The following is a 72,089-nucleotide window of genomic DNA, read 5'->3' on the forward strand; positions in this document are numbered from 1 at the left end:
CTGGTCACAGCCCCAGGCTGGAGCACCCCCCTATCGTTTGGTAAAGGGAACTCGCAGCAGGAGGGGAGCGAGCTGGTGCCAGGACTCGGTGCATGCATGACCTCGGGGCATTAGCGGAGAAGGGATTAGCGCGACAAGGCCCATAAAAACCAGAGCAAACTATGAGTCAGGAGACTTGTCACCAGAAGCTCTGACCTACGGAACGGAACGGAACCCTGTGAACAGCGCTGAGAGAGAGCACTCATACTCAGAACCTCTGCCCGACGGGAATGGCGGAGGAACATCGGCCGAACGAGAAGGACCATGCGAATAGAGTTAACCTGGTCCATTGAGTTAAACGGTATTATTTGGTAATGGGATGAAGTGAATAACCAGTTAATAAACCAGACCTTTTGTAAAACCTGTTTCCGACCATTGGCGTCTTGAGTCTCACCCACCACTTCCCCTACAATTTGGAGGCACCGCTGAGATCAATTGGACACATACAAGACCTTTAAAGGTGAGTGTGTCTTGTTTTTGTCCAGTATGATTTACGAACTTGGGAATAGTTATGTGTATATACATGGAGGATTTGGTGTGTGGGACTTGTGATTGTCCATAGGTAATCCAAGGATGGAACGTTTTAAATGATTCTATTATTCGTGAGCTTGCGAGGATATGTACAAAAGCCTTACTCTGGTCTGCGGGCAAATCGGCTCATGAAGTGCACCATGAGGCGATTTGTTTGCCGGTTCGGTAAGGTTCGGTAAGGTCCGTACACGTGTACAATCGTGTACACCCGTTTTTAATAAATAATTTTTTTTCAGTTTTCCCACCATATCTAAAACTCGTTCGATCAACAAATAAATTCATGACAGACAACCCCATCTTATACCGGTCCAGAATTATTATGAAAGATGGCGATTGGATGAAAATTGCATCAAATTTTGTCCAGGTCCATCACTAAGCCTTTGAGACATGCTTCACGGTTGTGCTTTCAACAATGCAAAGGGTGACAAGATATGGGATTGTAATGGGATTTTAATGGGATAAATATAAAAGATATTTGTTTTGTAAAAAAAAAAGTGACAATTAGCTGAGGAGTCACCGAGGCCAAACTTTAGCCTTTGACGGCAGAGAAATTGTGTTCTGACAGCAGAAGACTTCCAAATAATATTTATGGCTGGATTGTTTCAAGAGAAATGACATACTATTTATTTTAATATAAAATTGCTATGAGATGAACTGTGGAAAGTGTTATTAAATCATAGGGAGAGCTAACAAGGAAACTAGGTGTTACTAGGAAACAAAAGTATTCAGGTGTTACCAGGAAACAAAAGTAGACAGACAAGCAAAATGGGTATAAAGACGTTGACCAACCAAGATGTTGCATATCTTTGTTGATGTTCTGACGTTGTTTATTTCAATTATGGTCGGAATTATTAGAATTGCTATTAAATGAGAATTTTCATATTGGATGTTAAAGCAACGAAGAGTTTTATGGGATTATAAGGTCATATCGCGACATCATGGGAAAGCTAATGTTAATTGTGGGATGTCAGAGGTAATGGTGTAGTTTAATGTTCACACTGTTTTGGAAAATAATGCTCGATGCAACATGATCCTAAAAAGAACCCATCCCTACATCGAAGGATCAGGAAGGGAAGGAATGGAAAATTTGAAGTATTCAAGTTACGGAACTCAAAATATCTAGGTTTGGATGTGCAGTCATTAAAAAAAAAAAAAATTGAGTCATTCATTGGTTTTTTTTTTTTTGTATAAAAGATCGAGGCTCGTGAAAGAGCGAACATTTATCACATTTATCACACAGAAAGACAAACCGACAAACCGACACATAACCGACAAACCGACACATAGAACAAATAACATCGGGAGCGGTAGACAAGATGGGGAGAGAGGGGGAAGGACACAAACACAACACAACACAACACAACACAACACAACACAACATTTTAGAGCAGGAACCGAGAGACATGGAGACATCGAGAGATCTGTGGGAGGGAGAGGGCTTTGGGGGGGAGGCATGGGAAAGGGGGTGGGAGAGGCATAAAACATATGGACACTGCCAGGACTACCAGGAAAGAAGTTGGAATTACAAACAAGGTGGATCTGGGGTGAATTAGTGGGGGTAGAAAAGATCAAGGTTTTGGATGGGGGAAGATAAGAGATGGTGGTGAACAGCTGTTTTAAAGACCTGGAGGGAGGAGTGGGATTGAAGGGAGTGTGGGAGTTTGTTCCAGAGGCGGGAGAAAAGAGGAATGAAGGAGTGAAGGTGAGCAGAGAGCCGAGATTTCGGCAGTTTAACCATCAGAGGCTTGCTGGCAGATCTTGTGCGACCTGTAGGAATATTTGGGGGACAGAGCACAGAGAGAGCTGGGGGAGCAAGGCCGGAGAGGAGTCGGTAGAAGACGGAAAGACCACCAACCTGCCTGCGGTGAGTGAGTGAGAGGCCCTTGGAGTTAGCTTCATCACGGGAGATTCCAATGATTCTGAATGCTTTGCTTTCAACAGCGTGAAGACGAGCTAGGTGTGAGGCAGGAGCACCAGCCCAGAGGGGAGAGCAGTATTCCATTGAGCTGTGGATGAAAGCCTTGTACGTGGTGAGGAGCTCAGGTGTGCCAAGGAAGGACTTCGCACAACGGAGGATGCCCAGTCGGCGACTGGCTTTGCAGGCCAGCTTGGAAATGTGGTTTTCCCAAGAAAGATCATGGCAGATAGTGAGACCCAAAAGCTGCAGCGACAGAACTTCTTGGAGAGGATTGTTGAGAAAGTAGATGGGAGGGTTGTCCAGTCGGTTTTTTCGGAGAGACATAGTAAGAGTGTGAGATTTGTCAGGATTGAAAGACATGTTCCACTTGTTTGATGATAATTTGTTTGATGATAATCCTAATATTTTGATAAATATTTGATAATAATCCTAATAATTTTAATCCTAGGAATAATATTGCTAATAGTTTGTCTGAAGGCTTTGATAAGTATTTGTCTAAAGCAAACAGCGACTTCTAAGATGACAGACGTGTGAGGTATTTGGCATCGCCAGACTAGCTTATTGGTTTAGGAATGTTTAGAGGTCATTGCAATGTGATAATTACTTGTGATCATTTGTTGTTGGAACGTTTTGGGAACATTCAAATGTTGTGGTTTGCTGACGTTTCCACAACGTCGCTACAACGTTTCACTTTCGTTGTTGCAACGTTTTGCTCCAACGTTTTGGGAACATTCAAATGTTGGGTTTTGCTAACGTTTCCACAACGTCGCTACAACGTTTCACTTTCGTTGTTGCAACGTTTTGCTCCAACGTTTTGGGAACATTCAAATGTTGGGTTTTGCTAACGTTTCCACAACGTCGCTACAACGTTTCACTTTCGTTGTTGCAACGTTTTGCTCCAACGTTTTGGGAACATTCAAATGTTGGGTTTTGCTAACGTTTCCACAACGTCGCTACAACGTTTCACTTTCGTTGTTGCAACGTTTTGCTCCAACGTTTTGGGAACATTCAAATGTTGGGTTTTGCTAACGTTTCCACAACGTCGCTACAACGTTTCACTTTCGTTGTTGCAACGTTTTGCTCCAACGTTTTGGGAACATTCAAATGTTGGGTTTTGCTAACGTTTCCACAACGTCACTACAACGTTTCACTTTCGTTGTTGCAACGTTTTGCTCCAACGTTTTGGGAACATTCAAATGTTGGGTTTTGCTAACGTTTCCACAACGTCGCTACAACGTTTCACTTTCGTTGTTGCAACGTTTTGCTCCAACGTTTTGGGAACATTCAAATGTTGGGTTTTGCTAACGTTTCCACAATGTCGCTACAACGTTTCACTTTCGTTGTTGCAACGTTTTGCTCCAACGTTTTGGGAACATTCAAATGTTGGGTTTTGCTAACGTTTCCACAACGTCGCTACAACGTTTCACTTTCGTTGTTGCAACGTTTTGCTCCAACGTTTTGGGAACATTCAAATGTTGGGTTTTGCTAACGTTTCCACAACGTCGCTACAACGTTTCACTTTCGTTGTTGCAACGTTTTGCTCCAACGTTTTGGGAACATTCAAATGTTGGGTTTTGCTAACGTTTCCACAACGTCGCTACAACGTTTCACTTTCGTTGTTGCAACGTTTTGCTCCAACGTTTTGGGAACATTCAAATGTTGGGTTTTGCTAACGTTTCCACAACGTCGCTACAACGTTTCACTTTCGTTGTTGCAACGTTTTGCTCCAACGTTTTGGGAACATTCAAATGTTGGGTTTTGCTAACGTTTCCACAACGTCGCTACAACGTTTCACTTTCGTTGTTGCAACGTTTTGCTCCAACGTTTTGGGAACATTCAAATGTTGGGTTTTGCTAACGTTTCCACAACGTCGCTACAACGTTTCACTTTCGTTGTTGCAACGTTTTGCTCCAACGTTTTGGGAACATTCAAATGTTGGGTTTTGCTAACGTTTCCACAACGTCGCTACAACGTTTCACTTTCGTTGTTGCAACGTTTTGCTCCAACGTTTTGGGAACATTCAAATGTTGGGTTTTGCTAACGTTTCCACAACGTCGCTACAACGTTTCACTTTCGTTGTTGCAACGTTTTGCTCCAATGTTTTGGGAACATTCAAATGTTGGGTTTTGCTAACGTCTCCACAACGTCGCTACAACGTTTCACTTTCGTTGTTGCAACGTTTTGCTCCAACGTTTTGGGGACACTCAAATGTTAAGTAAATCGGATAAGAATTCACGAGTTATTTAATTATTAGCGATTAAGGAAGTACTTATTTAATTAATTACATTTCGTATTACATTACAGTAATTACATTACAGTAATTACCTGAGGTAATTACAGTAATTACAGTTCCGGTAATTACAGTAATTACAGTAATCATTACAGTAATTGCAGTAATCTTATTACAGTAATTACATTACATTAACTCAGGCACCTTTTGAGTAAGGAAGCTGATATTTGGACATGACACTGACCAAGTGATGTGGCTGTCAAGAAAAATTTTGATTTATTGATTAATCATTTAATAAATTAACTCGTTGATTTATAAATGACTTATTTAATTAAAATTCCTCAGAGATACATCTTCGGATGAGATACTTGCAGATTGGTTATGCTATGAGCCAATTGATTAAGGAAAATATTTTGTGATGGCCATATTGGCAATTTCGTGGCCATATTCGTGGCAACTCAGTTAGTGCCACTGCACCTTTAAAATGCATCCCTGCGTTCATTTTTCGATCGATTGAGTTGAAATTTTGAACAATCGGATCTGGACTGTCGTTGTTAACGACTCTAGCACGCACTCGTCCAATCAGGATGGAGCGGTATGGTCCCCGGATCATCACTGCCCGCAGTTTTAATTAGTTTTACTTTTTCTCTTGGTCATATAATTTTGAAGACATGCATGTCATGATAGAGGAAATGTTTGTTCTGTTGAACGGAATAAATGTTGTTTATTTGTGTGGGTGTGTATTTCTTGTGTATTTTGGATATATTTTCACGACTAATTCCAGTTAACATCCTGCAAAATTTGCTCGTTTGCTGGCTGAGTCGAAATTGCGTTGAGTTCCTATGGCATGCGCCATTAAAAGCGCTGTGTAATGGTTGAGCTCCCTTTATTTCGTTTTGGTCATGCGGATGAGCAGACAAAGTGACGAATGCTGCGGCTGGAGCAGTAGAGGCGATGTTTTTTAATTGAAACGATGTAATGAGTAATTAAAAGTGGGAGGGGGCAACACCACGCATACCTCTTTTAAGGTGTGTATAAACCCTGGAATAAACATGGGAGGGGGCAACACCACGCATACCTCTTTTAAGGTGTGTATAAACCCTGGAATATTTCAGCAATCAATACAATGCTGAAACTATGTAAGTAACTTAATGAGTAATTTAATGAGTAATTTAATAAGTAATTTAATGAGTAACTTAATGAGTAATTTAATGAGTAATTTAATAAGTAATTTAATGAGTAACTTAATGAGTAACTTAATGAGTAATTTAATAAGTAATTTAATGAGTAACTTAATGAGTAATTTAATGAGTAATTTAATAAGTAATTTAATGAGTAACTTAATGAGTAATTTAATGAGTAATTTAATAAGTAATTTAATGAGTAATTTAATGAGTAACTTAATGAGTAATTTAATGAGTAATTTAATGAGTAATTTAATGAGTAATTTAATAAGTAATTTAATGAGTAATTTAATGAGTAATTTAATGTGTAATTTAATGAGTAATTTAATGAGTAATCTAATGAGGAATTTAATGAGGAATTAAAAGTGGGAGGGGGCAACACCACGCATACCTCTTTTAAGGTGTGTATAAACCCTGGAATAAACGTGGGAGGGGGCAACACCACGCATACCTCTTTTAAGGTGTGTATAAACCCTGGAATATTTCAGCAATCGATACGATGCTGAAATGATGTAATTTACTGTGTAAGATGGTCGACCTTGGGTTTGTTTGGGTTTTGTTGTTTATTTTTGTGGGTGTGTATTTTTTGTGTATTTTGGATATATTTTAACGACTAATTCCAGTTAACATCCTGCAAAATTTGCTCGTTTTCTGGCCGAGTCGAAATTGCGTTGAGTTCCTATGGCATGCGCCATTAAAAGCGCTGTGTAATGGTTGAGCTCCCTTTATTTCGTTTTGGTCACGCGGATGAGCAGACAAAATGACGAATGCTGCGGCTGGAGCAGTGGAAGCGATTTTTTAATTGTTCAATGATTATTCGATATTGTTATGACTTATTGTCAATAGGTATACTAAGTGGCCATGAGGTAGCCTGTTGCTATGTACAGTTTTATTATATTGTTGATTATACCACATAGCTGTGGTGATAAAGGAAATGTTCGTTTTAAATAGATGATTATGATAGGACCATGACTATAAAATCATGATGATTATTATGAATGATATCATAGGGTTCAAATGCAGAATGATTGCATGAACTTGGGAAAGAACTTTCAAGCCCTATGGGATAAATTGGGTGTTACAAGCGATGGAGTTTCAAAATTTAGCATGATTGAAGGAATTTTACAGTCTTATTTCAGGAGTTTTACGAAATTTATATTGCCAAGAGATTTGGGTACTATTAAAAGAAAAATGATGAGATATTTTCCCCAAAAAACTTTAATATCTGCCATCCATTTTGGCTGTCTCACGAATGAAGGATGAGTTGCCTTTAGTGGTTGCAAAGAAAATTTGTGGAGACCAGGCAAAATGGGGAAATATGTCAGATATGACCCTAGGACAGGACGGTGATTCATCAATTGACATGAGGTACGAACCAGAGGTGACGACCGATGAGATTCGATCTCAGTCAATGGATGGACCTGTCCTGACATCATTGGGGAAAGGGCTTATGCAAGGAGTCATCCAAAATGATTAATTTGATTTATTGATGAATATTGATGAATTAATTGAAATTGAATAATTGATTGAATTGTTGATTGATTGAATCTAATTGATTGAATTTAATTGAATAAATTTAACTGAATAAATTGAACTGAATAAATTGAATTGAATATATTGATTGTTTGATTGATGAAAATGCAGTCTCAAGAAAGAAGCTTTGATATCTTTGTGAGATATTATCAATGTGAAGACAACCTTGGAAAATTGAGCAAGGTGGTGAGTTTATATACAGATATATATGTGCGGTTACCATTGTGTGATTTCCCCGTCAACAGAGCGGACACCTGAGGATTCACCCATTTCATACTGACCCTCTGGCTCATCTGCAAATACTGATCTGTGAGATTGGATTGTGTAAAAGCCACAGGTGAGGGAGATTCTCTGGAAATCACCGTTTGAACAGGTGGAGAGATCCTTCCTGGAGGTACGAGTGAAGCTTTAGAGGAACAAACTACAACACATCCAACGCTACTTTGATAAAAGGCAGAATGGGAAATGGAGCCTGCAAGAATACACAAGGACAACCAGAGATTCCACAAAAAGGTACTTGTACACATCATATGTACGACCGTTATGGTGCCGAAGCTATAAGGCAGGTCGAGAATTGGTATTTGTGGACAAAGGGACATGATGAGGAGTTTCCAAGAGATGGTACATTTGAGCGAAGTCGATTGGAAAGATTGGAACAAAGATTGAAAGCCAGGAAGAGACAGAATCTAACGGTAGACTGGCTTGCATTCCATCTTTGGGATGGTGAATCCAGACAACGGGAACAGCAAGAACGGATAACGGATCTAGAACTTAAAATAAAAAGGATACAGGATACAGTGGAGGAGACAAATGCACAACTGCCCTCGAAATTAGGAATGAAAGGGACAGTTGTCCCATCTGATTTCCAGTTGTCTCCCCAAAAAGGACGGTACAGAGAATTTTTTCGTGTTTCGGGAGATAACGAGAGATTGCAGTGGCAACTCAGGGATGTAGAGATGCAGCCCAGCAATACAAGTGCACAGGTGCACAGACCAGGCAACGACAGAAACCGGTGTTTCAAGTGTGGACGGATGGGACATTGGAAAAGAGGATGTCCGTATACCAAAAGGAAGACAAGTTCATAGGGTAAACCAAGATCAAGGGTACCAGGGCTGACCGATACCTCAGACAATGATTAGGCCTTCATTGCGACAAATCCCAAATGACGATTGGCCTCAACAAATTAGATTACTGGACAAACATGAATAACTGTCGATGATTCTTGGGTCTGAAAAGTTTTCGGAGCAAGAATTATTCATTTTTCTTTTGCTTGTAAGCAAATTGATAATTAATTGATCAAATGCCGAAATTGGATCTTTTATGTTGGGCACAAAATTTTAAATTTACAAAGTTTGGAACAATTGCTTTGCAATTTTTTGGCAAACCAAGTGACAAGAGTCACATCATGATCAGGTGGGAATTTCCGACTATTGTTCCACACGATTGATAGGTCAGTGGTCGACTGACATACAAATGGGTGGGTAGTCAAATTTGGATAAATTATTGTGGGAACTGAAAGGGTAATGTCAATGTGACGTCATAGGGGTTTTCTAAGAATAAACTTTTTGGTCCATTTGTGTATTAGCGCTTATAAAATTGAAGGACAAATTTTGAGAAATTGAAATAAAGTTGACACCCATCCGGATCTGTAAATAAGGGTTCCAACGCAAACAAATACGCATAATGCATGTGTGTGTGGGTATTTTGTGTGTCAATGTTAGTGTTTTTGTGTATCAATCTTACAAGATTGCTGACACCGACAGTGTGCCTTGTCTGAAAAAAAAAATAAAAAAAATAGATAGTTCCATGGGGATGGGATCGCATATCGAGAGAATTCGTAAAATAAAATAAAAAATAGAAATATAATTTGGTTATGAAAATTATCACTTTTGTCAAGGGAGATGGAGAATAAAGATTTGATTTGCTGAGTTATGAGCAGCTATTCATTAATAGTAAAAATTGGGAGTAATCTTGGGATTCCATTGTGATCGAATTTATATGAGAATCAAAGCTATTTATGGATATGAGCTTCATAAAAATGTGGGAGTACAAAATTAGCCAAATTTTGGAGAGGTCTTACACTGACTTCCCAGAGTACCCTGCTCATGGATTTTTATATATATAAACTTGAATTTTATCAGCATATAAATTGTGCTGTATGTATGGATGTGTTTTAGGCATAGATGATATGGGAAAATAGTAAAGAAAATTTTGCTGGTTTGAACTATTATGAGTTTTTCAGTTCTGGAGTTCAAACAAAGTCACTGGTTAACAGATGAGAAAGGATAGTAAATAAATTATTCGATGCTGGGTAAATTAAGTACGATATTACTAAGACTTATGAGAGCTATTGTTCTTCCCTACAGCAGTGGAAAATTATTGGAAAAAAATTAGATCCAACATCATGAATCTATAAAAGAATGTGATAGGGATAATATCCTCAATTTGTACTAATTATTTGATTGTGGGTAAAGGAATTAATTTATCGTAGTGGATTGTTAACAGCAGCCTGAAAATGTCCTGAGAGTGTGCATCCATGTAATCAGAAATCCCAGATTTGTTTTTACAAACAACATTTTGGTAGGGGTCTTGTGTGGACGAACACTTCCTTGGTAGATAAAAAACGGTACTGCATGCTGGCAGCCACTTTTGCGGCCAGTTAGGCCAAACAAATTGAGAGGAAATTGTAGTTAAATACGTAAGTTACACATGGCTATTTGAAAAAAGGAAATTTGTTGAGATGGGAAACATTTTTCGAAGGTTTATTAAAGTGTTATAATATGACATGTGGCAAGGCAAACTATTGGATGGGAAAATTAGATCTGGCTATAGAATAAATTTATTGACCCCTTGAAGTTAATTCTTCGAATCATTGTTTCACTGGCATTTTTTGTATACAAACCATAGGAGATTGATAAGAATAGGAAAAATATGGACCCAAAATAGAAAGTTGGATTCATGCCCCTCATTGCAAACAAGCACATGGGGCTAAGGTGGACGATCCCACAGAAAATGAGGCTGCACCTAGCAGCCCAGCAGAACATTCAGTGGCAGATAAATGATAGTCGTGATTTACAGTCATTTGAATTACATTTTAACACCCCTTGCATTGATAAACATTACATTTTCAACATGTGATATTCCTACTTGGGATAGTGACATTTATTTGCCTACATGACATACAATTACCTACTGATATTAATACAACATGAGTGAAAAATGTATCACAACTACACTCATGATCAGGGGATTGAGTTCAACCCCGGGAGATAGGGGGATCAGGGTAAGACAAATAATCTGATTTATGTTACATATTAAGGGATTTTCTTTATTTACCTTTTAGGAAGCTTGTTAGTTTGGTATATAATGTTGAATGTCATCAACATATAATTATGTCATAGGTATGAATATATACAAGGAGTAGCAGACTTGTTTGTTGGTTTAGTAGTTATATTGGCAATTGTTTTAGTGGTGGCTTGCTTGAAAGCCTTAGTGACGGTGTGTTTGAATAAGGTAACCAACAACACGATGATAACGCATGAAGTGACAAATGAGGAAAGAAATGTGGAACCAGAAAAGGAAGACTTTTATGGCGACATAATTACTGAGATTAAAAGATTAAATCAAGTGATGTTGCAAATGAATACAGTAGAATTAAGATAATGGCATAACGACAATGTTATGAGTTGTGTCAATTACAATATCAGTGAACTCATATCACCACGAGTGACACACTGTTAGAAAAAAAAAAAAAAAAAAAAAAGGGAAAAGAAAAAAAGTGGAGAGGAATTATGGTAATAATACATTATGCTTAATTTGTTGGTTTGGGGAAATTGTTGGTGGGAATTAGGTATTCCCGTTTGTGATTGTAATCATATACAATTTATTTTCTTAGAGTAGTGCTAAAATACCTGCATGAGTTAATTTTGAACTATATTAACCTGAAAGCAATTGTGGATGCTATTCTTAGTTTAGTAATAAAATACATACCTGATTGAATATTATTTGTGTGACGCATATAAATGAATATAACTTTTTGTGTTAAGAAAAAACAACAAATTGTTGAATGTGAAACTGTCGGAAGATATACATGATTATGCTGATTTCATGGTAAGATGTACCCTATCTGATTCAGTGTGTGCGGAAAGCAGATTCAGATGTGACTGAGCATAAGGATAAGACGAGATCACATTTTGAAGGGAGTGCTAACGGAATTGGGAAGAAGTTCGAGAAAGAAAATTTGTGGCTAAAAATGAAGTTAATCATGGCATACACCCTCTTTCTCAAAGAATGATGAAGACATTCTCCCGTGTAACTTGGAGATGAATGCTTACCTTCACCAAGGAAATTTATGTGACCATTTGCCTGGATCACATTGCAACATATGAAAGAAAGGCGATCACTTACTCTTGTTCGAAGGCTTCGAACATTCATCACATCAGAAGTTGCAGGACAACGACATTTTACCCGCAACCTCTGTGAAATGCGGGGACATATGTTATTACTTCACCAACTTCCGGGGAGCCAGCATGGAGCTGCAAACCAATGGCTGTGCCTTTTCACAACAGCTGTGCGCGATTCTGCGGGCCACTCCTGGTATGGACCATGGATGACCTGAACACCATGGTCCCAACATCATTGTGGATGCATCCGGCATCCCTGTTCCACATCTTGCTGGCCAATCAACGTCACACCAATACTTGCTGCCCACTCACAATGAGGGAGGAGGCAAGTCGACTACAACTGGGTGAAGGCCTTGTTCAGGAATTACAATGGTTTACAGAAAAAAAGTGGCAAGAATGCTACAAGGAGAGCAGGGTCAGTCTATGACTCCGCAATGTTACCACAACAGCGAAATCCTACACGAAGTAGTGCAGGAGCTATGAAGACATTAGGAGAAAATGTTTCATACCTGGATTCAAACACAAGTGATCAGCCCTTCCTTTCAAACAAAGTCAACATTTGTGTGGAGGCAAACGTTTTTGCCAGATGGTGCAGATGCTTTACAAAACTTGAAAATGAAGTGAAATTGTTGTATCTTGGTGATGGTGAAGTGTTGTTTTGAAAATATATTTGTGATGCAAATGCAATAGATTGAACAATATGGAAGGAGTCAATGACCAACGAAATGTTTTGTGATTCTTGCAGGATGACGGTGTATGCCTAAGGGAATTTGATTACCAAAGTGATTGATTATTTACTTATACTTGTAATGATGTTTACTTGCAGTGATTGATTATATATTTACTTATACTTGTAATGATGTTTACTTGCAGTGATTGATTATTTACTTATACTTGTAATGATGTTTACTTGCAGTGATTGATTATTTACTTATACTTGTAATGATGTTTACTTGCAGTGATTGATTATTTACTTATACTTGTAATGATGTTTACTTGCAGTGATTGATTATTTACTTATACTTGTAATGATGTTTACTTGCAGTGATTGATTATTTACTTATACTTGTAATGATGTTTACTTGCAGTGATTGATTATTTACTTATACTTGTAATGATGTTTACTTGTAGTGATTGATTGTTTACTTATATTGATGTTTAGATTAATGGTTAATATAAACAAAAACAAAAAGATGAGGGAATTGTGGAAGTGTAACTCAGTGTAACTTATTGATTGGCACTGGTAACTCATTGATTAAGACTGGTAACGAAGCAGATAGAAATGAATGCCAAGAATGTGCACGAACATGGTAATCTCTTGTCCACCTGGTCACAGCCCCAGGCTGGAGCACCCCCCTATCGTTTGGTAAAGGGAACTCGCAGCAGGAGGGGAGCGAGCTGGTGCCAGGACTCGGTGCATGCATGACCTCGGGGCATTAGCGGAGAAGGGATTAGCGCGACAAGGCCCATAAAAACCAGAGCAAACTATGAGTCAGGAGACTTGTCACCAGAAGCTCTGACCTACGGAACGGAACGGAACCCTGTGAACAGCGCTGAGAGAGAGCACTCATACTCAGAACCTCTGCCCGACGGGAATGGCGGAGGAACATCGGCCGAACGAGAAGGACCATGCGAATAGAGTTAACCTGGTCCATTGAGTTAAACGGTATTATTTGGTAATGGGATGAAGTGAATAACCAGTTAATACACCAGACCTTTTGTAAAACCTGTTTCCGACCATTGGCGTCTTGAGTCTCACCCACCACTTCCCCTACAGCCGCCACGGGGTTGTTGTTCCTCGAACCCACAAACAAATAAACATACACAACAAGGAAAATCCACAATACAATAAATGAAATGCACAATAATAAATTTAATGAAATTAAGGCACGGAAATAAAATGAATGCTGGGGTCAAATAAATCCTACGGTGAGACGTCTCTACTCAGACACGAAAACACACAAGAGGAAATTTTAAAGAAAAATAAATGTTTTAAGCCGTTTAAAATAAACTCAGCTTTGCGTCTCAAATGGCCTCCAGCAGCCTGGTGATTGTTGGAAGTCCGTGCAGCCACCCGCGTGGGAAACGCTCCAAAAAATGTCGCCGAAATCGCCCAGGCGTGAGCAAGCACCCAACCGGCCCTTCCTTGCTTCAACCGCCAAGTGAGACGCGGCTCTCTACTCCCCCAAAAAGCAACACAGTCAACAACAACCCATCCTCCAACGTTGCAAAAGTTCCAAAGCTCCGACACGTCTCCTCACCAGCGCACCCGAGACAACAGCGCCCACTCGAGACGAGAGCCAGAACGAGAGAGAGAGAGAGAGAGAGAGAGAGAGAGAGAGAGAGAGAGAGCGAGGGAGAGGGATGCATCCTCCTTTGTCCCTTGCTGATGTCACTCCCCGACCAATTCTGATGTCCCATTACATCATCCCATGGCTCCTTAACCAGTCACGAAGCTCGGGGCGTGGTTTCTGTGCTACGAGTCCTCAGAGGCGGAGTCTAGCTGCCTTCGGAAATGTTTGGATGACGTCGTGGGGCAGGGTTTACTTGCACAATCCTAATGTCCAGTTATACTATCAGCATGACGGTGCGATGGCCATTGTTGTAGTTGTTTTTGTAATGGCGGCCCTTTTTGGTGAAATAAAACATAAGGGACAAATCACAGGGGAAATTACACACTGGGGATTATCCTTAAGCCCTACCTAATTAGCATAGCTCCACCCCTCGTATGGAGACGCATATACGATCTTATTCTATACAGATTCTGTACTTAGTTACATTGAGGTGGGCTTATTCTTCACGACACACGGCCCATGCTAATTTACACAATCCTAACTTCACTAAGGTATTTCATTACCTACCCCCACAAACGTATAGTACATTACCCATGCTGCATCATAGAATTGATGTAGTCCAAGGCCTCCAGACTCTTAAATATTTAATATGACCATCTCTCAGAGGAGGTGGAGACATTGTGCCTTCTCTTCTCTAACTACAGACAGGTTGGTGGTCTTGCACTATGAGGCCTCTCCAGGTTGCACTTAAATCCGTTCCTATGACCCTCCTTCACTCCAAACCTTCTGCTCACTCACTTAAATCCTTCATCAGTTATTTATTTTCGAAAACTCCACTCAATTTCTACCTTTATTAGTCCCCTATCCAGAGGGTACTCTAGGTTAGCTCTTCGTCTGTTTGTCCATCCGTCTGTCCCACCTGTGGTTTTCTGCACTTTCTCCATACCCTTTAACATATTCTACTGAAACTTGGTACATGGCTTTATTATGATGAGTTACGGAACAAGTTTAAGTTTTGGGGCATCCCTTTTGTTTATACTGCTGCTATGAAGAAAACATTTCTTACTTCATATATTTATTTTTCTATATAAAATAAAGGCTCCTGGAAGAGGCTATTTAAACATTCTATTAATGAAAAGCTATCAGCATTTGCAAGGACCAATGCTATGAAACAACCTTTTATCATAGTCATCTTTTTATCATGTGAAAACGTTGAATGATTGTGTCAAAGGAATGGTCCACAAGAAGTTGCTGCATGCTGTTTGTTCAAAACACAAGCTGTGCATGAAAACGTCTGTAAATGATGGAGATGAATATATTCTCAGCATTCGATGCCTTGTGATTGTATCTTCAGCATATATTTGTATTTCTGTGTCTGATGTACAAACCTGCCAAAAACATGCTCTCCTGAACAATCACATACTGTCGTGGCCAAAATTATTGGCACCCTGCACTTTTTTCAAACAATGCACCATTTCTTCCAGAAAATAGTTGAAATTAATGAATCTTTTGGTATCCAATTACAGTCACGTGAAAAAGTAAGTACACCCCATGTAAAGTTTTGACTTTTTCAACATATTTCAACATACAGCTATTTGATCTTCATTTCAACAATATTGATAGATAAAGCTAATATAATATAACAAATGCCGTGTAACATTTACATTTTGTAGTCCATTGTATAATTTAAATAAACATAAATGCAGATTTCGCATGTGGAAAAAGTAAGTACACCCCTACAACCTACATTTATCACTACTTCAAACACCTAAAATTAGAATCAGGTGCACCAGCTCAGGTGCAAATGATTAGAACATCGTTCGAGAGGATCTTGGAGGAACCTGTGTTTTTTAAACCTCAGACATTTCGTTTGGTTTGCTCTTTGTTGTTGAAGTGTGCGGCGTCACCATGCCTAGATCAAAAGAGCTCTCTGAGGCCTTCATAAAGAAGGTTTTAGATGCCTACGAGTCTGGGAAGGGATTTAAAAAGATCTCCAAACAATTTGAAATCAATCATTCGACTGTCCGGAAGATCATCTACAAGTGGAGAAGATTCCAAACAACTGCCAACTTGTTCAAGCCAGGCCGCCCCAGCAAGTTCAGCCCAAGAGCAGGCCGCAAGATGCTGAAATAAGTCTCTAAGAACCCCAGATGTCATCACGGGACCTACAGGTAGCTCTTGCCACTGTTGATGTCAAAGTGCACGAGTCTACCATTAGAAAGAGGCTGCACAAATTTGATCTACATGGGTGGTGTGCCTGGAGGAAATATTTGCTGTCCAGAAAGAACATCAGGGCAAGACTAAAGTTTGCCAATGAACACCAAGGCAAAGACCAGCACTTCTGGAACAATGTGCTCTGGACAGATGAGTCAAAGGTAGAGCTATTTGGCCACAGTACCAGAAGATATGTTTGGCAAAAACCAAAGACAGCATTTGACCACAATAACCTGATACCAACTGTAAAGCATGGTGGTGGAAATATTATGGTTTGGGGCAGCTTTGCTGCATCAGGGCCTGGGCAGCTCACCATCATAGAATCCACTATGAATTCTTCATTGTACCAGAGGGTGCTTGAGGATAATGTGAGGCCATCTGTCGGAAAGTTGAAGCTCAACCGAAGGTGGACCTTGCAACATGACAATGACCCTCAACATACCAGTAAATCCACCAAGGAATGGCTGAAAAGAAAGAAATGGAGGGTTCTGGAATGGCCAAGTCAAAGCCCGGATCTAAATCCCATCGAGATGTTGTGGGGGGATTTGAAATGAGCTGTGCATGCAAGAAACCCCTCAATCATCGCCCACCTGAAAGAATTCTGCATGGAGGAGTGGGCAAAAATTTCTCCCAGTCGATATCAAAGACTGGTAGACAGTTATAAGAAACGCCTACTTGAGGTTGTTTCTGCCAAAGGGGGCAATACCACCTATTAGAGCCAAGGGTGTACTTACTTTTTCCACATGCGAAATTTGCATTTATGTTTATTTAAATTATACAATGGACTACAAAATGTAAATGTTTCATGATATTTGTTATATTATATCATCTTTATCTATCAATATTGTTGAAATGAAGATCAAATAGCTGTATGTTGAAAAAGTCTAAACTTTACGTGGGGTGTACTTACTTTTTCACGTGACTGTATGTATTTCTTTGCTTTACAGTGGAACAAAACAAAAAAGCTGAAAAAATCACGAAATCTTAGCTTATTCCACACAGAAATCATAAAATGGCTCGGATAATATTATTGGCACCTTTTAGAAGTTGTTAGACATAATTAGATTTCGAGCAGGTGATTCTCCTTTACTTTGGAATTGAACTCACCTATGGTGAGCTGCTGGTGCCTGCAATATAAATATCACTCATTGAACCAGTTTTGATCGTAGAAAAGGAGTCATTCTGCTGTTCTGTGTCACTGTGTGTCCCACAATGAGCATGGAGAAAAGAAAGAAAACCAGACAATTGTCAGACACAATATTGTAGCCAAGCATGGACAATCTCAAGGATACAAGTCCATCTCCAGAGACCTTGATGTTCCTGTGTCCAGCGTACGCAATGTTATCAGGAAGTTTAAGGCCCATTGCACTGTTAGTCAGGTTCACTATGATTTTTCGTTCAAAATTTTTGGAGATTAGCAAAACTATACATTTTTGGAATATTCAGAGCATGAGGAATCCAAAAATTAATGTTGGCATTTGCGTAGACACCTTTGCGAAAATGACACTCAGGACAGTGATGAAGATCAGTAAAAGCATATTCCTGAACGGTATAGATCTCGTAGATCCTGTGTATAGGACTTATATTTCAATCTGATACTAACAAGGCTGCTTTCTTGCTTTATAAACCCATACCTATAACTTCAAAGGACTTGCAATATCATGTATGATGTAATACAGTTATATCACAAATATAAAGACAATGGTTTTCAATTACCTTTGTTTGTTGCTTTTCTATAATCCTGAGCACTATTTTGAGGCCTTTATTGGATTCCTTGACCCAGAAAACATAGGATTAGCATATTTAATTGAGGGTCTCGGTTCACTAGAAGCCGAGATAGCGCAAAATATGTATTTTATGGCGGCCATTTTGAAATCCAAAATGGCGGCCATGCAGGTGTCTGTGCAAATGCCACCATTGATTTTCGGATTCTCCATGCTCTGATGATTCCAAAAATGTACAGGTTTGCTAATCTCCCAAAATTTTGAACGAAATTATATTTGTTAACATAGTGAACCTGACTATCTTCATCACTGTCCTGAGTGTCATTTTCGCAAAGGTGTCTACGCAAATGCTAACATTAATTTTTGGATTCGTCATGCTCTGAATATTCCAAAAATGTATAGTTTTGCTAATCTCCAAAAAATTTGAACGAAATTATATTTGTTAACATAGTGAACGTGACTATGTAGCCAACCTCCCTGGATGTGGCCGCAAGAGAGAACTTGATTGAATATTGTAGCGAAGGATTGTTCGAATGGTGGAGAAAGCACCTCGATCAACTGCCAAACAGATTCAACCTGCCTTTCTGACACAAGGTACCACAGTTTCAACTCACACCATCCGTCACCAACTCAATGAAAGGGGGTTCTTTGGTAGGAGACCCAGGAGGACCCCACTGCTGAGAGAGAGACATGAGAAAGCCCGACTGAAGTTTTCCAAAACACACCTGAACAAGCCAAAATCCTTCTGGGAGAATGTCCTTTCGACAGATGCGACCTAATTAGAGCTTTTTGTTAAAGAACATCATCTCTATGTTTACAGAAAACAAAATGAAGCCTTTAAAGAAAAGAACACCTACCCTACAGTCAAACATGGAGGATGTTCAGTGATGATTTGGGGTTGCTGTGCTGCCTCTGGCACTGGGTGCCTTGAATGTGTGCATGGCATCATGAAATCAGGAGATTACCCAGGCATATTGGAGCGCAATGTTCAACCCAGTGTCAGAAAACTGGGTCTCCGTCGAAGGTCATGGGTCTTGCAGCAGGACAGTGACCCCAAACACACTTCAAAAAGCACCCAGGAATGGTTCAAGACAAACGCTGGACTGTTCTGAAGTGTCCAGCAATGAGTCCAGATCTAAATCCCATTGAACACCTGTGGGGAGATCTGAAAACAGCATTTGGGAGAAGGCACCCTTCAAATCTGGGAGAACTGGAGCAGTTTGCACAAGAAGAGTGGGCCAAACTGCCAGTAGAGAGGTGCAGGAGGCTCATTCATGGCTATAGGAAGCGCTTGGCTGCAGTTGTTTTGTCTAAAAGCTGTGATATTAATGTCGCTACAAAATATTAAGTCTAGGTTGTCAATAACTTTGTCAATGCCATTTCTTTTGATTTTCTGATATAAAAAGATATGTTAAGTTCTGAATCAAAAACAAAGGTTCTGTAATATACAGTGAAGAGATACAGTGAAATAAAGAATTGTGGAGACCAAATACTTTTGTCAATTTCAACTCATTTTTAGAAAAAATTGTGAGTTATTTGAGAAAGGTGCAAGGGTGCCAATATTTTTGGCCACGACTATATCTGATTGACTATAAGGAAAATGCTACTAGATTGTTTTTCCAGTGAACAACAGTGTATGATCAAATTTGTTTTAGTGTCGATCTTTAAGAGTGGTCAGGTTCATCCCGAGATGAGTTTAGGAGTTTCTTGTCCATCTTTCCTATTTTGTTATTATGTAACTTCCCCTCCTTTCACGTTACTTTTTCATGAGCCTCGACCACCATAAAAAAAAACTTTCGGTGCAGTAACTATTGAAGAGGTAGATTCATGGTAGATAACTATTGAAGAGATACAGCATTCCTTGAAGCACAAAGCCCAAAATATTGATGTAAAACACGACATGCCATGTGTCTTGTGTGCTACTCACCCCTCCCAGGCAGTCTATTAACACGTATACATAAATCACGTGTGGGTCAAGGACATTAGAAGGCATCATTGTACTTCTCAATGAATTACAAGTACGTTAGAAGACAATTGACAAATCAACACAATGCATGGCATCCCAGCATCGTGAGATGTTCGAGTAGACAGTTTTGTAAACTGTTCCAAAAGCCTTCAGCCTCATCATATCCGACCTATGATGATGTTCACTTAGTTTTAAGTTGAATTTGGTGCTTAACTAGTCGGTGCATGGCTTGTTTGGAGAAACACTGTCAGACATATAGTCTACTCACCTAAGAAACTTTGTGAAACTAGTTAGTTTGATAAATGCATTGGGGGCGGTGACAGACCGAGAAGGGTCAATGGCGTCCCTGTGTGAGTGGCTAGCTCCTCGGGTGCTAGCTGTGTGTTGCGTGGGATGAAACGGCAGATGCTTTCGGCTGCTGCAGGTCGGAGAGCGTTCGAGACAGCTGGAGGGCGAGGGACCTGTCGGCGTGTTCGAGGCAGAGACAGGTCGTGGCAGAGTGCTGTTGTGCCAGCTGCCTCGATGTCAACCGCAATCCAATTAGATTGGCACTAAAGTGGGAAATTTGCATACTAACCACACCATGTCGAACACCAAACAAGTATGAATAGTAATAAAAAGTCAGCAATTGGGGATGACGTGGGCTTTTTTTATTTATTAACCGAGACTATTTCTTTTCCCACCTTGGATGATATCATTCAGCATTTCACAACTCCATTTAATGAAGTTGTGGTTAACAAAATGAGTGATTAGCCGCCAATTGTAGTATAGAAGGTGAAGTTTAAAATGCGACGAAGTGAAATTTATTTCAAGCGACAGAAGCGAATCGTATTCCCGAAAGTCCATTTGAGTAAACATGATGGACCGAGCATCAGAGAAAAAAGTAATGGAGATAGGATGGATGCGATTCAATTTTGAGTGCATTTCAATAACTGCAGTCATTTCACAGCGGTATTAATAATTTTCACGATTTCAAAAGCATGTAAAGGCTTAAAAGTCAGCAGCAGTATGAATGCTGTGACATGCTCATATGAGAATCTTATGCACATTTGGTATTTATGAAAAAAGAATTTTGAATTTAGATAGCATACTTGTTTTTCCTACAGTCTGCCATCAAAATCCATAACATTTGTGTCAGCATTGTAAGTTTTCCGGCCCAGTGTTTGTTCATTTCCATGGAATGAAAAAGAGATTGAACAACCTAGGTAGTCGTGCTTGCTCTGAATTAACTGCGTGGATTCTTTATTTCACAGTAGACCAAGCGCTCTGTAAAGTCCCACGCAATTACCAGGGTTATAAAACATTTAGCCTAATATTATAGCACACTGTAAAATATTACTTTGTATTAAATATGACAGGTAAATTAACGAAGTTGCAAAGCGTTTTTCAGTGGCAGCAGGCCGCTTTGTAATATTGCTTGAGCATGGGTAACGTAATAGGAAAGGAAGGTAAATTTAATTGCCATGTTAAAACTGGAGCTCAGCATTCCAATGCACACCAGGTTGTGCATGTTTTAAATGTCAGTCTCCATAAATGAGTTGTACTCATTTGCATGTATTTTGCAAGTAAGTGTGTCATTCAAAAAGTTATACGAATGAAATACTCAAAATAGTGTAAGATAGGCCAATGTTTCATTTTGTTTTGCTTTTACTTTCAATTAAATGAGTATTTATAATGAGACTATCAATAAAATGAGTATTTAAAACGAAAAAAAGTATCAATGAAAGGAGTATTTCAAATGAGAAAAGCATTAATGAAATGGTAAATTAAAATGACAAAAGTATCAATTAAATTAGTATTTATAATGAGACTATCAATAAAATGAGTATTTAAAATGAAAAAAAGTATCAACGAAAGGAGTATTTCAAATGAGAAAAGCATTAATGAAATGGTAGATTAAAATGACAAAAGTATCAATAAAATGAGTATTTATAATGAGACTATCAATAAAATGAGTATTTAAAATGAAAAAAAGTATCAACGAAAGGAGTATTTCAAATGAGAAAAGCATTAATGAAATGGTAAGTTAAAATGACAAAAGTATCAATTAAATGAGTATTTATAATGAGACTATCAATAAAATGAGTATTTAAAATGAAAAAAAGTATCAATGAAAGGAGTATTTCAAATGAGAAAAGCATTAATGAAATGGTAAATTAAAATGACAAAAGTATCAATAAAATGAGTATTTATAATGAGACTATCAATAAAATGAGTATTTAAAATGAAAAAAAGTATCAACGAAAGGAGTATTTCAAATGAGAAAAGCATTAATGAAATGGTAAATTAAAATGACAAAAGTATCAATTAAATGAGTATTTATAATGAGACTATCAATAAAATGAGTATTTAAAATGAAAAAAAGTATCAATGAAAGGAGTATTTCAAATGAGAAAAGCATTAATGAAATGGTAAATTAAAATGACAAAAGTATCAATAAAATGAGTATTTATAATGAGACTATCAATAAAATGAGTATTTAAAATGAAAAAAAGTATCAACGAAAGGAGTATTTCAAATGAGAAAAGCATTAATGAAATGGTAAGTTAAAATGACAAAAGTATCAATTAAATGAGTATTTATAATGAGACTATCAATAAAATGAGTATTTAAAATGAAAAAAAGTATCAATGAAAGGAGTATTTCAAATGAGAAAAGCATTAATGAAATGGTAAATTAAAATGACAAAAGTATCAATAAAATGAGTATTTATAATGAGACTATCAATAAAATGAGTATTTAAAATGAAAAAAAGTATCAACGAAAGGAGTATTTCAAATGAGAAAAGCATTAATGAAATGGTAAGTCAAAATGACAAAAGTATCAATTAAATGAGTATTTATAATGAGACTATCAATAAAATGAGTATTTAAAATTAAAACAACATATCAACAAAATGAGTATTTCAAATGAGAACTATTAATCAAATTGTAAATTAAAATAACAAAAGTTGCAATGAAATGAGAAATTAAAATGACAATATCAATGAAACGAGTATTTAAAAATGAAAAAAGTATTGAAGAAAGGAGTATTTCAAATGAGAAAACTATTAATGAAATGAGAAATTAAAATGAGACTATCAATAAAATGAGTATTTCAAATGAAAGTATTAATGAAATGGGTATTTCAAATGACAAAACTATTAATGAAAATATTGATTAAAATCACAAAAGTATCAATTAAATGAGTATTTAAAATGAGACGATCAATAAAAATGATTATTTAAAATTTAAACAACGTATCAACGAAATGAGTATTTCAAATGAGAAAACTATTAATGAAATGATAATTTAAAATGACAAAAGTATCAACGAAAGGAGTATTTTAAATGTGAAAATGACATTTTCTTAACAATTGTGAGAACTGTTCGAAAAGTTATATGAATGAGATATGCTCAATAGTTCAAGATCGAGATATTCACGATACTTCAACGATCCTCGGCTATGTCTACAAAAAAAAAATGACAATGCCTTCTTTTTTTCCAATCTTGTTGTTGCCTCTTTTATTTGTAAAGTACTGTATATATGATTTGTAAAATACATATACGAATGTATTTTTTATATATAGGCAACTTTGTTGTGCTGCTACAAACAATAAATTGCACAATTAGGCGAAAGGTTTGGGCCATACTTCTGCAAAATCTTGAAAACTAAAATTACTCAAGGGGGCATCTATTTATTCGATCTGCCAATAGGGCCGAATTTATCCCTCCTCTTGCATACCTCTTAGTAAACTTGTTTTTATTCTGTACTCACTCATCCTATACGCCCCTAACTTTTCCTATCTCCTCCCAATTTCCATTCACTCATTTAGGCCCTCCATATACCTACTCCACTACTCATATTACAAATCCCTTCTTCCACCTCCTTTCTGGCCCCCGTACGTACGTAATTAATTGATGACCCCAAGGGTTACAGGACGCAGGAATTGCACAAAATGTCGTAGAGGGGCCGGCGGCATGATGTGGCTTTCCATTGCACGGAGCATCACAGGCAAGCTCAGCACGACGCGCATTTCCATTCGCAGCATGATTGCTCGACATTCGGTAAATATCAAAGTGAGCACTATCAACACAAGCACCGCTCCCGCATTGTACACTTCCATGCAATTAATATTTGATTCCCGTAAAGGCGGTGAAGCTCTGCGTGCTGGTCATGGTAAAGTACATTGGGGTGGGGGGAGGGGGTGGGTCGAGTGTATTGGGGAGCAGAGATCAACTCTGCAATCATTAATATTTGAACATGACCGCAATGGAGGGAGTAATGGAATGACGCCCTCAGCCTAGCGGTGATATTTACTAGGTGCCTGTCCATCTCTGACGAGGCGCTGCGAACACGATGGCTCCGTCTCGTTGAGCGGCGCTGAATTTCACCTTTTCATTTCGGTGCCGTGGGAAATAATGCACTCTCGCTCTGTTTTCATCTGTCATTTGATTAATCTCGAGCGCATCGTTTCTATCGTGCAGTTCCTTTCATCCAAAGTTTTTTTTTTTCATTAATGAATGCATATTTGCTTGGAGTGTTGTGGGAATATAGTTGCCTTTGAGCATTTACCTTCTAGGGAACGAACAAGAAAATCGTCGCTAACTGTGAACACGTGTTACTGTATTGTGATGAAGTTGACAATATCAAATTGTACTCTCGAAATATATTTTTTAATAACTGTTTGCTTAAGAAAGATTCTCATCTTCAAAAAAAAATCCGCAAAAAACATTTGTAGTACGATTTGTGTTGCAATTCGCACATTTAACATGGACAATAAAAGATTTAACATCCACAATAAAAAAGCATTTTGACAAAAATATTACAGGTGGATATATTTTAATTGATGGGGCATGGAAATTACAATGTATATTGGAAAAACAATATATTTTCTCATGGAATATGGCTTCTCATGGGGATATGACAGATTCTCCTTGTTAATAAGGCACCAACCGGAAAAGTACTTCATTGCATATCTACGTTACAGAGATGTACCTATCCTCATTTTGGGGTGAAATCTGTCCACATGATGGATCCCCCAATTGAGCCACGACTATTATACTGTATATATCCAAAAATATACTTCATTTTTTTGCAATTTTGCAGATCAGGATTCATATTTGTAGAACAATTGTAGTAAACTGAACGGTAAAGAATGAAAATTATTTCCGAATTGTTTCTCGACGTTTTAAGAACAGACTAGTTTCTTTCCTCGGATGCAATAAGTGATACATCTGCGTGACGTCACAGTAAGTTCCGGTGGGAACAATTGCGTGTCGTAGGTTGGTCCACATCCATGCCAATAATGGTACTTCTTGTGTTTGGGTCCTTGTGTCCTGGTTCTGTGCTACTTTGTAGTAGTGCATCATTGACACCAGAAGTGTCAGCCCATTTTGGTTGACCATGCAATTAAATGTGGGATTCAAGTTGACGTGCTGATTTACTGATATTTCCTTGACACCAAGCCTCTATTATTTCCCCATCAGCCCTTGATTCCCTGCAGTTACCGCTCCTGAGGAAGGGAGCTAGGTTATTCTTGAAACATCCGGCAACAATAAATAATTTTCATTCTTTACTGCTCAGTGTGCTACTTGTGTGTCTGTGTATGTGCATATGTGTGTGTGTGTGTGTGTGTGTGTGTGTGTGTGTGTGTGTGTGTGTGTGTGTGTGTGTGTGTGTGTGTGTGTGTGTGCATGTGTCTGTGTGTGTCTGCGTGTGTCGTTGGTTGTTATCTCCATATGCAGGTTTCAGAAGGTGGAACGGAGTCCTCCCTGGTCTCGAAGTAACCACCTCTGTTTCAGTAAGGGATCATGATTCACGGACCAGTTTGTGAAGTTTTCTTGTTCTCAAAGTTTTGTTCCGAGGCCTCTTTTGAGGATCGTCGGTAGCCCTGGGCAACTTCTGCAAGTTTGTAGTAATGTTCCCAAAGATGGTTTTTAAGATATCTGCAAGGTTATTTTTTATCATTCCTGTTGCTCCACTTATCACTGGTACAATGTTGAGATCTTGGTATTTGGTCATTTGCTTGATTGTATGTATGTACATCTGATCTGATTCCTTAATATCTCTTCCTGGTTACTCCCTCCTCCAGTATGATAGACCTGAGCCTCGTCCTGGTGGTGGGGTTGCTATCTTTATCAAAAACTCTCTTCCTCACTCTCCTTGCACTGCCCTCTCTCCACCCCACCCCCAGGAGTACCTCTGGCTATAGCTTCCTCTCCGCTTCCACCTTTTGTTCATATGTGCTCTGTTCCGTCCTCCAAACAGTGATGACTCCATTTACATTTCGCTGTCTGACAACATGGACCAACTTCTATCAACTCATCCAAACATTCTCTTCCTCATATGTGGTGACTTCAACTGCCATCATGCCAGCTGCCTGAGTGTGGGTTCCTCTCTCACCAGCCATGGCACCTCAGCAAAGGACTTCTGCGACTCATTGGGACTGACACAATCTGTCAATTTCCCGAACCGGATCTCAGTCAATGGAGTATCTTCTCTTCTAGACTTGGTTATGACAAACTTCCCTGCAAATGTCTGCTGCTCTTCTTCTGCTCCAATCGGTTCTTCTGATCATGTGCTTGTTAAAGTGGACATCTCTCTGGCCATTCTCAGAGAGACTCCTCAGCGCCGACGAGTCTGGCATTTCACTCAGGCCGACTGGCACGGTCTTCAAGCAGCCATCAATCATCTGGACTGATCTCCCATCTCTACTGCCTCTGACATCAATTCTTCCTGGGAATTCTTCCAAAGCAAACTGCTCTCTCTCATACACAGATTTATCCCATCTCATCTTCAGTTGTCTTACCCTTCCTCCCGTCCATGGTACACTGAATCTTGTGGTGAGGCAATTGCCCTGAAACAACTTGCCTTTGCCTCTTGGAAGGCAAATCCAACTGAAGGCAATCTTAGTTCCTTCCACCAAGCTCGGAACAAGTGTGTGTCTACCCTCAGGCGTGCCAGGAAGCACTATCTCTCCACACTCAAGATTGAACTCTCAAACCTGTCTCCTTCCTCCAAATCCTGGTGGCGTCTGGTCAAATCCGTTTCTGGTGTTTGTTCCCCCTCCATCCCCTCCCTTACCTCAAATGGCGACACAGTTGACACCGCACGTGACAAAGCCGAATGCCTCAACTCTGTGTTTGCCTCCAAATCTTGTGTCCCAAACCCATCTCTCTCTGTTCCCACCTTTCCCAGTCGAACCCAGCTGCTCCTGTACTCTGTGCCCTTCTCTCCTGACAAGGTGGAGAAGTTTTTGTCAAACCTCGACTCTGATTCTGCATCTGGACCAGACGGCATCAGCCCACGGGTCCTAAAATCCTGCTCTGCCGCTCTATCTCACCCTCTCTCTGTTCTTTTCACCCTCTCTTTTGCTCAAGGTCATCTGCCAGCATCTTGTAAATCATCAAGCATTACCGCTTTACACAAAAAAGGTGCATAAACAGATCCTTGCAACTACAGACCAATCAGCCTGCTCCCAATTATCAGCAAAGTCATGGAATCCATCATTGCTTGGGATATCAAATCCTTCCTCTTCTCCAATGGCTTGATCTCTGATCATCAATTTGGATTCAGACCAGGCCATTCTACTCTGGACATGCTGCTTCTGCTGTCTCAACAATGGATGGAGGTCCTCAATGCCAAACAGGAAATCAGAGCTATCTCCCTTGACATATCACGTGCCTTCGATACGATCTGGCACCCAGGTCTGCTCACCAAACTCTCCTCCTATGGTATCCATGGAAATCTCCACTCATGGCTTGTGGACTTCCTCTCTGGTCGTAAGCAACGTGTGGCCCTGAATGGATTTCTCTCATCTCCCCTTCCTGTTCTGGCTGGAGTTCCCCAAGGTCGTGTTCTGGGCCCTGTGCTATTTCTGGTCTTCATCAATGATCTCTCCGACTCTCTGGAAAATCCTCTCTATCTCTTTGCTGATGACTCCACTGTCTGCCGCTCCATTCCTCATCCCTCAGATCGGCAGTCGGCAGCCTCCCCACTCTCTGCAGACCTGGACAATATCACAGACTGGTCAAACAAGTCGAACATGTCTTTCAATCCTGACAAATCCCACACTCTTCCTATTCCAAAAAGACCAACTGGAAAACCCTCCCATCTACTTTATCAACAATCTCCAAGAAGTTCTGTCGCTCAAGCTTTTGGGTCTCACTATCTGCCATGATCTTTCTTGGGATAACCACATTTCCATGCTGGCCTCCAAAGCCAGTCGCCGACTGGGCATCCTCCGTCGTGCGTAGTCCTTCCTTGGCACATCTGAGCTCCTCACCACATACAAGGCTTTCATCCGCAGCTCATTGGAATACTGTTCCCCCCCCCCCCCCCCCCCCCCGCCCCCTCTGGGCCGGTGCTCCTGCCTCACACCTAGCTCGGCTTCACGCTGTTGAAACCAAAGCTTTCAGAATCATTGGAATCTCCTGCGATGAAGCTAACTCCGAGGGCCTTTCACTCACTCACCGCAGGCAGGTTGGTGGTCTTTCGGTCTTCTACCGACTCCTCTCCGGCCTTGCTCCCCCAGCTCTCTCTGTGCTCTGTCCCCCTAATATTCCTACAAGTCGCACAAGATCTGCTAGCAACCCTCTATTGGTTAAACTGCCAAAATCTAGGCTCTCTGCTCACCCTCACTCTTTCATTCCCCTTTTCTCCCGCCTCTGGAACAAACTCCCCCACTCCCTTCAATTCCACTCCTCCCTCCAGATCTTTAAAACAGCTGTTCACCACCATCTCTTATCTTCCCCCATCCAAAACCATGATCTTTTCTACCTCCACTAATTCACCCCAGATACACTTTTTTTTGAAATTCCAACTTCTTTTCCTGGAAGTCCTTGCAGTGTCCATATGTTTTATACCTCTCCCACCTCCCCCCCAAGCCCTCCCCCGCCCACATTTCTCTCAATATCCTTGCTCTCAAATGTTGTGTTTGTGTCCTTCCCCCTCTCTCCCCATCTTGTGTTCCGCTCCCCTTATTTTGTGTTTTATGTGTCGGTTGCCTTTTTGTGTGATTAATGTTAGCTCTTTCACGAGCCTCGATCTTGTATACAAAAAAAAAAGTACATCTAAAAATCATAGAAAAAATATAGCTGGGCCGATCAACACCAAACTTTGTATATATGTTGGTAGTACATAAGATACATATCATGGGCCCATCCATCCCTCACCCCTCCCTCCCCCCTGCCCCCTCATAGTCAACTTACATCTTTCGCCTGTACACGTGCCACAGTGCTAATGCCCCACTGACCCCTGCTCCAGGCAGAGGGGATTGTTAGCCACGGCTCAAAATATATTTGCCACACCTGCCCCACTATCCCCCTCTCAATTTTCCCCAGACTGCTCCCAAAGGGAGCAGGTGTTTCTAGCTCCTAAAAAAGCAGTTGGTTCGTTAAAAAAATTCCTTTGATTCTTCATACATTGGCAGGCAATGAGTCAGGTGCTGTTTTATCAGACCGGCTGCCACCTCTGTATTTGGCTTGGACGTTAGGTCAAAAAAGGAGTAGGTTATTATGTGTTTATACCCTAGCCAAATTAGCTCCTTGTGGTTAGCTGTATCACTGGCAATATAGACTGCAGTTGGGCGAGGGGGTTGTTGGAGTGCTCAGGCTCGAGGAGTCAGTTGGCTTCCTCCTGTAGTTGTTTCTTTATTGTATCTTTTTGTATCTCATTGTAATTTAGGCTTCTTTCTGTTTATTTTTTAATTAATTTCTCACTCAAATAAAGTGACTGCAGCCACACTTTTTTCGGTTTATAGTCAGGTTCACTATGTAAATAAATTATATTTCGTTCAAAATCATGGTAGATTAGCAAACCTATACATTTTTGGAAAGGTTATAGCATAAGGAAACTAAAAATCAATGTTTACATTTGGAGAGATACCTGTATGGCGGCCATTTTGGATTTTCAAAATGGCCACTGTAAAATACATATTTTGTTCTATTTCTGCCTCTAATTACCCTAAAAACTTTTTAAAATATACTAAACCTATATTTTCAGGGACAAGGAATCCAATGAAAGTATCAAATTAGTGCTTTGGGGAATGGTAAGACACGAATCAAAGGTTTTGAATTGCAAAATACTGTCTTTATATTCGCGATAAGTTGCATAATCAAATACATGTTATCATTTTGTACAGGCAGTTAATAACATCAAAATGTGTCACAATAATTCATATCACCAAACATACACAGGCAGTCAGCAAAATCATATATACACGTGCAGTCAGTATAACTTCACATCTACACAGGCAGTCAATGACAAAATATACACAGGCAGTCAATGGCATCAAACATACACGATTACAGAATATGCCATTTAGAGTTCGTCATCACTGTCCTGTGTGTCGTATCCGACAATATAGTCCGCATCGTTTTCACAGTCCGTTCCACACAAGCAAAGGTCGGTCAAATTGATTGGCAAATCGAATCGGTCGAATGGTCGATCGAATCGAATTCGATGAATCGAATCGAATCGAATCGATCGAATTGGTCGAATGGTCGAATGGTCGATCGAAGCGATTGGTCGAATGGTCGAATTGGTCGAATGGAATTGGTCGATGGGTCGAATTGGTCGAATTGGTCGAATCGAATTGGTCGGAATTGGCAAATGTAAACATTGATTTTCAGATTTTCCATGTAATAACGTTTCCAAAAATGTATAGGTTTGCTAGTCTACCATGATTTTGAACGAAAAAACATAGTGAACCTGACTATTAATGGTGCATACAGGTGAGGGCATGATGGAGGCCTCTACTCTTGACAGAGCTTTGGGTGCTCAAAACAATTCGTGAATGTTTATGTGGCTCGAAGCCAATGCTGGACAGGTTGCTACTCCATCGTAAGGTGCAGAAATTTCCACGGAGCAGCCATGGGAATCAAACCATAACCGTAGGGCAAATTCAACCAGTCTTTACCTACTCGATTACCAAGCTGCTGATGTGTGCCAGGGTTAAATTCACAACCAGACTTTATCCACTCAATTGCCAAGAAAAGCAATACATGTGGAGAAACTAATAATGATTTCCATAAACCAAGGCAGGCAGTGCTTGCACAAATAATGTGTGAGACACTATGACATAGTAAGTAGAAAGGTTGTAGAATAGGCTAGGGAGTAGTGAATTATCTATATAATGTACAACGGGTGGCAGTGCCAGTGTGAATATGGCTTCTTAGGTTATTAAGCTGTGCTACCTGTAATCCCTGCCTGAATATGATGGTAAGCTGTGCAGCCTGTAATCTCGGTCTTAAGGACGGTTGATACAGACTTTGCTGTGTATCCCTGCTCCATCCGGTGAGTTTACAGCAATGATCAGCTTCTGTTGATCAATTGTGCATCGTCCCACATTCTGTGGGGTAGTCAATTGGGACAGCCTATTAACCAGGTATGTTGCTGGACCCATACTATGGTCGAGCCAATCACGATGCACTTTGTTCATGCGATTATAGACCCACTCCATCATGAAAGCCGACGAAGAGAAGGGGTTGTTCAAGTTGAATGTAAGACCATTGCTCATCATCTAAGGGGATGTATGGATATTCATTTTGTAAGCTTGAAGACGGGTAGGTGGGTTTGGGGTTACGCTGAAGAGGACACATAGAGGAAACAAAAAGGAAGAAAAAATTGACACATAGAAGAAAGTTTTAAAGAAAACAATGCTGACTAATTTAATATAGCTGCAGATTGAAAATTGCGAAAATTGGCATCTTCGAGACGAGAGTTCATGTCTCATTCCGAGATGATTTTTCAGCGCCCATAGTCACATGTTCTCAGCTATTCGTATAATCATCGACAGTGATATTTGTTTCTGATATCTCATATACAGTATAATATTTGGTAATTACGATGCACACATTTGATTTGATTTGCTGTACCATACTCTTTGCAGAGTGTTCATGCTTCCGAAGCAGTTTTTTGGCGAGCGCTATACTGGGTGGTTTGCCATTGCCTTCCTTGCATTGTTTGTCCTTTCCCTATCCTTTTAAATGCTGAACGCCGAGCAAGAAAACAGCATGTACCATTTCCAAAGTCCACCGACATCCCAGACTCAGAGCAGGCGACCGTTCTGAGTCTGGGAGGGCGGCAGTACGAAACCCGACTGAGAACTACCAAAGACTTAAAATTGTATGTGGTGCTTCCTTGCTTAACGTACTCAACATTAAACTGAGGAACACTGAGTTGTCCTGCTTGGGTTCCCATCTCAAACACTGGCTGTGTGGAACCCAGGTTCCAATTCCATATATGTGCAGCATTTGTCCATTGTCTACTAATGTCCTTATACTTCATGTGCAATTATGCTGACTTCTAATATGTCTATCCTGCATGTGATTTATATGCACGTTTCTGTATGAGCATGACCCTTCATCATCGACGTGCCACATTCTTTACAGAGCGTCATGTGCTGCCGAAGCAGCTCCTGCGCAAGCATGCCACTGGATAGTTTGTCGTTACCTTCCCAGCAGTGAGTTGGTACAGGAATTTGGAATTTGTTGAAAGTGCCGATGTTCCAACGTTTCAGCAGACGTTGCTTACGTCAGTGACTGGGATGAAAGTGACTTTTGAAACGAGTGGTAGCTCATGCGAGCAGATGGGACACCCAGTCTAACGTCCATACGAGGGATGGCATCCACAATTATCTGTTCGTTTTGAGATTCTTGTTTGACATCACATATTGAGGGTGACGCATGTACGATACGAACAGAACCTGTCTGTGGGAAAGAAAAAGTACATGCCTGTTTGTACTAAAAGTACCGATCGCTTTGCCTGTGAAACAGGTTTTGAGCCCAGCGAAATTCAAACCCTGAGTAGTCTGCTCAGAGATGACTACATGACCAAACAATTATGTAACTAGAACAACACATTTCAACCTCACGACGTCGAACGATGTGCCTCAGCCCACATTATTACATCGTTATAATACTTGTACCAAGTTTGATTTAAATCCATTCAGCTGTTCCAAAGTTATCACATTTTACTTGACATGACCTCTGACCTCTTGACCCTAAAATGTCATCAGTTCATGTTTACATCATTATACATACCTGTACCAAGTTTTAATTTAAATTCCTTCAGCTGTTAACAAGATATCACATTTTACTTGACATGACCTCTGACCTTTGACCTCTTGACCCTAAAATGTCATCAGTTCATGTTTACATCATTATACATACCTGTACCAAGTTTTAATTTAAATTCCTTCAGCTGTTCACAAGTTATCACATTTTACCTGACATGACCTCTGACCTTTGACCTCTTGACCCTAAAATGTCATCAGTTCATGTTTACATCATTATACATACCTGTACCAACTTTTAATTTAAATTACTTCAGCTGTTCACAAGTTATCACATTTTACCTGACATGACCTCTGACCTTTGACCTCTTGACCCTAAAATGTCATCAGTTCATGTTTACATCATTATACATACCTGTACCAAGTTTTAATTTAAATTCCTTCAGCTGTTCACAAGTTATCACATTTTTACCTGACATGACCTCTGACCTTTGGCCTTTGACCTCATGACCCCAAAATCTAATCAGTTCATCTTTACCTCATTATACATACCTACACCAAGGTTGACTGAAATCCCTTCAGCCGTTCTGAAGTTATCACGGTAACGAAAACCTATCACGGACGCACGGACGGACAACCTGAAAACATAATGACTCAGTCAACTTTGTCGGCAGAGGCATAACAATAACAAAACCAAACAATAAAGCCTTGGAATTTAACAACAATAGCTTTAAAGCTATAAATATTGATGCAAATTCAAACGATATACCAAGTACTGTTTGATAATTTTTCCACGTAAACAAAAACCGAAGCAAGTGGTGAGCACTAAAAATAATTTGATTCCTTGCAAAACAAATTGCTTGGAAAGGGGGAAAAAAAGTTTTGATTGGTCACAACAGCATTATGATTGATCTCATATTAATTTCCTAGCAGTAAATGTTTCATGAAGAGAAGAAATGGCTGTGAATTGGAAGCAGGATTCAGTGACTGCATTAGAAATGCAATGAAAGATTTATGAATTATGTCGGATTGTCAAAACAACAATTATGCATAAATACCGATTAATTGCTTCTCCAAATCATTACGCAACAATTTTACAAATGCATTTCTCAATGCCCGTTTTACCAAAAATCACTTCCATTCAATGGTTTGCCCCATAACCGTTTGCTAGCCATTTTGTTCCATCTGCAGTAAAGTGTATGTTACCGGTACCGAAATGATCTGCGCCTGCAGGGGTCAAGCAATGGTACAGAACCAGAAAGTCCAAATCGAAATGCCAATCTTGCTGCAGTCTGCCTTCCAGCACGACAAACAGGCCGACTAACTGTCTGGAGAACCACCGTGGCCTCACAACCCGCTTTGGTGGTGCTTGAAGACACGGGGAGCCGCAGGAGAGATTTCTTAAACCACTAAGTTTGTGGCTAATTGCTCAGGGGCTGCTGCACAGCTCTGCGACTAAGGTCAGCTCATTGAATAAAGGGTCAAGTGGCGAAGTCTCAGACATACCCGTCCATCTGGCTCTTTATTCCAGCATTGACATCAAGAAAATTGCATCAGTAATGGGGAAGTTAACTAAGTCCAAATAGAAAAAAAGCAATCAACAAAGTTTTAACCCTCTGAAAAGTTCAATGCTTTATTTCAGGAAACTATCACAAATACAAACTTCGATGATTCAGCTCGACTTCATTAGTGTAGATCAACATACAAATGTCCATTGGGCATCGTTTTGTTTCGTTTTGTCCTTTTATGTTGGTGAAAACGACCCGCATACTCGTGTATATATATATTGTGTGTGTGTGTGTGTGTGTGTGTGTGTGTGTGTGTGTGTGTGTGTGTGTGTGTGTGTGTGTGTGTGTGTGTGTGTGTGTGTGTGTATGTATATTTATATATATATATTTATTTATATAATTTAAACACACACCTGGTCACAAGTGTGCCTCACTGACCGGGTCCTAAGTCGAGGTTCTCAGCATCATCCCGTGTCGGCCCTTCAACCTCGATACGGTCAGCTAAGGTGGGCTAGCAGGGGCACATACACCTCCACATGCTGCAGCTACACCCGGATGCGTACGTACCCCCACCCCAGCCAGAGAGAACACAGACTACAACAACAAAACTACCTCCACTCCCAGAATCCACAACCCGTCATCCACTCACTCACACACCAAAAAAAACAACTGACTACCACCCTTACAACATTCACCACTCAAACAAAAACACATACATGCAAAACCACACCCACTCCTGCAACACACACACACACACACACACACACACACACACACACACACACACACACACACACACACACAACACCATTCACACATCTCCATTTCTCTTCCGTGCTCAGTCACTACCCCTTTAGACTGAAATAAACCACCACCCACAACCTCAACCTACACCGTTCAACATGCCTCCATAAACTTCCTCCAAATCCAAAGTGAGCCTTTCAGTGCAACCTGGGCCGCCTTGTCACACATCCTCCTTCTTTCTGTACCACATACTCCAAGCCGAGCAAGAAATGCAGAAAAGGAATTGCCAATATACTCTCTACACCCCACCTCAAATGGCTGACAAGAAACTCGCCAACCCTTCTCCCGACACTCTGCTTCCAGCTCACTGTACTTTCCTCTCTTCCTCTCATGTACCTCCTCCATGTTCTCTTTCCAACGTATGGACAATTCCCCTAAGATGACCTGTCTTGTTGCACCTGACCAGATGACAATGTCAGGCCGCAACTTTGTCACACAGATATCCTCGGGGAATACCAATTCTGGCTTAGGTCTGCCACCACCTGCCAATCACAAGCATCTAACAGCCCTCTTGCTTTCCACCTCCTCCTCTTTCCATCTCTTACCACTTGGCCGTCTTTGACAAACAACACCTCTCCCCCATCGGTCTCCTTCTCCACTCTTCTCTCTCTCTCTCTGTCTCAGAACCTCTTATTGCACCATCTGCACTACCACTGCCTCCTTCTTTCTGTCCCACACACTCTAAGCTGAGCAAGAAATGCAGAAAATGAATTGCCAATATACCCTATACACCCCACCTCAAAAGGCTGACAAGAAACTCGTCAACCCTTCTCCCGACACTCTGCCTCCAGCTCACGGTACTTTCCTCTCTTCCTCTCATGCACCTCCTCCATGTTCTCTTCCCAAGGTACAGACAATTCCCCTAAGATGACCTGTCTTGTTGCACCTGACCAGATGACAATGTCAGGCCGCAACCTTGTCACACAGATCTCCTCTGGGAATACAAATTGTGGCTGAAGTGTGTGGGACAGAAATCAACATTATCCTAGTTCCTCTCCTTGCTTCGAAATATCAAAACAAATGAAAAAACAACTTTACTTTTCACTCAAAAACAAATTTTGTACTTGAATTTTCTTCTGCTCATAGTGGGGGGACCTATGTCCTCAATTTCAAGTTCGTGTGCAGTTCATGTTAATTTTGGGCAACCACTATAAGTATATTCTACTGGGTCCTTCTAATCGGAAAAATGATGTCGCCATTTTTCTGTTGACCTTTAGTGACCTTGACTCAAGGTCAAAGTTCAAACGTCATTACAGTGACGATACTTCATCCAAAGTATATCAAGCTGGGTACCAAAATGTGGTAAATTTCACAAGGAACATTGGTTATGACATTTGTTTCGTCATTTGACCTTTCGTTTTTTTGCAATATGCAAATGAGCTAATTAGAGACAAAAATATGCATAATTAGCATACCCTATTAAACATATATCCCGGTTATACATATAATGGCAAGTACATCCCGTCTCCAGAAAATGTTAATTGTTAGTAATTAATCACAAATGTATCCTGGGTCCTATTAGCTGACTGATGTTGTCAATATTCTTGTGACTCTTGTGACCTTGAACTAAGGTCAAAGTTCAAAGAGCATATTTTGGCCACAATTCTGCATTACCATGATTGTGTTCCTATGTGCATCTAATGGTTATTGTTGACACACATCGTAAAAAATTTTGCACTGAGTAAAATGGAAACATGTTTTTGCTTTTAGATTAGCTTCTTATATTGTTCACAAGAAAGGATCTTCATAATCTTCTTCTTCTTAATCAATCCCAAAAGCATGTCCGTGGTCATTGTTCGTTCAGTTGTCATCATCTGCACCACACACATACACATCTCTGTGCAGTTCATATTCTGTGATCTGCAAGAGCAGTGAGAGCTGCATTTTGTTGTCGTACATCCACACTTAACTAGGTGAGTGATGGCATATGGGGCAGGAAGTTGCTTTGTTGAGATGGCCACCAGACCATCACCTTCCACTTTCCACCCAAAGTCTGCAGCATCGCATCACATGGTTAAAATGACATTTGACATTTCACCTTGGGTCAAGGTAAGTAAAGTCAAGTACATGTCAAAGGTCAGTTAATATCAAGAACATGTCAACAGAAAACAATAAGCAACATATTTTTCCAGTTTAGGATCCAGCAGAACACATTTGAGATGGTAACTAATGATTGGCATTCAATAATAATGTGAAGTGATGGGATTTACGTGTATGGTGAAGACTATATGTTAATTATGCATATATTTTTATCTAATTAGGTCATTTGCTTATTAATTTACATATTGCAAACATCTGAGAGGGCAAATGACAAAACAAATGTCATAATCAATGTTCCTTGTGAAATTTGCCACGTTTTGGTACCAAGGTCGATATACTTTGAATGAAGTATAGTCACTGTAATGACGTTTGAACTTTGACCTTGAGTCAAGGTCAACAGAAAAAAATGGCGACATCATTTTTCCGAATAGTAGGACCCCAGTAGAATACATTTATAGTGGTTGCGCAAAATTAACATGAACTGCACACAAACTTGAAATTGAGTACATCCCCCCCCCCACTATAATGGTTATACATTTTCTCCCACCCTGCTCTTTTCTCGATATCTCCAAACTGAATCTATATTTAATCTATATATATATATATATATATATATATATATATATATATATATATATATATAATACGTTTCTTCCACCTTTATAAATAAGTATTTACAATCAATTTGAAAATGCATTTCAACCCTTATATCTCATTTAGAAATGCTACACGTGTTTTCCTTTGACACCACAATATACTCTTCTTCTTCTTCACAAGAGTTATTTGTCAAAGGTGTTTGTACGCTCGGCGCTTGGTTCACCATTCATCCCCCCTGCACGTACAGTGCAGAATTTCACCACCACCTTAGATCTTATCTCCCATCCCATGATCTTTATCTCCATTTGTTAAAGTTGGGAATCTGGAATCAAAATAAGCACTCACCACCACACGACCCTCTCAATGCTTCCCCCCTCACCCGACCCTCTCAATGCTTCCCCCACATCCCACACACGCAAACCTTCTCCCGCAATCCTCATAGACAAACCTTCACCCTCACCCCACACACACAAACCTGCCCACTCACCCTACACACTCAAACCTTCCATTGCACCCCACAAACACACAATACTTCCTCTGCACCCCACACACACAACCCCTCTGCCACACCCCATACACTCAAACCTACACCCGCACCTGATACACACAAACCTTCCCGCGCACCCTTCACACACCCAAACCTTCCCCACACATACATTTTCAAACCTTCCCCTTCACCCCACACACACAAACATGCCCCCACACACCACACACTCAAACCTTCCCTCACACCCCACACACTCAAACCTTCCCCTGCATTCCACTCACTCAAACCTTCCCACACACACAACACTCAATGGTAAAAGCTTCTGTCGGAGTTGCCAGCTTCATCCGATCTTGTCTTCAGTTGTCATACCTTTCTTCCCACCCACAGTACACTGGATTCTGTGGTGAGGCAGTTGCTCTGAAAGAACTCGCCTTCTCTTCCTGGAAAGCAAATCAGACTGAAAGCAATCTCAATGCATTCCAAGAAGTCCACAACAGACAACAATTGTATGTCTACTCTCAGGAAAGCCAGAAAACATCATCTGTCCAACCTCAAGAATGAACTTTCAAAGTTGTCTCCCTCTTCTAAAACCTGGTGGTGCCTTGTCAAGTCTTCTCTGGATTATGCTCCCCTTCCATCCCGTCCCTCTCTTCAAATGGCATCACAGCCCGACTCTGCTCATGAGAAGACTCAATGCCTCAATTCTGCGATTGCTTAAAAAATCTTATGTCTCTAACCTTCAATCTTGGTCAATATATGGCCATATCTCGTGCTTTTGATACAGTCTTAGTAAGGGCATTTTATGAGATATTTCACAAATCTGTTAACTAAATTGTTACCAAAAAATTTCTTCACCAATATGTTTGTAAAGGTGTGTAATAACATGTGTTAAAATGTTGAAGTTCAACTCCCGTGGGAAACCCAGAAAAAAAGCTGTTGAATTCGGGTACCGAAAAATTATTTTCGAGAATTTTTTTTTTTTTTAATCGGCCCTTAAGTAACTTATGAGGGGTCAAATAAGGGTTTTTCATGATTCTGAGTTGATTGTTAACATTTATATTTTCACTTTTACATTTACACACAAAGTAGCTTTTATTTCACATACATATATAATACTCAAGAGTTATTTCTCATTCACAATGTCAGAAGTTTCAACAGTCATTGTCTATGTCTTCTTCAGACTCAACAACATCATGACTGCAGTTTCTGCATGTAATGCCATTACAGACTCCACAGGCCGAGATGCACGTGACCCCATTCTTCTTGCAGCTGCATCGCCGGTTGCTGCAATCTCCATGACAATTACAGCTCGTGAACTGCAATAGCTCCTCAGGAGCCGTGGGGTCCAGTGTTGGAACTGGCTCATACCCATGCACACCTATTGTCCATCCATAGTCACTGGGGTTCAGAGACATGCTCTGTAGAAGGATCCAGTCCCGGGTCTGCAGGTAGGCACGGAGTGAATGTTGTGCAGCTGCACCCTCTGTTGGAGGTAGAGTCTCTGGTTTGATCACTCCTGCCGCTGCCTTCCTTGAGAACATGTTGTACCGAATTTCACCCAATGTAGTATCTCGTCCATGGTAAATGTACTTGAAAATCGCAGTACCAGCCTGAATCACTGTTTCCTTGGTGGCTTCTGTGTCAAGGAAGATGTCGATGTACTCAGCCGCATCCACTTTCAGAGTGGTGAAGATGGTGTTGAGGTCATTAGGGTCTCCTTCAATAACTGGGAGGAACTCGATCTGTGTGCTCTGCTTTGCATCATTAGCATGGATTCTCTTCATCCAGCCATTCCAGTTGGAGTGTGGGAACTCAGGATCGTTGGCTTTGATCACCCACCCCGCTGCCCAGAGTGTGTCACCTGGAGTGAGGAGTGGCTGATCATGAGCCAGGGAGGAGGAAAGCTCAGCGAGGGGGAGAAACATGATCGCGTTCGTTCCTATCTGTTTCCTGTTCGTAAATGGAATAATCTTTACTTCAGTTCCTCTCAGGATCTTAGCTTTGTCGAGTGCCTTCAACTTCACCCGGGGGAAAGCTGCTGTTGTCTGTGGATCTGGCAAAGGTGGTGCCGGAGAGGTGACTTCGATCCAACCCATTGAGTGAAAGGGAGTGTTTCCGTGAATAGAGACAATGTTTAAATCTATATTGTCTCCAACAAACTGAGTGACTGCATTGTTTGTTTCCCCAACCTCCATAAAGACCACCTGATCATTACTTGACAATTCACTTTCACTGGCTGGCACTTTGGCTGTCATCACTGATTGATCCTCAAGCGCAGCATCAACCGCAACCTCATCATTGATCTGTTCATCGGTTTCCTCCACAATGGTGTCAAGAGTGCCAGAAGTATCTGGAACATCATCTCCACTCCTACTATTAAGGAAGCAGTATTTGTAGTTTTGTGTCTAAGTGTATCCCAGTGTGTGGAACTTGTTGAGCATCCATTTTGACCCAAATCTATGATCAAGTTGTATGGCAAGCCCCATTTGGTGTGGCAATACTCCAGACCGAGGTCGACAGGCCTTAATAAAATTCTGCCCCCAAACGGCAACTCTTTCGTCTGTCTTGACAATCGGTCTCAAGAACATCTGAAGGCTTGCAGGAACAAGTGTCAGCTGACTATCGATGTCAGTCATACTGTGTGTGGTGGGGTATGACTTTGGACCTAAATCAATCAAGGCAATATCATTGGATATGAACTTGAGTGCCGTCTTTATGATCTGAGTCTTCTCATCTCCATGGTCAAGATTAGCATGATGCACTCGCAGAATATTGTCGGTGCCATCTTTGAGACAGAGTACATCTGCCCTTCTTTCCTGTGTTGTGAAATACAAGGTGTCTTCGTATTTCTCTAGAAGTTTTATCTTTAGCCAATGCTTTGAATAAGAAAGGCTCTTCTCTGGTGACTGATCAAACTCCTGCAGCTTTTCATGGACTTGGTCCATGTTCATTACCCCATGCTCTAATTCTGAGTCTAACCATTCGCAGAATTCAATTAAAACTGCCTCTCGCTCCTCATCAATACTCCTCTGTCTTCTCTTCCTTTTTCCTTCCTCATCAGTCTTGGACAAACTGTCACCTCTCGCAAACATAAGTTTGCATCGCAAATGGTACAGTGTTTCTTCTGCTACCAAGTCGTTGATCCCTTCCAGGCGTCCAGTGACTTCAGTGCCCCAGTCATCCCCGCGACTCCGTGCTGTCTTCAGCAAGCTTGCCTTCAGTGTATCTGCAGTCAAATTATCTGGCACTCTGTATTTCTTTCTAGCTGTGCTGGATTATTTTTGTAGAGCTGGGCTGGTTGGTTGCAAAGAATGCATACATCCTTATACAGGAGGTCAACTGACTGTGATCTTCTAGAACTGCAGCCAGTTGATGAACTGAACTCACAAGTAGTGCGTCTTCTCTTCAACTTTGATGACTCTTTCTCTGCCTTTGATGCTTGAGCTGACTTCTTGGTGGTTGCAACAAAGTTGTTGTACAGATCATTTTTACACTTCTGGTGGTACCTCAGTTTTCCTTCCTTTTGAGCCTCCTTCATACGTTCCACAACATTAACATTTTCGACAGTTTCTGCTTGTTTCAATAAAGTTGAGTATCCTTTTGGAGTTGCCTGTATGAGCCTTTCAGCTGGTGTATCCGAGCGTGCACAGATGAAGCAATTGAGCACAGGTGGAGTAACGTCTTCATCCATATTGCTAGACTCCATGTCCTGCAAAGTAGAAAATGAGATATATTTAGAAATTATTTTTCCACAAAGGAGTGTCTGTGGTGAAATATAAATGTTAACAATCAACTCAGAATCATGAAAAACCCTTATTTGACCCCTCATAAGTTACTTAAGGGCCGATTAAAAAAAATAAAAATTCTCGAAAATAATTTTTCGGTACCCGAATTCAACAGCTTTTTTTCTGGGTTTCCCACGGGAGTTGACCTTCAACATTTAAACACATGTTATTACACACCTTTACAAACATATTGGTGAAGAAATTTTTTGATAACAATTTAGTTAACAGATTTTCATATGTTTCCCTTACTATCTGGCATCCTGCCTTACTCTTAAACTCTCTGACTAAGACATCCAAAGCCAACTTCACACATGGCTTACTGACTTCCTCTACTCTCATAGCCAACGTGTATCACTCAACGGGATCCTTTCATCTCCTCTCCCTGTCAACGCTGGAGTGGCCAAAGGCAACGTTCTGGGCCCAGTCCTATTCCTGATTTTGATCAATGATCTCCCAGACTCTGAAAAATTCCCCCCAACCGGTTTATTCAGGGCACACACAGTCCATCATCAACACCCTTCTGGTTAAACTACTTAATGCAGATTCACTGTTCACCTCCACTCATATGTTCCTCTTTTCTCCTGCCTGTGGAACCAACTACCACATTCGCTTCATTCTCATTCTTCCCTCTAGGTCTTCAAGACAGATATTCACCACCATGTCAGATCATCTCCAATCCAAAACCATGATCTTTTCTGCACTCGCTAACCACCCCAACACCACCCCAATTCCTCCTCCTTTAAAATTTCCAGCTTTCCCCCTTTAGTGTTTTCTTCTGTATCCATCTTGTCCACCCTATGCATCCTCTACTGCCCCTAATTTTGCCCCACACCCATTGTTTGTCCAAGTCTGCCTCTATCTTGGCCTTGAACTCTACTGTCGGTGTTTCCCCCCTCTCTCAACTGTTCCTTTTGTCTGTTGTGTCCTGATCAGTTAAGTGTATAAATTATAGCTCTTCCACAAGCCTCGACTATGTATACAAAATAATGCTGTATGTAATATGTGCACTGATGGGGGTGGTAATTGTAAACAAGAGATGTTCTTCCACACAAAGAAACTTGTTCATTTCTCACAGGCTTGAATCAAATTCCACATCATTACAGCACATCAACCCGCAATGTGCCTTCTTCCCTTCTCCCCTTCATTTCTTCCCACATCATTCCTTCACACGATTTCCCTTACACAAGAACACCATATCCCTTTCCTGGTTTTTTTATTTGTAATACAAGTGCCTTAAGACTCAAAGAACCACGTAACATATAATGTTAATCAAGATAGGTTTCAAAAGTATTCAAAGCATTAACACACCAGTTCTGCATGGTGGTCGTCTCCCGAATTCACAATGAAATCTAAAAATCTGTGATGTTGTCCTGTAGTTATATAGGTAGGCCCCTGGCCCGTCATAGTCTGGCCTATGGACATGCCCCGATTGCCCCGGGGTCGCTTGCAGGCATTGCCTGGGGGAATTACCAACATCATCTGTCTCCTTTTGTCCCCAAAACTCTGAATGACCTTTGCCAATAAATCACCGAACCTTTGATATGTTACGCATCATTTTCTGTCCACCTCGTTGAAGAAAACCACCCATCCCTTTACTGGTACTATTGTTTAAGGGTGTGGATCATAGGTGATACTCCGCTTATTCTGTATTGGTTGTTGTAGAGCAACTGCTTCACCTACATGTATGTTGTGGGTTGAAATGTGCCGCTTGGCATCGGCATTTTGTTTGATAACCCAGACTCCATCCAGGGCGATTTGTAGTACAGGATAGTTTATCCGAGTTGAAAGGTGAGGGATTTTGGTGCGAACTTCTCCTTCCAAAAGAAGTGCTGCTCAACACACCTCTGTGACAGAATGCGATGTTGTATGACAATTTCGCAGAAATGTGAAGAGGTCCTGATGCTAGTTTACATGACCGATGCATGCTGTGCGAAGAACTTTACCCAGAGTGCGGGAAAAAAACGTTCTACCTCTGAGTTGGCTTGAGGCCAATAAGGTGTAATTTTGCGATGTTTAGGTTGAAAATACAGTTGTTAGGCTTCGAATGACAAACCGAGTAGAGGTGGATAACAGGATAATTGCTTGTGGCCATCAGGAACATTCATCCACAATGCTGAGGATGTATTCGCCAATGGGAAACAGATCGCACATGGATGACATTCCATGTATTGATTGACATTTTCGTCATTTGTAATGCTGCAGGTGGAACAGGTGGGCTGACACTTTGCATCCCAAGTTGGATCAGCCACGGCAGTTTTACTTTTGTTGAACAGATGTCTATTTTTAGTTTCCGCTTGTGGCCAGTTTATTATTCCGCAGTTGTGCTGGAATACTCATACTATACTGCAAGTTAGTTTATGGCTTTGATTTTGTTTCTTGGGTTGAGATATGTTTTCTGGATCTGCCTTGTTCTACGCAGGTATTCTGTGATAATTATTTTGCTGTTTGTTTGTGACGTATTTGGTGGCCCTCTTCTACCGCGAGCTATTTGTATGATGCTTCGTTGTCTCGCTCCTGTATTTTTGTATTTAGGTCGATTTTTATGTTGTCCATTTTTGTTGGCTTACCTTGTATGGATGTGCACTTGGCACATTTATCTCAGCCAAATTCAATTTGAATGTCATCGGAGTATCATTACACTAATTTCAGTTGTTCTGTCCATTTTTACGGCATAGCCCATCGAGCAGAGCCGTCTAGAACAGTGTTTGTCCGTATGTAATGTATGTATGTATGTATGTATGTATGTATATGTATGTATGTGTGTATGTCCCCTCAAACGTATACCAATCAGAGCTGAGAATCTGGTCAGATGACAGGGTGATGTGATTACGTCTAATGTCATTACGGCGTACGCGGCTGACCCGCCACACTCCACCATTTTGATGTATATGCCGTTCATGCTGAACATATCGTCGAATCTGTCATATATCACAATCACCATGCTCTACCTTTACGTTTTTCATTCAGTGTGAAACACAAACGAACCGATTGTTAAAATGACCATCAAATATCAAAAGCATCGGCGTTACGTCTCTTCCAACAATACGATACGTATAGGCCTTAGGCGTTATATGCATCATCTTCGGACCACGGACAAATTAAGCCCAGGTTTCTTAATACAGTGGTGTATCGTTTCAGGAGTATCGTTTTCGTAATAATAATATAGTAAATATAACCATAATACTTTAATCTCAATGTCGTGAATGGAAGGTTAATGGATTAAACCGGTGTATGGTTCATGATCAGGGATGAGCGTTGTTCGGCACTAATATTGATGACCGAGGAAGTAAGGATTTCGCCTCCGTTTTTTTTATAGTAATATCATTTTCGAAATAATGATAACATAACGTTAATATTATAGTAAATATAACCATAACACTTTAATCCCAATGTCGTGAATGGAATGTTAATGGATTGAAGCGGTGTATGGTTCATGATCAATGATGAGCGGTGTTCGACACTAATATTAATAACCGCTGTATTAACGGAGAATAAAAGTAAGGAATTCACCTCGGTTTTTACGGCGTAGCCCATCGGGCAGAGCTGTTTAGAACAGTGTTTGTCTGTCTGTATGTATGTATGTATGTATGTATGTATGTCCCCTCAAATGTATACCAATCAGAGATGAGAGTCTGGTCACATGACAGGATGATGTGATTACGTCTGATGTCATTACGGCCGTGCTGCGGCTGACTCTCCACACACCGCCATTTTGATGTATATTTCGTTCAAGCCGAACATATCGTCAAACCTGTCATATATCACAATCGCCATGCTCTACCTTCACGTTTTTCATTCAGTGTGAAACACAAACAAACAGATTGTTGAAATGACCATCAAATATCGAAAGCATCGGCGTTACGTCTCTTCCAACAATACGGTACGTATAGGCCTTAGGCGTTATGACTCACAGTCCGTTTCAGACAAATTAAACCCAGGTTTCTTAATACAGTGGTATCGTTTCAGTAGTATCGTTTGTCGTAATAACAATATTATTGTAAATATAACCATAACAATTTAATCCCAATGTCGTGAATGGAAAGTTGATAGATTGAAGCGGTGTAACAGCGGAAGTAAGGAATTCACCTCGGTTTTTAAAAAATAATATAATTTTTGTAATAATAACGTAACGTTATTATTATTATAGTAAATCTAATTGTAACACTAATCCCTTTGTAGTGACTGCAATGTTACTTGAGGTTAAATATATATCCTGTATATATTAAAGTAGAGGCAGTTTTGTGTCCGGCCATTATGCGACGTCATTACGTAAATGATGTTATTACGGTGTAAACACCCGCTCACTTCGAGAGCGGCAGGAAAGGTCATTCCTCTTTGGGGTATATAGATTACAGTCGATATATGGTCGAGTCTCAAGAACATTGGGTGTGTGTTCATTTACCAAGTTTCTTGTGGAGAGATCGCCAAGTGGTTTAAGCATTCGAGCAAGCACTCCATTCAAAACCATTAAGGAACGGCTGGCCTGGCAAGCACTAGCTAGCTGCTTGGTAAATGAGCACACCTCCAACCCTTGTGGGGTATAATCTAGATTACAGTAGATCTTCGCTCAGTTCGGCAAGTAAAACTTACCTCATGGATGTCGAGATTCCTCCAAATTTCTTTGTTTAATGTTATAAACAGCATTAGTGACGGTTTGAAAAGCTAATAATATGTGTTTGTGGTTTATAATATTTTACAAGCCCGGCTATGCTGCTGTTAGACTTTTGGTCTTGTTTTTGTTTGGTGTGGAGTTTGGATCCATGTGCAGCAGATAATAGATATATCACCTTTGTTGTAGCTTTGGGTGTTTTCTTCTTATTATTATTTTTTATTTTTTTTTTTATATCATGAACCATTTCATATTGATAGTTTTTTGCATCCCTGGAGCAAGTGACTCATACTTTCTGTTTCTGTCTTGCAGAATCTACACTTGTCTGTTTGGCTCAGTCCCGTCATCTTTTTAAATCCATTGGTGTAGTGTCGTTGATCTTGGGCATTTATTATGATCCGTTCGCCGTCCCTGTTGAGCTGACCTCTTTTTAGCCATTCCAATGAGCCTTCTTTGTCTATCCCGACTCTGTCCAATTCGTTTTGATATTTTCCTGCTCTTTTGCCATTCTCCCAGTTGATGGTGTATATTTCTTGATATTTATTTTTATATATTTATTTTGTCTTTTTTGCAATTGATTGGGCTGTATTTGTTTCTGTTTCATTTTCATGTGTGGCATGTTCTATTCACACCTGTTTTTGGAAATTATTTGCAAGGTGAGTTGGGGATACCTTTTCAGGTTTGTTGTGTTCATGTTTGTTTACAATTACATCCGAGAGTCTGTTGAGCATTTCACATACTCAACTAGTCTGACACTCGTCGCTTTGTGCACCTGGTTTAGTTCCATCAGGCCGCTCCCTCTCGTCTCAGCAGGTACATTCTCGAGATGCACTGGTTTTTGTAAAACATTTTGTGGATGGTGAGGAGTTTTCTTGTTTTTTATGTCTAACTTGTTGATTTCTGATTGGGACCAGTTTATTATCCCGCAGCTATATTGGAACACTGGTACTGCGAGCTGGTTTATGGCTTTGATTTTGTTTCTTGGGGAGACATGTTTTCAGGATCAGCTTCGTTCTACGTCAGTATTCTTTGGCGATTGTTTTGCCCCTTTGTTTGTGACATAATTGGTTGTCCTACCTCTTCTACTCCAAGGTATGATGTATGATGTATGATGGTATGTATGATATGTATGCTATGCTATTTGTGCTATGGTATTTGTATTTGTATGATGTTTGTATGTATGGTATTTGTATGATCTGAGGTGTGTGTGTGTGTGTGTGTGTGTGTGTGTGTGTGTGTGTGTGTGTGTGTGTGTGTTAAATGCTACCTGGCATCTTGGATTGCCTTCAACTAAAATGCAAATTAAGTTGATCATGTGATGTGACATGTAATCTATGAATGAGGTGAAAGCTCTTGGGGCAGCAAAATTGCCAGATTCCTGTGAGAAATGAGAAATGTGCAAACATCATAAAATATTAAAAGGAGGCACAATACCAGGTGCATGTAAAGCAAGTGCCAAAAGCAGTAAAGAATGTTACATCAAATACCATGCCACCAGTCAGCTAACCATTTATTTTCTCCTTGAGAGACTTGCAACTGGTTGTACTTTTGCATGTCTTTCCCCACCGTACATTGCGGTAAGTTAAACTGGCTAATATCCATAATGAATTGTATTACTCTTATATTGCCTTAATTTTTTCATGTCAAGACTGCTATGAAAGTATATTGTTACATGAATGACAAAATTCCAAAAATAATTATTTCCAAAAACAAAATTCCAAAAGTCCAATAATAAGATAATCTCATCTTTTGCTTGTTGTATAAAATGCCGTTTGTTTCTATAAAATTGTTTTGATTACTTTTTCCTTAATTGTTATTGTTTTTTGTAATTGGTAGAATGAGATGTTTGATACCCTTTTGATTTCATCAAGATTTTCTCCCAGCAATGACATATGGTCATGAAACGCGGTCTCTAACAACCAAGATGGGGCAAATATTTATCATCGTGCAAAGAGCCATGGTGAGATGGTGTCTTGTTATTTAAACAAAAGGGACAAGAATATAAACGAATGCATCAGACAGACTACAAAACTCCTTGACATTGTGGTCAGAATCGAACAACAAAAATTTATCTTCACCGGACATGCGGGTGGAAGAACGTACAACCGGTGGAAAACAAGAGGTACAAACTGTAAACCTCGAGAAGGCCCTGCAAGGAGCAGATACAGACCAAAGATCAGATGGCGAGATGAAATCGAAAGGTTTACTGGAGTACAACGGTCTCAAATTGCATTGATTAAAACAGAATGTACCATGTTGAGGGAGGCCTTCGTCTTGTTGTGGACTAAATATACTGGTCAAGTCAACTAATTAGGGGTAAGGCATAGTTTTGGATAATAATTATGTTGACGTGGCAGGAAGTGGCACAATAAAGAGTAGATAGGTGTCAATTGTAATGACATTGGTACCTATATGCATTGGAGCTAGAGGGTTACAGTATTGAGTTACTGCAGGACTTGTAGGTAGTTTGTGTGTTGATGGGTGATGGTTTCTGGCATTGGTGTAGTACATGCTTGATGGGCTGAATGGCCTCCTCCTGCGTCAAAGTTCCTTGTAAGTTTGATTGACTGTTTCAGGAAAAAAGCACAGCCAATCGTGGATCAAATATGGTGCCCTCTCCAAACGAGCACTCTAATCGAGCCTGTGGTGGACAATGAGCACTCTTTATAGTAGCACAACCTTCAGTAAGTCTAGGCAGGGGCACAGTCATACCAACAGGTCAATGGTTTACACAATCTGCGTTCTTGTGTCTGTATATCTCGACGCTAACCACAAATGAAATCCCAAAACTGATTGTCTCCAGTGATATTCCTTCTCCGAGGGGTTTTTGGTGTTAATATCTTTCCTGCTATTCTGCAGAAAACGTCTCCTTTCCTCTACAAGTACATTTCCTGGTGGGCATTGCAGACCCAGTAGAGAACAGACCGACTTCCAACATCCTTAATCTGTTAACTTGAATGACTACCAGCTCATCAAACTTTTTCATCTGCAGCTATAATTGTCCCTGGTCATAGATTTATCTGTTCCATTTCATGGTCATTTGTTCACTATTAGAATTAATCGTCAGTATTACATCAGCATTACATCATTACATCATGAATCGTCAGCATTACATCATTAATCATTATTACAATTTGGAAAGTGATACCAAGAAAGTGGTTCTGTGGTTGCAACTGCACCAGCATCACATGCAACTCTTCACGCTTGAGATTGCGTTCTTCTTTAGAAGAGTAGTTGAGTCCATCTTTGTTTCGACAGAGTAAACCAGAAGTAGATGCAATCTTCGTGATGTTTGTGTACGTGTCAATGCGGCTTCACATAATAAGTGTCTGAAGGAATGCGAAGAAACATTGATACAAGTTTTTAGTGATTTTTTTTTAGTTTTTCGTTTATCAAAATTTTCTTTCTTTACTGGAGTTGAGGTGTTGGGCTAGCGGCTAGGGTGTCAGCTTAGGATCCCAGGATCCTGGGTTCGAATCCCGGTCGATCGCTGAATGAACGCCAGGTGGGTTGACTCAGCCTGTCATCCTTCCGAGGTCGGCTAATTGAGGACCAGTTCACTGGTAATTCCCTGGTTGTCGTCAAAGGCGGCAAAAAAAAAAAGGGTTGGCGTCAGGAAGGGCATCCGGCCGTAAAACATTGCTTCAAAAAGGGGACCGAAAAACAACAACAACCACGGTTCCCGAAAAAGGCCAACCCCCGCTTGTGGGGAAAATGGCCTCTAAAGGTGGTTATATTTTATATACTTTGATACAATTATTTACTCGGTGGACGGAGGTTATGTTTTCACACCTGTCTGTCTGTCTGTCTGTCTGTCTGTTTGTGAGCAGAATATCTCCAAAGGTTGTGGACTGATTGAGACAAAATTTGGTGGACATTTTGGATGTGTGACAAGGACGAATTGCTTAGATTTTGATGAAGATCTGAATCTGGATCTGGATACTATAATTTCTTATTTTTAATTTGATTCTTCACCATTTAGAGATGGGGCCAAAACGATATACAGCATAATATTTCAAAAAGTTGTGGACGGATTATGACAAGACTTGGTGGATGAGTTGGGTAAGTGACAAGAACAAGCCAATTACATTTTGGTTCAGGTCCGAATCCAGATCCGGCCTATCAGTGGGATACAAAACATAAACTGTTCAGCCTGGTGGAGGTGTGCTCTCTACCTAGTGGCATTCTGGTGCTTCTTATTTTTCTTAAAATTATTGTTCTTAATTTGTTTTGAAAAAAACAAAAAACATAAAAGATTGCGAAAAATAATATAAAAGGTAAATATTACAAAAATAACTCACTAACACCTATGCTTCATTTATTCTCTTTGGGTTCTGAATGAACAAACTAACCTTTTATCAAGAAACAGATCCTTGTCATTTTCTTGTCCAAGGCCTCACAACTTTTATAAATTAATTTTTTTATTTATTATTATTAAACTATTTTATCTACTATCACTAATGCTTCTTTAACGGCCCCAATTATCCTTACCTTAAGGGCCTAAGGCTTTCACGAACTGGTTGGCCAGGCCTGACATTCGGATACAGGTGGAAGGTATTTGTAAAATAATTTCTGCATTCTTATACTATTCACGAAAGACACAGTGGGATATTTTCCTTGCACCAACGAATGGTAGCAGACGGGACGTCCGGGTTGAACATCCATCCTCGGGACGGTGCTCCTTATGATGCCATACCCTACCTGTGAAGCACCAATCCGAGTTTATTGTCTGGTCGGGATGAAACCCAAACTAGACGGCTCAAAAGTAAGAGCACTATGTCTGCACCACCCTGTCGGATTATATACTACTTTATATCTTGTACTATAACGTGTATTGTTTAAATTTGGATATTTTTCACCAAAATAAGCACATTTGACACAAAGAGCCTTTGGCATCATAATACAGTCGTCCAGAGTATGGTCGCTAAGTGGCACATCTCTAGCAAAATCCACTTAAAGGTAGGAGAGGTTCTAAAGAGCATTTAAAATAAATTCAGAGAGGTTGTGCAAACTAAACATTTGACTTGTGACATAAAATTTGATTCTCAGCAATTGTTAGGAGTCAGGTGCCCTCGGTTGAGGGTAAGTAAGAAGATGAGGATTAGGATAGTTTTAATGCAGGGGTCTCACAGTCGGAGAGTGGTTAATGCATGGAATGGTGTCCCTGGAGAGGTGGTGGCAGTGGTGGGGTGGATAGGTTTAAATGGGGGAATAGATGGGTTCCTGGATGCATTGGCGATAGAGGTGTATGGGGATATTGGCTTGTAGTGTGGATGAGTGATTATACTGGGGTTGGTGAAGCACAGGCATGATGGGCCTAATGGCCTCCTCTTGCACTAAAGTTCCTCGTGTATATTATAATCGATCACTTATTATGAGTTACTACACCGCACATCATTTAAAGTTATGACTATAAAGTACAATAACATAACGACGACAATCTTCAGATACATAGGGCTTGCGAAGCACTTTTAAGCTATTGGGCACAATCCTGGACGGGTCGCTACTCCAAAGCAGGATACTCGAATGGCTCATTCATCCCAGTTGGCTGCTACTCATTTTTCCAACCTCGGATGGATGACAGGCTGTGTCAACCCACCTGGTGTTAATTAAACGACCTGAGAGGGGCTTGAACCCTGAGATCTCAAGCCAGCACCCTTGTTTGTTAAGCCAACACCAGGCCTACAATAACATGAACAGGCCTTTTATTAGATTCTAAAATATAATAGTGTAAAATTATTGAATGAATGAAATTTTAGTAGCACAAATGTCAGACAGCAACCCCATTTGAACATTCAACTGTGATTGACAAATCTATATAATTCCCGCGTGATTGCGGTATAAAAGTGTAAGCGACATTTTCGAGGATATCGTTATTTTTTATCTTGATAAGACGCATAAGAATTTTCTGCAGTTTTATGTCAATCACAATAACTACATTTTTTATTTAATTTGACAACCACATTCAGTTGAGGGACTGCGCTTTGCTCCCCCTTTGTGCAAGCAATCAAAGTTTTAGTGAAGAGTTTGCTCAAATATTCCATCAAGCTCTATGATTGTGTAGCAAATCAAAAGGAATCTCTCCTCTTGCTGTGCTTGAAGTGCTGTGCTGGAGAATTGGGAAAGACGATGCTATCAGAAGTCAATAGATTCCTGCTGACAAGAAGAAAAAAAAACGCTCGCATCTTGTCTGTGTTCATGGATTGACTAAAATTGGATGAACCGACCTTCTTTTTTTTTCTTCTTTTTTTTTTCTTCTTCTCTCTCTCTCTCTCTCTCTCTCTCTCTCTCTCTCTCTCTCTCTCTCTCTCTTTTATTTTATCCGTGCCAGCAAACTTTTGCACAAATTAAAGGCACGCTCGTCCAGGGAGCCACAATCCGCAAAACTTCCTCTCGTGCTCCTGCAGGGAACAGGAAAGAGATAGGAAAGACAGCAGAGGCTTCTGAGAAGGCCGGATGAAGAGGCAGAGCTTAAGGCATGGCAGCAAAGCAGATTTCCACTGAGAAGCTGCATGAACCCCCACGAGCACAATGTGAGTGGAAGAGATGCTTACAGTAATCCAGCAGAACCTGTGGTCTGGATCTTTTTCCTTTTTTTTTTTTTGTATTTCATTCTCGACCATCGGGTTCGGAAAATCGTTTTCACAGACAGGCCACCGGGCCAGGCCCATACATCGGGGACCTATTAAATACATGGCGTGCTCAAGGGCACAATCTTTCACTGTTGTGCCCCTCGTGCCAGTTCCGGGTGCCAAAGGGGAACACCGGCAAATGACGCAAAACTGTTGGGACAGAGACAGAAGCACATTTGACACTGCTTTTCACTTTTGTTCACTGAATATAAGGGGTCTAAAAGAGAAAGATTGTGTGTGTGTGTGTGTGTGTGTGTGTTGAGGAATTGATGCCACGTGAGAAGAGTGGACAGCATGACATATGGCACGAAGGAAACCCCAGCGTGAAGACCTAGCCAGCAGCAATAACCAACCTCCTTGATGTTTGGGCCAACATCACCTGGACCCAGCAGGCTGCTCAATATAGTTCCAAATCGTATGATTCATTTTTTTGCTTCCAGCCTTTGCAAACTGCATGACACAAGATCTGAACAGCAGGGTGGAGCCATATTCATCATCCACGTGGCTTTTCAAATTTCACAGCCTCAGAACACAGAAGAGGCACATCTGAAGGCCAAAAAGCCTTGCTTGCAGCAGGGATTAGGTGGTTCAAATAGGACTCTCAGACGTTATAACGCTTTCTTCGGAAGCCGCAAAGCAGTTTGATTGTTTAGAAAACTAGCAATATCCGCATCTGTCAGTGGCACGCAATACCAACCAAGACTGAAAATGAAGATATATGTTCTGTCAGAATAAATTATATGTTTGCGTGACTTTTGAATTACTCAATGCAACTGTGAAACTATGTGTGCATAGAAGGGCCTGCAAAGCCCGCAAATAGAAAAATAATGCTGCGACTGCGACATTTTGTTGCAAAACCTGCCATCTCCTTCTCCACCGGGGTGAGGCTGAGACTAAGAGGAACGGGCATTTAGCTATAGATCCTTCCACAAAGCCACTTTGCATGCATTGGATTGAATCTTGAATCCTGCTCATTGTGCACACAGATGGCTGTGTGGAAAAGTGAAAAGTCCAGGACAAAGACATTTCAATAGGATGGAAGGTTGGGTTTGCAAAACCACAATCATGGTGTGTTCGTAATCTTCTATCGGCTTGCTCGGTTTGGATCCACATCGGCCTGCCCTTGAATTATTCTTTCAAATTCAAAAACGTAAAAGCGTTTCAGCACTTGGTAAAGCAGCATTTATATGCAACTCCTCTATCAATTAAGGTTTAAAATATACGGTGGTGTTTGACTGCTGTAGATTTTTTTTTATTATCAGCGAAAAATTCATCCTTACAGATGGGTTAATTCCCCCCAGAATTACGGACAAAAACATTTGTAATACAAACTCGCCCTCCCCCTCCCCTGATCCCCCTACTGTTCCCCTGCTCCCCCTAAACCGTCTTTACAATACGCATTCACATACAGAGAATTGGGGTTCTCCCCCCACTCTGAACCCCCAGGACTATGATTTTTTTTTACCACCTAAAACTTTTCCAGGCACCTTCCCCATCCACACTCCCTGCCCTCCCCTCACCCCCGCCCCTTGCCAATTCTAACCAACAATTTTCAACTCCTGCCTTCCACCGGTTCAGGAGTACATATATAATTCAAACAATCACGCAAACAAATGGACACTTCTCAAATTATAGTAGAATGAATTATCCTTTATTTTTGAATTATTTATGTGCACAAAGTTCTCGTATAATCTCAGTTTGCAGATATTGTTGATCTCAAACATTTTCAATTTCACAAACTCCTCTTCATGTTGAAGTCAGACAGATACAAACTAAGGTTTTCTTCTATTTGACTCTGACTGTAAAAATGGTCCGTGCTGCTGTCTTACTTGACGCTCAGCATTTAGAGGATTGAACACGGACAAACACTGTGGGTTGGAATCCCATGGGGGACGCGGAGACATTTATTGTTCAATTTCTACATCACCGTCTCCAATGTTTAATGGCCGTGTTTGTTTAATGTTTAAAGTCAGGTCCAGTGTACTCCATAAGCCGCACACAAGCAGAATGAAACACAACTGGTGGAGGAAGAGGAAAGCGGGGATGAAGCAGAAAAGGAACAAACCAACTGACAACTAACAAACAAAAAGAGGTGAAGACAGAGGGAACAATAACCTGGAAAAATGTAGTGCTTGAGAATGGGGTAATTTGAGGTAGAAGGGATCATGAATCGGGGTGACCTGAGGTAGTGGTGAGAAGCTGTCTTGAAACCATGGCGTATAAAATGAGACTGAACAGACTGGGGAAGTTGGTTCTACAGGCAAGAGAAAAGAGGAACAAATGAGTGGAGGTGAGTAGTGAGCCCGGATTTAGGGAGTTTAACAAGAAGAGGGTTACTGGTTGATCTATGTCTGCAGAAACCTGGGAGAGAGAGGGCAGAGGGTGTAAGATCAAAGAGGAGGAGGTGGAATACAGAGAGGCCACCAACCTGATTGGGATGTGAAAGTAATAGGCCGAGATACTCAGCTTCGTTGCGGGAGATCCCAATGATTTTGAGGGCCTTGCATTGCACGGCATCACGATCAGGGCACGATGTGAGGCAGGGGCGCTGGTCGAAAGGGGAGAGCAGTACTCCATCAAGCTGCAAATGAAGGCCTTGTAGGTTGGCAAAAATTCATATTGGCCAAGGAAAGACCTTGCCCATTGCATGCGCATTGGGTGGCTGGCTTTGGAGGCCATCTTGGAAATATCATCTGCCAAAGAAAGATCATGGTTGATGATGAGGCCCAAAAGTTTGAGTGACAACCTCTTCATGTTCTTTGAACTTAACCATTGAGTGAGTGACTTAACCACTATCTCCGTCGGCATGTGTGCACGTGACCTGTGACACCTCTTTCATGATACTTCGACCCTGTAAAAATAAATGTTAATGGCAATTCAAAGTCTATCAATTTCAAGGTTTTCAAGCAGGCTCCCAAAAGGATAAATCTGATTCGTTAAACCTATCTCAGTGAAATTTTAATTAGTTAGCCCACCTTACAGGGTAGATTGTTTTTCAAGCAACATTGTTTGGTTTAGGAAGGCTTTCTAAATGAACCTTTGGCTGAAAAACTAAACTGATCATTATCTCTATGCAATGGCACAGAGTTATCCTCTTCTCTGGAAATTAGTTCCGTCCATGTGACCATAACAGATTTTTTTTCCCCTTTTTGCTGCAGTGTATCACAATAGGTCACCACTGACATTCTTTTGCTTTCTAGTATTGTACACCGCTCCTTTCCTATGCCATCCCCAGGCGCTGCGTGACGTCATTGCCGGACACCGAAGGAGGCCCGACAATGACGCACGCTGAAAGGGAGTACTCAGTTTTCACTCTGGTTGTTTGTTACTTGCAAAATCGAAGATTTTTCAAGTATATTGGTCGGTTGCGTTTGTGGTTCTGTCTGTCTGTCTGTCTGTCTGTTTTTCTGTTTGTCTGTTTGTTTGTCACCGGCCTACAGGTCACAATTCTAAACCGATCGTCACGAAACGTTACCAAGTTGTATAGGTCGTCTCAATTCAGAAGCCTGTTGTTTTTGGGGTCAAAAGGTCAACATAGGCCAAGGGTCACCAACTTTGCCAAATTTCTAAAATCCTCAATTTTCATCCGATTGACTTGAAATTTGAAGAGGACTTGCATATCTGGTCACTGAATTCAACAACCAAGTATATTTAAGGTCAACATAGGCCAAAAGGTCAACATAGGCCAAATTTCTAAAATCCTCAATTTTCATCCGATTGACTTGAAATCTGAAGAGGACTTGCATATCTGGTCAATGAATTCAACCACCAACTATTTTTGAGGTCAACATAGGCCAAAAGGTCAACATAGGCCAAAAGGTCAACATCAGCCAAAAGGTCAACATAGGCCAAAATGTCAACATAAGTCAAATTTCTAAAATCCTCAATTTTCATCCAATTGACTTGAAATCTGAAGATGACTTGCATATCTGGTCACTGAATTCAACCACAAGTTATATTTTAGGTGAACATAGGCCAAAAGGTCAACATAGAACGAATTTCTAAAATCACCAATTTTCATTTGATTGACTTGAAATTCTAAGAGAATTTACATATATGGTCACTGAATTCAACCACCAACTATTTTTGAGGTCAACATAGGCCAAAAGGTCAACATAGTCCAAGTTTTTAAAATCCTCAATTTTCATCCGATTGACTTGAAAATTGAACAGCATTTGCACATTGTCACGAAAAAGGGAAACGAACTATTTTGAGGTCAAAAGGTAAAAGGTCAACTCATGGTCAACCTTACAAAATCATCATTTTTCATCTGAAAAATCGTCATTTTTCTTCCTGTTGACCCGAGCTTTGATCACGATTGTCAATTTTTATCTTGATGAAATGGACAATTTGCTGTATGAATGGAATTTTTTTTATTGGGGGTGGGGGCGGATTTTGCAAGTATCGTGCTCCACATGACATCTTCTTGTTTGTTTGTTTGTCCGGGCGATATCTCAGCCATCCTTTGAGCTAGGAAGCTAATATTTGGACATGACAGTGAACAGGTGATGTGGCTATAAATGATATTTTTTATTTATTGATTAATCATTTAATCGATTAATTATTTATTGATTAATAAATTAATTATTTTATTATTTATTAATGACTTATTTAATTACATTTCTAAAAGTTACATCTTCGGATGAAGCACTAGTGGTTTTGTTATGCTATTAGCCAATTGATTAAGAAAATATTTCATGACAATCTTTTATTGATTTTAATTATGCAATTAATCAAATATTGTGCACCTCTCCCTCCAAATACAGTCTCTCTGAGCCGCGCTGGAGGATATTTAATTATTTGGAATGGGGGCAGTGTACTTTGAATGTATCTGTACCTGTTTACAGTTTCTTCAATAACTACAGTATATAAAGTGCAAAAAATATATATAATTACACTTTTCATTTTCTTATGTGCTTTTAAATGGTTTACATACAAATGCTTTGGGTTTTTACAGGAGCAAAATGAATACCTTTATAAATTGTTCAATTCAATATATTTTGGCCTCTTGTCATTTCTGTCTTGTGTGGCCGGGAGTGTTTTTTGTAAGTTGGCTCCATGTGATATCTCATAGATTCTCACTTTTTAGTAGTACCTAAAACCCGATTGTGAACCTCGGAATGGTTGCGCTTTGGTGCACCAAAATGGAGAAAGGTCATCCTCAAAATGTTTGCTATTCACCTCCACCATCACACCATTATATTATTGGAAGAAAGTTTTAAAAGTTTACTACTTAATTGCCAAATGATTTTAACAAACATCAATCTGCTTTATTTCACTCTAAAACACCGCTGATTCTTATCAGATAAACAAGTATGGATTCAGAAGATCTCAGAAGATTCAGAAGAATATCAGAAGTATGGATTCACTTTTATGTCTGAAATGGGTTTAAGTTTGTGATGCTCCATTAACATTGATGCAAGCAACAAATTTGGAGGCATACTTGTACCTGATTCAGTGAATACCATAAAAGCCGCTCCAGTGAATACTATCTTTAACATGTATTTTTTTCTATTAAATTAAGGTTCAAATTAAGGCTTTAAAGGAGGAAAAAGCAACTCGTTGACAGTGGGCCAACGAGCAATGGAATGAACAAACAGTAAAAGACGAAGCGGAGGAAATACAACAAAAGATCCAAACGAGGCCCATAAGAATAGTCAGAACATGTTAAGGACAAGCGAATCCAGCACAAAAACGCACACAAAGAAAAATCAACAAATGTAAACCAACAATTAATAAAGACTGTTAAAATAAGACTATTCCAGAACAGGTATCCTGAGCTTTAGAAGACGGACTCTCAAAGCAGAGAAGATAGCATTCGGTCGTGAAGGAACCTTTAATGCATACGCCTTAATACATGACATTCTCGTTATCAATATTCACCATCTTGTGACAGGAGACCACAATTCTAATAATCCCTAGCAAACCAAAGTTATATGTGAAATGCATGGCCGAGTGAAGTTTTGTGAGTTTGCTTATCTAATCTGTCAGCTTGATGATTTGTGCACGACGCATTTTCAAAGTGTGCCGAGCAAGACGCATTTTCAAAGTGCATTTCTGTGCAGATATTGAAGCTCGTGGAAGAGCAAGATGAAAGAGGATGGAGGGTAACGTAATGGAAGTCGGGCAATAGGATACAGAACAACAATGAATGAAAAGCAGACATGGTTAGCAAACCTGGAAAATATCATGTCTGCAGATCGTTAAGTGCTCCATGTTACATCAAATGTCTGGTTACACGTGACACGTTTTACCACCGGCTTTACTTCAATAGCCGGGAATAATATTCTATCTGTCATCGCATACTTCAGCTTAAACATGGAACTTCACTCCAACCTTCAGAACTGCTTTAATTGCCTGATTATTTAGCATCATGCTTTATTGTTGTAAACATTCTTTTCACTTCTCAGAGTCGATATCTCTCCACTTGAGCACAATTTATGTTAAATTCTAGCTTTTTGAGTTATATATATATATATATCTCCTGTAAAAATTTGAGAAGAGAAAGAGAAGGAGGGTAGGGAGTTTCGGAGAAGTGGGAAGTATTGTAAATAGGATTTCTCAAAATGTTGCGGATGGATTCAGACGAAATTTGGTGGAGAGTTTGGATATGTGACAAGGCCGAAATGATTAGATTTTGGTGAAGATACGGATACTATAATTTTTAAGTGATTCTTCACCGTTTAGAGATAGAGCAAAAACGATATATAGCACGATATTTCAAGAGGTTGCAGATGGATTCGGGTGAAACTCGGTAGACAAGTTGGATCTGTGAGAAGGACGAATTGTTTCAATTTTGGTGAAGATTTGAATCAGGATCAGATAAAAAAAATTTAAGTGATTTTTCACCATGGAGTGATCGGGCTAAAAACGATGTATAGCTTGATATGTCAAGTTGTGGACAACATGACAAAACAATGAGCTTTCTCTTACAACTCACCCCAACAAGCTTTCTCTTACAATCGATATCCACTTAGTGTTTCCTGCATGACTACATCAGCAGAGATCTGTTCTTAGACTATCTAGTACAGAGGTATCTAGTACAGATCATGGAAGGTACTCAAATCCGACTACGTATATAAAATAAGGCAATTCTCTGCATGTATGTGTGCGTATGTCTGAAAATCATAGAAAAGAACACGGCTGGGCCAGTCTCCACCAAATTTTGCATATGTGCTTTGTTCCCAAAGAGAATGGGTATGACTAGTCAAAATAATGTCTACATAATGGAGCAAGTGCATCTTTGTACAGGCACTAATGGCATATTTTATGATGTAATAAATAAACAGCATTTATCTGTGTTGCTTGTGTTCCTGTTAGAGCATAATAAAATTAATTGCATACGTGTTGGTAGTGCCCAAGGTCAGGTCATGGGCACAAGAAGAATCCCCCTCCCCGATTTATTTTCCATTGATTGCCCAATCCTGGGTCATTCCAATAAATAGGCCATTAGCTGTCAGCTCAAAATGTGTCCAGAAGTGGACTTCCGTCGGAACGTTCTGGGAAATAAGTGGAATTGGGAGATTCCTAATGTTTCAGACCTGCTGAATTAAATTGTGCAGTTCCACACGCGATATTCCATTGTGAATGAGGTCAAAAGGGCCAATTTCCGATCAGGCCCTTATTCGAACCTTCAAGACCAGGGTTTCTACACGGGTCAAAACTTCACATGTTTACCCACCACAGCAGTTGTTCCCCTGATGTTTCAGACCTGCTGAATACAATGATGCAGTTCCACACAGGATAGTTAATTTCAAAAAGAGGTCAAAAAAGGGCCAACTTCCGATCAGGCCCTTCTTTCGATACCTCAAAGACGAGGGTTTCCACATGGGACAAAATTTCACATGCTTTACCCACTACAGCAGTTGTTCTCTGATGTTTGAGATTTGCAGAATACATTGTTGCGGTCACCATCTTAATGTACGGTTCTACAGGGAATGCTATATGATATAAACTCGAACCAAGGTTTGATTTTGAGGTGTTCTCGCGTGTAAATTTGTCCAAGGGCAAAACAAAGTTAGAATTTGAACCATACAGTCACGTGAAAAAGTAAGTACACCCCATGTAAAGTTTTGACCATTTCAACATATTTCAACATACAGCTATTTGATCTTCATTTCAACAATATTGAGAGATAAAGGTGATATAATATAACAAATATCATGAAACATTTACATTTTGTAGTCCATTGTATAATTTAAATAAACATAAATGCAAATTTCGCATGTGCAAAAAGTAAGTACACCCTTGGCTCTAATATGTGGTATTGCCCCCTTTGGCAGAAACAACCTCAAGTAGGCATTTCTTATAACTGTCTACCAGTCTCTGACATCGACTGGGAGAAATTTTTGCCCACTCCTCCATGCAGAATTCTTCTCCACTTGTAGATGATCTTTCGGACAGTCGAATGATTGATTTCAAATTGTTTGGAGAACTTTTTAAATCCCTTCCCAGACTCGTTGGCATCTATAACCTTCTTTCTGAAGGCCTCAGAGAGCTCTTTTGATCTAGGCATGGTGACGCCGCACACTTCAACAACAAAGAGCAAACCAAACTAAATGTCTGAGGTTTAAATAAGACAGGTTCCTCCAAGATCCTCTCTAACGATGTTCTAATCATTTACACCTGAGCTGGTGCACCTGATTCTAATTTTAGGTTTTTGAAGTAGTGATAAATGTAGGGGTGTACTTACTTTTTCCACATTCGAAATTTGCATTTATGTTTATTTGAATTATACAATGGACTACAAAATGTAAATGTTTCATGATATTTGATATATTATATCACCTTTATCTATCAATATTGTTGAAATGAAGATCAAATAGCTGTATGTTGAAATGTGTTGAAAAAGTCAAAACTTTACGTGGGGTGTACTTACTTTTTCACGTGACTGTACGTTACTGATATATTGTAGCTGAAAACAAATATTTAATGAAATATGAACAAAACCACATGCCGCAGCACCAGGCACTTTTTGATCACTGTTACTGATCAGTGATCACTGTTGGAGGAGCAGACATTTGCACAAACAGATAAGAAAGTCAGATATCAAATATACTTCAGAATGATGTGCCCCAGTTATGAAAAGTGGATGAAAATATACATTTCTAAGCCATATTTGACAGATTGTGCAAGATTTCTTTTTTAAGATTTTGAGTAGCTAAGAGCCCGTTGTATTTCACAAGCTAGGTATATAATCTGAGACAAATCACAACTATAAGTATAGCACCATATCAATTATTCAATCATACAAATTATTTTGGTGGTTTACTCTTCCATTTTATATCCGATGTAACAAGCAATATCCTACTATAATTCACCAAATGTCCGTCCGTCTGTCTGTCGTCCGTCTGTCTGTCTGTCTGCTCCCAGGTACCGCAAAAACGGCTGAACCGATCGCAACGATATTTTGGGTGGGTAATCCTGGGGCCCGCTGGAGTAAAATAGGCTATATTGTTTTTCCAATTTCAGCTTTGGTCTCCAGCATTTTCATGTTTGGACCCCCTCCTAACGTTATTGTCCCATGTTCCGCAAAAGCGGCTGCACCGATCGCAACGATACCCCTCCATCCCGTGGGGTTCCCACGGGTGACCCCACTAGTAATAGTAACGTGTAATCTACCAACAAATGAACACATATAAATGTAGAAAAAGAAATCACCCTGACTCAGGCTCCAACTCCGATTTGAATGCGTGATGAGGAATCGATATTGGAACGGCCACACAGATCAGTACACATGACACTGTTCGCTCTGCAAGAACAGTGCTTCAAGTCCCAATGATTGTGAGAACATTTATATTGGACAAACATGAGCAGTTCCTCAGTTGTGGGATGCTTGGTCATCCATGCGATGCTCAGATAGTCTCCTCAAACACTCCAACGATGCTTGACAAGGGGCATGTGTATACCGCTCAATGGGTGAATTGCGCTTTGATCATTCGATCGGAGGCAATGCTGCCACAAAGTATCACTCATCAGAGGCAGAGAGTGATCCTCATTTCCTCCCACACAAAAAGACAATGTCAATAGATAAACATTTCTGTCCATAAAGTTCACCAACAAACTGCTCGAGCAACGGACACAAATGTTTAGGAAGATCGACGTTCTGGACAAGTTCACTGAATGTATTGTGGTGACCTGAATATGCCTGAACCACGCCTCGGGGCTTCTTCTGGCCTTTGGCTCTGAAACAGCTGGTCCAGTTGCTGGATAAATCTTTTCCGAGGCAACGGAAGATCAAGCTTAAATCTCCTGTCCTAACTGTTTTTTCACTGCTGGTATGAAAATGAACTCTTCCAGAGATCATGTGCAGGTTAGACAGCAATATGATGGTGACATCCACATCACGACTGCGTAACTGGATGATGAAAGAGGGATCAGCATCGGCTGTGTCTCATGTGCAGGGCTAGTTTAGTGTCTGCTTCTTCATGATCTTTATACAGTTATAATATTTTATGAATTGCTGTTACTGAATAATATATTAAACTGGAACGACACTCTTCGACGTCATGACGTCGACCGATATGCCTCTGCCCACATTATTACATCGTTATAATACGTGCACTAAGTTTGATTTAAATCCATTCAGCTGTTCTCAAGTTATCACATTTTTACCTGACATGACCTCTGACCTCTGATCTCTTGACCCCAAAATCTAATCGGTTCATCTTTACCTCATTATAAATATCTGCACCAAGTTTGACTAAGATCACTTCAGCCGTTCTCAAGTTATCCCGGCGGTAACGAAAACCTATCACGGACGGACGGACAGACTGAAAACCTGAAAACATAATGCCTCTGGCGACTTCGTCATAAGGCCTCTGGCATAAAAACGGTGTGTGTGTGTGTGTGTGTGTGTGTGTGTGTGTGTGTGTGTGTGTGTGTGTGTGTGTGTGTGTGTGTCATTGGTTGTTATCTCCATATGCAGTTTTCAGAAGTTGGAACAGAGCCCTCCCAGGTCTCAAAGTATCCACCTTCATGTGTGTGTATATGTATGAATGTGTGCATGTAAGTTGGTGGTGGCTGCTATCTCCACACTTGCTTGGATTCCAGGAGATGGAACGGAGACCTCCCAGGTCTCCAAGTATCCACCTCTATTAGTGTGTGGGGTGTGTGTTATTATTCCCCTACCGTTTACACTGGAGGGGACACTAGGTTTAATATCGGTCTGTCTGTCCGTCCATCTGTCCCACCTGTGTTTTTTCAGACTTCTTCCCCATACCTTTTAACATAACAACTGAAACTTAGTACATGTCTTTATTATGATAAGTTACAGAACAAGTTCGAATTTTGGGGGGTTTTGTCAATTTTCACGGAGTTATACCCTTTTTGGATTTCGAAAATATCACATCGGTAGGGGCCATGCAAAGCAATTCTCACTATTGCTCTATTCTGGCTTCCTCATGGAGACGACATTGCAGTTATTGATCTCTCATTTGATGGTAGTGGTGTATATATTGAACAGGATCAGAATGAGAGTGACAACAAGAGCAAATTTTATCTCAAACCAACAACTGTTCTGTTGACTGATCTGATGACCACTGCATATCAGGCAGGTACGATATAATTTATTAGGATGTTAACAAGCAGGAGTTAATGACCTATCATGATGATATCTCTTGGTGCTCCTGCCTCACACCCAGCTCGGCTTCACGCTGTTAAAACCAAAGCATTCAGAATCATTGGAATCTCCCACGATGAAGCTAACTCCAAGGGCCTTTCACTTACAGGTTGGTGGTCTTTCCGTCTTCTACCGACTCCTCTCTGGCCTTTCCCCCCCAGCTCTCTCTCTGGGCTCTGTCCCCCAAATATTCCTACAGGTCGCACAAGATCTGCCAGCAACCCTCTTATGGTTTTTTTTGTTTGTTTTGTTTTTTTGAATACAGAGTCGAGGCTCGTGAAAGAGCTAACATTGATCAAACAAACAAATCAAACAAACAAGCAAACAAAGTATATCAAAAGGGGAGCGGTCGACAAGATGGGGAGAGAAGGGGAGGAAGCACACAAACACAACATTTGAGAGCAGGGACATCGGGAGATGTTTTTGGAGGGAGAGGGCCTGGGGGGAGGCAGGATAGGTATAAAACGTAAGGACACCAAGGACTTCCAGGAAAGAAGTCAAAAGTCACCTCAAAAAAGTGGATTTGGGGTGAAATTAGCGGGGGTAGAAAAGATCAAGGTTTTGGATTGGGGAAGATAAGAGATGGTGGTGAACAGCCGTTTTAAAGACCTGGAGGGAGGAGTGGGATTGAAGAGAGTGAGGGAGTTTGTTCCAGAGGCGGGAGAAAAGAGGAATGAAGGAGTGAAGGTGAACAGAGAGTCTTGATTTTGGCAGTTTAACCATAAGAGGGTTGCAGGCAGATCTTGTGCGACCAACTGCCAAAAGGTTAAACTGCCAAAATCAAGACTCTCTGCTCACCTTCACTCCTCCTTTACTCCTTGGAGCTGTTCACCACCATCTGTTATCTTCCCCAATCCAAAACCTTGATCTTTTCTACCTCCGCTAATTCACCCTAGATCCACTTTTTTTTAAATACCAACTTCTTTCTTGGAAGTCCTTGCAGTGTCCATGTTTGATACCTCTCACGCCCCCCCCCCCCTCCCTTCCCATGCTGCCCCCCCCCCAAGCCCTCTCCCTCCCACAGATCTCCCGATGTCCCTGTTCTCTGCTGTCATACTTGTGTGCTTCCCTCTCTCTCGCCATCTTGTCTCCTGCTCCCTTTATTGTATGTTTGGTGTGTCCGTTTGTTTTTTTGTGATTGATGTTAGCTCTTACACGAGCCTCGATCTTGTATACAAAAAAACAAAAAAAAAACACATAGTTCCTGATTCTTATTCACTGTTCATAAAATCCGTACATCCATTGAGATCCCAATGCCTTCAAGACAATGCGAACGGGAAAAGAGATTAACCATCACCGGAAGGATATCTTGCTAAAACGGACGCAACCACTGGCCGAACGAAAAGTTTTTGTTGCTCGTGTGTTCGTACCTTCACACTGGAAAATCGCCATGGTGTTTCCTCGCAATCAAGCTCGGCCCATTGTGAGGGAAACTCTCGCACTCTTTTCCAGCTCCTTTCGTTGAATTTCATCAAATTTCCACTATTTTAGAGACAAAAATGTATCAGACACCGCATTGTTTATGATCCTTTCCCCAACAATCTGAGTAAGCCTGATCGACATGATGAAAATAAAATAGTCCCATAAATTAATCCACCTGCCCGGTGCTGATTCGTCAATGTGTGTGCCGCCCTCGGATGACGTTACACCGGTCTGCCGGAATTCGTTAGTGGATGTTATAGATCCCATGGTGTCCTTTGCGAAGAGGAGGTGAGCTATCATGGACACCATGAACAAAAATCCAAATTCCTGCTATAACCAGCAGAGGGCGTGGTATCAGCAGCACAGCCGCGCTCTCAGCCAATGATGCCACGCCACCGCCTTGTGCTGCTTATGAATGAAGAAGAACAGGCGTTTGCATTATAGACCACTTCGGACTAAAGTATGTGTTTTTCCTTTGGCAAAATGTTTTTGTGTTCCAAAATGCGTTTTTTGAGTAGTGTGGGTTCCTTCTCTGGCTATGCATTTTGTTTTTATGGCAGGGTGCATGACAGCATGAGTATTGCTGATTGTCAAGCTTGTCATGGCCTTTCCTGAACATGTACACTGTATAATGTTGTTAGGGGGGCTAAACGTCCATGTGTTCTGCCTTGTCACAATGTTTAATATTTACCTTCATTAAAATAAAAATACATTTCTCAATTGATAAACTTGCGTAGAACTGAAGCTTTATAAAGTTATCGCACGCCTGGAAAGAGAGGACAGGTCAAAATATCAAAATACTGTCCCAGGCCATATGGGATTTTGTGATTTTTGCGTGTGTGTGTCTCTCTGTCTCTGTCTCTCTTCCTCTCTCTTTCTTTCTCTTTCTCCATCTCTCTCGATCTCTCTATCTCTCTTGCGCTCTCTTTCTCTTTCGTTCTCCCCTCTCATTCTCTTCTCCCCTCCTACTCTCCTCTCGACTCCTCTCCCTCTCTCCCTCTCTCCCTCTCTCCCTCTCTCCCTCTCTCCCTCTCTCCCTCTCTTGCCCTCCCTCCCTCTCTTGCCCTCTCTTCCTCTCTTGCCCTCTAGGTCCCTCGCATAAGTATCTGCCTGATTGGACGACCTTCAGACACTAAGGTTGTAGACCCGATGTTCAGAGAGGTCCTGGGGATGAAGGGTCAAAACATCTGATGGATGGGTTGTAGCTGGCAAAACAGATGAGCATTGCATCTACAGTGAGCATCTACATTCTTCATGTCTTTCCTTTTCTCTTTCTCTTTCAATCCATCATTTCTGTGTCTCACAGCAGATCTGTTGTTGTGCAGAAACTTCTTACTTATAAACGCTCTCCCTGAAATTATATTACAAAGTCTTTGAGTATATTGTTCATCCTGTTCACAGATTGGACAGATCACAGATTGGATGGGTAGTTACAGTATGTGCAATTGCCAATAAATCTGGTGATTTTGACTTCATAAAAAACAAATGCAATGTGGGTTTTAGGTTAAATAACTACCAGCCCAACAGATATAAACACTCAAAAAGTCATTAGCATTATGTAACTTTCTGAAGCTTCCTCAATATTTCCAATTTTTCCACGAGCTACATTCGACCCTTATTAGAAACCCCAAAGAAGGAATCGTCAAAAGGTCAAAAAAGCAAGAGTCAAAAGGAACCAGTTTTTGCATGATAGTGTTAATATAAACCATTTTACAATAAAATTTGTAATTTAAATTCAATAGGATTCCACTATAAACTAGAACAGCACTCGGTAATACCCCCATTCCACTTATGCCGATCGACCCCGATCTGCACAATAGTCAGGTTTGTTATGTAATTTCGTTCTTTTTTTGTGGAGATTAGCAAAACTATACATTTTTGGAAAGCTGATAGCACCAGGAATCCGAAAAACCATGTTTCCATTTGCGCAAATTTTTCTTTGGCGGCCATATTGGATTTTCAAAATGGCCACCATCGGAAACCTATTTTTCGCGATATCTCAACATCCGAACCACCTAGAGTGCTGATTCCAACACCTATACCCACATTTTTGGGGATGAGGAATCACATGAAGCCATCTAAAATAATCTACACCTACCCTGGGATACCAGGTGGCAGCCTACAGCGGATTTTCAAGATGGCCACTTTCAGGAAACATGTTTTTTTCTGAATATGTATACCACATTGAGTGATGTTTCGCTACATTGTGGCACACGGATCATAATTATGAAACCACATCCCTCATATATCCTAAACAGGTGATTTATGTATTCAAGAGGTAAGTATATAGAGATGAGGCTATACAATCCATAATTATACATGTAATAATTACTTTTATTTGAACATAGAATATTTCCCATAGATGAAATTTTATCTTTGTCAACATTCATCAACATTTTGTCCTCATAGGTTTTCAAATGTCCTCATCACTGTCGTCAGAGCAGAGAACAGGTTGACAGTCATCGTCGTTTTCACATTCGGAGCTGCACAAACACAAGTCTGTGCATGCCAAGTCATTGGCACGGCACGAACACCGTCTCGATGAGCAGTCTCCTTTGCACTGACATCTGACCATCTCAAGTATTGCTTTCGGTGCTGGTGGTACATCTGTCATTAGTGGTTTCAATTCCCCATCGTTGTCCTTGAAGTAGCCATGTTGCTGTGGATCCAGGAACACTTGATGTGCGATAGTAGCCTGAGCCCATACCCTTGCCTGAAGATGTACACGATCAACATGCTGATTTAGAGCCCCTAGCGTTGGAGGTAACTTGTGACTTTCAGTCATGTGTTTACAGAAGAGGTACCAGCGCAACTCCGGAATGCTGTTGATACATATTCCCTTTGGTACGTACACTGCACATACAAATCTTGCCAAGTTGGACATCTGATCTGCGGTCACATCTGCAGCATCACCGAGCATTCTCATGGCCTGTATCACGTCACTATCGGCTCTGACGAAAGCTTCAAACCATGTTGTTTTGCCTATTCGTGAAAACCGTCCAGTATTGTCTGCTCCTGTGAATGTGTGGAATGCTGGCAATGCCTTGGCCTTTTCGACGCCAAGATTGTTCCAGATTGGTTGTACTTGCACAAGGCCCGACACAAGGGAGACAGCAGTGTTTTTGAGCAGAACATCATAGTTAGCTATGACCAAGACCAGGACATCCGTATCAGGAGAGAAGAAGGTAAGCTGTTCTGCGTTGGGATTGCGGCGAGTTGCCAGCACTGCTTGGTGAATCATCAGAGTGTCTGCCTCCTCATGATTATTGTCTTCAAAATGCACGCCTTTGTTACTCTTGGCCTTTCCTGCTGCACATATAATTATCAGCTTGGAGGCATCTCTGTTGTACTCCAACGTTTTCTCAGCCAGATATTCTGCCAAATCTGACTTTGTCTGATCGTGTGACAAGAACCGCTTCATGGTGATGTGTTGGATCTTGGTATTGTCCTTCACTTGGTACTGGACTGGATTGTGCCCCCCTCGTCTTTTTTGTCTTGTGCTTTGCTTCAACGAATCGGCCTTGTAAGTATCAAACACGAGGATAACTTCGTCAAAATGTCTTGTCAGTGACATCAATCTGGTATTAAAGCTGACACTGAGATCTTCAACGGTTACTGTTGCAGCTGGTTTTGTCGACAATTTCTGTACAAGAACCATGGCGTCGACTACTGCTATTTTCATAGCTGCAGAGTTATGGACTTGAGCTTGAGGACTTGAGGTCGGAGCTAAGTCACCCGGAGCTAAGTCTCCATGTTTCACAAGGAGATGGATTAACTTTGACTTGTCAAGGCAAGGAAGCAGGTCACCGTTTGGTGCGAACAAGGCGCGAGGTGTAAGGGTGAATTCGTAGTTGCCTATTGCGTCTTTCTGGTCAACATCACGGCTTGATTTTGTCAATATCATCAGCCTTCCATACAAGTCTTTTGTTTCCTTCAAGTCGACTGACTTGTCCCTGAGCATGATCTTGGTCTTCTTCACACCAGACAAGTACATCGTGTTGTTTTCTTTTTTCACGGGTGCAAATAAGCTGACTGTTCCGTTGATTCTTTCGTCAACATACTCTTCGTACAAGTGTTGACCAATGTTGTCGATATTCAGGATTTGTGACATGTGCTCCTCTGGGACATAGGCATGTGTGATCAAGTTGTATATGCTATTTCCTTCTGTGGTAAATGGATTGCCATGACTCATGATAGCAGCCTTGATCTTTTCAACCGCTGTATTGTTCAGATTCACTGCCCTCGGACTAAGTTCGTGGTGTTCTGTCACTTTGTCTGTTTTGGTGTCGAACTGATCTTTGAATTCTCTGGTCAGCCGTGACAATTCTGGAGAGGCCATAAAGAATCTCTGCCTTGCATTGGCATTATTGGAGATGCCTGGAAGTCCAGAATGAACCTTCATTGCTCTGTTTTCCTGTTCACAAGCGTGGTCTGCACCGATTGATACAAAGGGGATGCTAGATTTCGTTACTGAGATATTTCCATTCTCGAGTTCCCTGTATGTGGCCGGATGCGTCTTCCTCAGGTCATACATATCTGCTATGTATCGCGGCCAAAGACGTTTGTATTTGATACGATCCATGGAGAAAAATAGCTTGCTGAGTGCCTCACCAGATTCGAGGTGGAGTTTGAGATCTGCGTCCCGAGAAGCTTCCACAAAGAACAGAATTGTCTCCACTCGATGCAGGTAATTCATCAAGGACTTGAACATGGCTTTTTTGGATTGTTCTGTTTCCCAAGTCTTGAATATGTTCACAACATCAGCTGTAGTGATGACATTCAACAGTTTTGTGTTGGCTTCTTTCACACTTGTGGCTTTGGTGAACTTGTCCTTTTCTGAACATGCCTCGTCTATTTCTTCTGACATATCTGAGCAAACGGCTTTCAACTGTGGATAATCTTTGAAGAACAGGTCCAGCGCCATTTCATAAAGTGCTATATATTGTTGTGGATATGAGGACTGTATATTTTTTTTTGATTGTGTGCTGTATTGTTGTGATTATTGTTTATTCTGTGCCTCCTGCCTCCGGAGCTGTGTAAAGACCAAAAGGGCGTCCCATAGTCCACAAGCATACACGTCAGCCAAGTAATAGAATATACCTGTTGATAGTTATCTCTTATTCTGTGTATTAGCGTAAGGCTGTGTCTTCCATTAATTGAAATACTCCATTGCACCAGTGAAAGAGATAGATTCCCTTCCATTCCCCCCTTTCCGTCAATTGCAATTCGAAGCGCCTTCCGCATTTTGGTCGGTTTTTCCCTCCAATAACCGCCATTGACCACGAGGCTCGAGTCGGGGAAGAAAGGCGTGTCTCCACCTCGTCATAGAGGGGAGGAGTGAGCCCGCCCCACTCGACCAACCATGAGCCAGGGGTTCGGCTAGAGAGGGCGGAGGAAGAGCGATCGGGGAGGGTCGCAAAGGTTGAGGGGCGGGGGCCTATATAACCCAAGGCAGGGGTGTGGCCAGAGGAGAGGCGTTTTTACAGAGGAGAGCACTGAGCAGAAGACAGAAAGGCCTGGAGTTGGACTTTGAGTTGGTCTGAGTTGGTTGGG

The sequence above is a fragment of the Myxine glutinosa genome, chromosome 6, assembly GCF_964187855.1.
Source record: "Myxine glutinosa chromosome 6, kmMyxGlut1.1, whole genome shotgun sequence".
Lineage (NCBI taxonomy): Eukaryota > Metazoa > Chordata > Myxini > Myxiniformes > Myxinidae > Myxine > Myxine glutinosa.